The 55,260-nt window shown below is 50.5% G+C and overlaps 12 protein-coding genes across 12 annotated transcripts; 6 read left to right on the forward strand and 6 right to left on the reverse strand.

The window, feature by feature from the left end:
- Positions 1 to 9,215: 9,215 nt before the first annotated feature.
- On the reverse strand, positions 9,216 to 10,591 carry MIND_00138200 (CN hydrolase domain-containing protein; the record flags this gene model as incomplete). The annotated part of the gene is made up of 7 exons (XM_037358311.1): positions 9,216 to 9,323; positions 9,379 to 9,463; positions 9,518 to 9,687; positions 9,739 to 9,985; positions 10,052 to 10,154; positions 10,209 to 10,373; positions 10,426 to 10,591. 7 exons carry the CDS (start codon positions 10,589 to 10,591, stop codon positions 9,216 to 9,218), a joined length of 1,044 nt encoding a protein of 347 aa, XP_037226221.1.
- Positions 10,592 to 12,134: 1,543 nt separating this feature from the next.
- Positions 12,135 to 13,631, forward strand: MIND_00138300 (putative G3BP-like protein; the record flags this gene model as incomplete). The annotated part of the gene is made up of 3 exons (XM_037358312.1): positions 12,135 to 12,311; positions 12,363 to 13,405; positions 13,457 to 13,631. 3 exons carry the CDS (start codon positions 12,135 to 12,137, stop codon positions 13,629 to 13,631), a joined length of 1,395 nt encoding a protein of 464 aa, XP_037226222.1.
- A 1,432-nt stretch (positions 13,632 to 15,063) lies between these two features.
- Positions 15,064 to 18,514, forward strand: MIND_00138400 (Signal transduction protein; the record flags this gene model as incomplete). The annotated part of the gene is made up of 21 exons (XM_037358313.1): positions 15,064 to 15,077; positions 15,125 to 15,143; positions 15,203 to 15,228; positions 15,283 to 15,662; positions 15,713 to 15,927; positions 15,974 to 16,297; positions 16,345 to 16,401; positions 16,448 to 16,480; positions 16,534 to 16,618; positions 16,666 to 16,696; positions 16,749 to 16,852; positions 16,899 to 17,051; positions 17,094 to 17,137; positions 17,180 to 17,398; positions 17,447 to 17,466; positions 17,513 to 17,858; positions 17,905 to 17,991; positions 18,039 to 18,056; positions 18,108 to 18,231; positions 18,279 to 18,286; positions 18,335 to 18,514. The coding sequence occupies 21 exons, from the start codon at positions 15,064 to 15,066 to the stop codon at positions 18,512 to 18,514; spliced, it is 2,487 nt and encodes an 828-aa protein (XP_037226223.1).
- Positions 18,515 to 18,811: 297 nt separating this feature from the next.
- On the forward strand, positions 18,812 to 22,440 carry MIND_00138500 (Signal transduction protein; the record flags this gene model as incomplete). Its single annotated transcript, XM_037358314.1, has 20 exons — positions 18,812 to 18,825; positions 18,875 to 18,893; positions 18,945 to 18,970; positions 19,028 to 19,428; positions 19,482 to 19,587; positions 19,634 to 19,735; positions 19,779 to 20,004; positions 20,055 to 20,293; positions 20,346 to 20,373; positions 20,424 to 20,570; positions 20,617 to 20,946; positions 20,995 to 21,078; positions 21,129 to 21,347; positions 21,399 to 21,418; positions 21,470 to 21,818; positions 21,865 to 21,948; positions 21,997 to 22,014; positions 22,062 to 22,161; positions 22,224 to 22,247; positions 22,307 to 22,440. 20 exons carry the CDS (start codon positions 18,812 to 18,814, stop codon positions 22,438 to 22,440), a joined length of 2,670 nt encoding a protein of 889 aa, XP_037226224.1.
- A 26-nt stretch (positions 22,441 to 22,466) lies between these two features.
- MIND_00138600 (putative vacuolar protein sorting-associated protein 16-like protein) lies at positions 22,467 to 25,607 on the reverse strand (the record flags this gene model as incomplete). The annotated part of the gene is made up of 12 exons (XM_037358315.1): positions 22,467 to 22,539; positions 22,589 to 22,846; positions 22,898 to 23,073; positions 23,121 to 23,201; positions 23,252 to 23,466; positions 23,515 to 23,623; positions 23,671 to 23,983; positions 24,037 to 24,367; positions 24,414 to 24,508; positions 24,562 to 24,940; positions 24,991 to 25,246; positions 25,302 to 25,607. The coding sequence occupies 12 exons, from the start codon at positions 25,605 to 25,607 to the stop codon at positions 22,467 to 22,469; spliced, it is 2,592 nt and encodes an 863-aa protein (XP_037226225.1).
- A 247-nt stretch (positions 25,608 to 25,854) lies between these two features.
- Positions 25,855 to 27,470, reverse strand: MIND_00138700 (uncharacterized protein; the record flags this gene model as incomplete). The annotated part of the gene is made up of 5 exons (XM_037358316.1): positions 25,855 to 26,463; positions 26,513 to 26,639; positions 26,693 to 27,072; positions 27,124 to 27,283; positions 27,337 to 27,470. The coding sequence occupies 5 exons, from the start codon at positions 27,468 to 27,470 to the stop codon at positions 25,855 to 25,857; spliced, it is 1,410 nt and encodes a 469-aa protein (XP_037226226.1).
- A 1,188-nt stretch (positions 27,471 to 28,658) lies between these two features.
- On the forward strand, positions 28,659 to 29,860 carry MIND_00138800 (RmlD-sub-bind domain-containing protein; the record flags this gene model as incomplete). The annotated part of the gene is made up of 7 exons (XM_037358317.1): positions 28,659 to 28,695; positions 28,751 to 28,909; positions 28,960 to 29,027; positions 29,075 to 29,150; positions 29,192 to 29,339; positions 29,387 to 29,541; positions 29,592 to 29,860. Exons 1-7 carry the CDS (start codon positions 28,671 to 28,673, stop codon positions 29,858 to 29,860), a joined length of 900 nt encoding a protein of 299 aa, XP_037226227.1. The 5' UTR covers positions 28,659 to 28,670.
- A 46-nt stretch (positions 29,861 to 29,906) lies between these two features.
- Positions 29,907 to 31,387, reverse strand: MIND_00138900 (uncharacterized protein; the record flags this gene model as incomplete). Its single annotated transcript, XM_037358318.1, has 5 exons — positions 31,152 to 31,387; positions 30,966 to 31,085; positions 30,430 to 30,909; positions 30,090 to 30,378; positions 29,907 to 30,041 (listed from the first exon to the last, which is right to left on the reverse strand). The coding sequence occupies exons 1-5, from the start codon at positions 31,346 to 31,348 to the stop codon at positions 29,907 to 29,909; spliced, it is 1,221 nt and encodes a 406-aa protein (XP_037226228.1). The 5' UTR covers positions 31,349 to 31,387.
- Positions 31,388 to 31,623: 236 nt separating this feature from the next.
- On the forward strand, positions 31,624 to 32,218 carry MIND_00139000 (uncharacterized protein; the record flags this gene model as incomplete). The annotated part of the gene is made up of 3 exons (XM_037358319.1): positions 31,624 to 31,855; positions 31,906 to 32,093; positions 32,138 to 32,218. The coding sequence occupies 3 exons, from the start codon at positions 31,624 to 31,626 to the stop codon at positions 32,216 to 32,218; spliced, it is 501 nt and encodes a 166-aa protein (XP_037226229.1).
- A 141-nt stretch (positions 32,219 to 32,359) lies between these two features.
- Positions 32,360 to 34,065, reverse strand: MIND_00139100 (TPT domain-containing protein; the record flags this gene model as incomplete). Its single annotated transcript, XM_037358320.1, has 8 exons — positions 32,360 to 32,372; positions 32,429 to 32,480; positions 32,527 to 32,593; positions 32,641 to 33,087; positions 33,141 to 33,323; positions 33,371 to 33,653; positions 33,702 to 33,741; positions 34,017 to 34,065. 8 exons carry the CDS (start codon positions 34,063 to 34,065, stop codon positions 32,360 to 32,362), a joined length of 1,134 nt encoding a protein of 377 aa, XP_037226230.1.
- Positions 34,066 to 34,126: 61 nt separating this feature from the next.
- Positions 34,127 to 36,108, forward strand: MIND_00139200 (MFS domain-containing protein; the record flags this gene model as incomplete). Its single annotated transcript, XM_037358321.1, has 14 exons — positions 34,127 to 34,310; positions 34,359 to 34,370; positions 34,417 to 34,460; positions 34,508 to 34,552; positions 34,616 to 34,706; positions 34,745 to 34,848; positions 34,897 to 34,975; positions 35,030 to 35,173; positions 35,229 to 35,378; positions 35,431 to 35,508; positions 35,560 to 35,603; positions 35,650 to 35,696; positions 35,746 to 35,991; positions 36,036 to 36,108. The coding sequence occupies 14 exons, from the start codon at positions 34,127 to 34,129 to the stop codon at positions 36,106 to 36,108; spliced, it is 1,341 nt and encodes a 446-aa protein (XP_037226231.1).
- A 204-nt stretch (positions 36,109 to 36,312) lies between these two features.
- Positions 36,313 to 36,923, reverse strand: MIND_00139300 (uncharacterized protein; the record flags this gene model as incomplete). Its single annotated transcript, XM_037358322.1, has 4 exons — positions 36,313 to 36,367; positions 36,432 to 36,454; positions 36,502 to 36,722; positions 36,770 to 36,923. 4 exons carry the CDS (start codon positions 36,921 to 36,923, stop codon positions 36,313 to 36,315), a joined length of 453 nt encoding a protein of 150 aa, XP_037226232.1.
- Positions 36,924 to 55,260: the final 18,337 nt, after the last annotated feature.

The following is a 55,260-nucleotide window of genomic DNA, read 5'->3' on the forward strand; positions in this document are numbered from 1 at the left end:
TTGCGACCTGTGACTTGTGCTGTCGCACCAAGGCACTCCGGAGACTGCCCCACGGAGAACTGCACCCCACGGAAACGCCCCGAACGCTGGCATACCGTCTCCGTCGACTTCATCGTAGAGCTTCCCGAAGCCCATGGGTACGACGCGATCATGGTCGTCGTTGACACCCTCGGAAAGCGCGCCCACTTCTCAGAGTGTCATACGACGGTCGATGCAGTAGGGGCAGCCCGCCTCTACTACCGGAATGTCTGGCGGCACCATGGGACTCGGAGAAGTACGTCTCCGACCGCGGCTCGCAGTTCATCGCGGACTTCACCTGAGAACTTTGGCGTCTAATCGGCATCAAGCCCGCCACGTCTACCGCGTACCACCCGCAGACAGACGGTCAGACAGAGCGCGTCAACCAGGAGCTGGAGCAGTACTTGCGGATCTTCACCAACTACCAGCAGGACGACTGGGATGAGCTGATTCCGGCCGCGGAGTTCGCCTACAACAACCACGTTCACTCCTCCACGCAGCAGGTCCCCTTCATGACGGGACGGGACGGCTCCCCGCGCATGGGCTTCGAACCCGGAGTCCGTTCCGCCATGGAGTCAGTGAACGAGTTCCGCGACCAGATCGCCACTGGTGTTGCTGAAGCCAAGGCCCGCTCACTAAGGCCAAAGAGGAGTACAAGCGCTACTACGACCGGAGACGGACTCCGTCTCCGGAGTTTAAGGTTGGCGACCGTGTTTGGCTGGATGCCTCTGACATCAGGACGACTCGCCCCTCGGAAAAGTTCTCCCATCGCCGCCTTGGACCGTTCAAGATAGTCGCGGAGATCAGCAAAGGTGCCTACAAGCTCGACCTCCCTCCGCGCTACTCGAAGCTCCACCCGGTCTTCCCCGTCGTCAAGCTCGAGCTCGCTCAGGACGACCCCTTCGACGGACGCCCCGGCTACGACCAGCCCCCTCCGGACCTCGAGGACGGAGTCCCGGAGTGGGAAGTAGAGGAAATCCTGGACGCAAGGGTGAGGTATAAACGGCTGAACTACTTCGTCAGATGGAAAGGCTACGACGCATCGCACGACCAATGGGTCGCTTCGACCGCGTCTTCGCCCGGAGAAAATTGCGGAGTTCTATCGTAAGTACCCTGGCAAGCCACGACACATCGCCTCCGCGACCTTCGACTCGATTCCGTTCCGGTCTATGCGTCGGGACGCCGCATTCAAGGGGGGTGATGTCAGGGGAACCTCCCTTTCGGCCCCTCGGAGACGCCTCCGATTCCGGTCCGACTCGGTTCCGTCTCCGGTCCGGCCCTCCATCTCGCCCGCACAATCACCGATCCGTCAACGCCCTCCCGACGGTCGCCCTGGGACCTCGCCTGCGACGCCGCCCAAGCCTTCTGTGCCCGACAGCGGCAGCTACGGACAAGCAGTATATAGTCAGCTACCTAGCAGGCGGACCCTTAGAGTTTCTTCTCTTTGGATCCTCCCCTGCTAGGTCAGCTTCATTTGTATTCGCTTACCAATGTTCACGCCTTTGGATCCTCCCCTGCTAGGACCTTGATCTCAGGCCTCCGGGGTTGCCCTTACAAGTACGTGATAATACATCAAAGTATTTATAGTACGAGAAGTAACGGAAACGGAATAAGGTATAACAAAGTAAGTAACAAGATTAGAACAAAGTCAAGTAAAGTAGAAGAGGAGTTGCATATGAGGAACAAGGCATAGATGATTGCATAGATCATAAGTCGGAGTAATTGGAAACACTCAGTAAATCTTCATTGCGTAAAAACCAAATACCGGAGACAGATATCGGAGACGGATGCCGGAGTCGGCACGGATATAACACCTATGTATCTTTGGATGCTCTGAGGCTAATCATTAAAGTACAATACTATCCTATTTCAATCAACTGTCTATGTTACACTTTACTCACAGTAATAGCACAGACATCTGTGGCCTCTGTTACATGTTCAGGCCCAGATTATTATCAAAACAGCCTTAAAGGGCAATTTTTGTCAGGTTTTGGGACGGGCCATGTGTCACGGATAAGACCTGGCCCGTCCGCTCCGGCGCTGGTGTCAGGCCATCACGGGCCCGTAGCACGCAGCACGTGACGACAGGGAACATGCGCCCCAGTAGGAGGAATGCACATGTGGGAAGCACGTGACCGAGAACGACGCGTCGAGCCGTCGCCGAGCCCAACTCGACACAAGGGGACTGGGGAGGAGTGCTAGGAGGTTAGGAGTAGCACCTGGCCCGCAAGGGATGTACGATCGTCCCCTCTGCGGCCAGGAACGGGGGCGAGGAGGAGCAGGAGAGGCCAGGGTGTCCGATCACCCCCTTTGCGGGCCTGCGTATATAAGACGCGATAGTGTACCCTGTACTCTATCGCTTAGATCGTCTGAAGAACTACCTTACTCTGTGCAAGGAGGCATTATCGACTCATCGGGCCCGACACGACCCGATTCGAACCTTCGACCACCGACAGTGACAAGGGACTGAGTTCACGGGCCCTTTCGGTTTCGATCTACCCCGCCCGCCGTACTTGCGGGCCCGACTATCCGTCTGTTCTGTTCCGGGCGCGCGTTCTTAGGAGAGGTCCTTGCACGGCCCGACCCGCAGTCTGACACCATGCAAGGCTCTGTCAGGGATAAGACCCAGCCTGTCCACTCTGACGCTGGTGTCAGGCCACCACAGACCCATAATATGCAGCACGTGACAATGGGGAACAGGCGCCCCAGTAGGAGGAACACACATATTCTAATGAAAGCCTAGCAGTGGAGGATCCAAAGTGTGAATAAAAGCTACAGGAAATACATGGAGGGACCAACCTAGCAGGGGAGGATCCATAGAGAAGAAACTCTAAGGGTCTGCCTGCTAGGGCTGTCATATTCATTCATGGGCCTTGACCCGCCCGGACCGGCCACAGTCTGCCGGGTGACCGGTCTGTCAGCGTCGGGCTCGGGCCCTATCGGGGTGTCGGGTGGTCTGACTTCGAGTGGGTCTGAGGAGCACGAGGATAGGGTTTAAGCCTGGAGAATAGACAATATTAGCCTAGCGACTACATCTTGTAAGTACGGTTTTTATATGCTAAGATATTAGGGATGGATCGGATGGGCGCTACGTAGGGCCCGCAGGGGGTGAACAGAAGAGATTGCCTAGGGTGCCAACTATATACTGGTCGTCCGTAACTGCCGATGTAGAGCGCAGAAGGCCTGAGCAGCGTCGCAGGCTCTGTTCCAAGATGATTGTTGGGAGGGTCTTGACGGATCGGCGATTGTGTAGGCAAAGGAGGCTGAGGCCGAGGGTCGGGGTGGGTCAGAGCATCCAAGAGGGCGTCAGTCAGATGCACCTCGAATGCACTCGGACGGTCTGAAGGAGGCCAAACTGGGGGTTCCCCTGACACTTGGTGGCCTGACACCAGCACTGGACAAGCCAGATCTTATCTGTGACAGTATTAGCGTCTTGATTAGCGCTTCTGCCCAGATTTTACACTTCTCCACCAGGACTCTGAATCCAAGCCAGAGGAAAACATAACTATCTACCCAGGGGGAAAATGACTATTTACCTGGGTAACAGCATCACAATCTAACTGGGGGAAAACAACTATTTACCTGGGGGAAACATAATGATCTACCTAGGGTGTGAATAACTATATACCTGGGGGGAAACAACTGCCTACCTGGGAGGGATAATAACTATCTACCTGGGGAGAAGTAACCATCTACCCTAGGGGAAAACAATATAATATACCTGAGAGTAACTAGATGATTCATCTAGATAAAATATGACAAGTTTTATCTATTGTGATATTGTCAATAGTCTTTGAGACACTATGCAACCCAGGACTATAAATTAGAAGTAGAACTGATAATGCTGGAGACACAAAAATATATTAATAGACCAAAGAAGAATAATTTGAATCTAGCACACAATCAAAGCTCAGCAGAAGGTAACCACCACTAGCCCAAGTAGCAGAATCATTATATCCTTTCGAATTTTATAGCTACTGTGACACGTGACATACGAACTGAATAAAATGCTACAGTAACCCCCTGGGCATTTATATTATTCTCCCAAGGTAGTAATACCCTTCCACCTATGCATATTTTAACTACCCCCCATGCAAAACCCCAATCTGCCTCCGTGCAAATCTCATATTTCACCCTGTGCATACCATGGTGTGTACATGCGACATGTCCCATGTCTCATGTCCCATCACCAGATCAAGCGACGGTCTCAATAGCCCGTTCCAGACTCCGAACCCTCGGCCCGATAATCATTCCGATTCATCAAGTACTTTTCTCTGCCGATGCCCCAGAATGTTTCTGGCTGAGGTTCCCGAGCGACTGCGGCAGCTTACACTTGGTTCGGCTTGAGCCTTGAACCTACAGTATGCCATTAAGCTGTCTATAGGAGCACTGTACAACCGAATGGCTACACTAATGCTGAATACAGTTTATGCATGATCTCAGAAAGGGCAAGACCATTTTATTAAGAGCTGGTTAACATGGTCCTTCAATGACCTTCATCTTAAGTATGTGGGTTAACCTCCTCACCCAGAGAACAATCCAGGGTTCTGTTTGCTCCGCCGCGCGTCGGCCTGTTTTCATCAATAGTAGAGTTGGTTCGAGTTCCAATGGTTATCCACGTGACCAAAAACCTTGCACTGCACCAATTCATTTTTCGAACTTGAATGCCGTGCTTGAAGAAACTTTCCTCCAATTATCATGGGCTCTGAGCCTTCACCCCACGCGAGTATACCTTTTTTCCCCTTTGCGGGCGCACTGACAGGGTCGTCAGGCAACCAGTCAGGATGCCGACTCTGAAGCCGAGCTTTGGGCGCAATTGGACGAACTTGAAGACGATTCAGATGTATTTTCAGGACTCCCATCTCCTCCTCCGAGTCCATTGAAAAGGAAGATTGACGATGACGCTCCGGGTCCGGCGAATGCCAAAGTAGCCAAGATTACGAAAGAGCCAGAGAATACGATCTCTTTCTTCACCACGTCTTGCCCAGCTTCCGACGATGTTGACAATCCGTTCTTTATCGTGAGTTGCACCGCTTATCTGGGAGTCATAGATTCCTAAACAATGTTCAGGCTGGCTTTGGAGACCCCAAGGGCGACAACATGATGCCTTCACTCTCAACCGGTGTTAAGTGGGAACTCGCTCGTCTTGTCAGTCGGAAGGCCGTGACGCATGTTGCTGTTGATCGTCTTGATGAGCTGAAAGGCTCAAGCCAAGACGCTGCACCCTACGCTGCGGAAACATTGACCAAGGGTGGGGTCCAGCGATCAAGCCGCCTTGGGGACAAAGCTTTGGCTGCCGAACAACGAATACAGGTATGACGCACATTCCCGCAAACTCCCTGACCAATCTTTGCACACAGTCACCTTGGGCTATTCTCGATCTCGAAGAGGATGTGATGGCTGCCAACCCCGACGCAAATCTTGGCAACAACGACGATTTCCCCGGATATGGCGGCAAAGTGTGCTTTGCGGGGACACTCGTACTTGAATCGTCAAAATACAGTGTTCATCTTGACCGGTGTACCATTGGACCATCCTGCCGTCTCTACAGACAGTATGGCTCTTCAAGCTTCCTGCGAATTCGAGTTCCCTCGAAGGTCCTCCACGGTGGAGATAGACGCGTTCAACAGTTCTTTTTAAGACCATTCGTCATTTTCGATCGCGTCTTCCGCGCATTTTTCTCCAAGGAAGGCCGTGTCCTTCCTTTTCAAGACGAACGAACAAGTGAAGAACAACGTCATCGCTGATTCAACTGGGACTGGGCTCTCCCTTTATGAATTCATCAATGGATTCAACCCGCTGGAACTCAATTCAAAACAGGTCTGTTCTTTATTTTCGTTACTCCTACACTGCCAACCATCTATTCAGCTACTCTGTAAATGGTCGTCTCGCTTTGCGTTGGGTTTATCCAGCTCTGTTCCTGGTCCGGTTGTCTTACCTGATTGTGTCGAGGAGATCGATGACATTGGTGAGAGATGGACTGTGCTTTTGTCGCTTTGCTAATAACATATCCAGTTGCCTCTACGGACAGCGTTATGACCGACGGTTGCGGCCTCTCCAATTTCTTTTTCAATCTGAAACTACAGCATGATTTTAAGCTCGAAACACTACCTTGTGCAGTCCAAGTCCGTCAGGGAGGTCGCAAGGTAGCTTGCTCCTTCTCATTGTATACCGCACCAGCGCTTACGTGATACAAGGGAATGTTATTGCTCGTCAAGCAATCGAATGACAGCTCCAATGCATCACGGATTGCGTTCCGCAAGGATTCTCAAGTCAAAATTGTCTATGACCACTCTGCGCAAGCACATTTAGCAAATTCAACTGTCGATCTCCTCCGGGTTTCCCGCACCAAAACTCCCGCTCGGTTGTCTGCAGAGGTCATGATCAATTTAGAACACAATGGAGTACCAGCAGACGTACTTGTGCGTTTTCAAGCTACACATCTTGCAGCTGGTGTGGAAAGCCTGCTGTCATGGGCCAAGACTGATGACAAGGATCTGGATTCGTTCCAGCAGATGGCGGAGCTCTACAGGGCGGTCGAGAAGAGTGAAAATGTCTATGCAGCGCGACGGTTTCGCGAGCTAAGGAGCGACGCGCGCATTCATGGCTTCGAGCAACATGAGGAGGTGGACGACGTGGAAGACGATACCTTCGAAGCTGCGGTTCAGGAAAGGTCCGTGGCATGGTGGCCGGATTACATCTCGGGGTGCCCGTCTTCTCTTGCTGAGACCGTTATGGCGTTGCTCGGTCTGTTCATATTTTACGTAATGCGATGACTGACACCCTCTTAGATAGTGGCTTTACACCTCAGTCGCTGCCAGTCCTCCGGGACAAGCTGAAGCAAATGGCTCGAACCAAAATCTTGTTCAGAACTCAAAACTTCAACTTCGATATACCGCAAAGTGCTGCCGCATTCGTCGTCCCAGGTTGACTTGTTTTATTATCGTTGTTTAACATTGCTCAAACTGCTATTAGACTACTTGGGCATTCTAGGACCGGACGAAATACACTTCAAAAGTTCGAGACGAGAATTTGTCCAGGCCGAAGGGCCACCCACTGATATCGTTCTCGGAGATGTTCTGGTAAGTGTGTAGCCACTTAAGTCAAATCAAGGTTAAATATTTTGTAGATGACTCGCAACCCATGCAAAGTTCCAAGCGATGTTCGCAAAGTGAGCGTTCGTCTTGTTTCTACCATGAATACTGACCCTTTATCTAGATCAAAGCCGTTCGCTGTCCAGAGTATCATGATATCGTCGACGTGATTATCTGCTCTGTCCAAGGTCAACGACGGCTGTTGGATTTCTTAGCTGGAGGCAAGTCGTGTCATTCCCACATAGCGCTAGCTGAACTCCACACCGGTGACTACGATGGCGATCGTTGTATCGTGATCTGGGATTCCGAAGTTGTTGTTCCGTTTCGAAATGCGCCAGACGAATTCTCTGTCAAGCCACCTGCAGTCGACCTAAGTTTCACCCGCGATTCGACCACCGTTGCAAAGTTTCTTGCCGACAATGTAGGCGTCTCGCAGTCAATGAAAGCCCATAGGTTGCAGAAATATCTACTCGCGGCTCTTCGGGACCCTTCTGCGCTTGGTCAATTTTCTGGATACCACGATAACGCCGTTCTCACCCGAGGCTATGACGACTCCGAGACAGTTCGCGTGGCGTATACGTTTGTTGTTTCCCTCTCTCTCTTGCAGCAAACATGTTGATAATTTTGCAGATTCAATACGATCCTTGATGCGGCTAAAACAGGGCATGTTTTGAAAGTTCAGGCTCGCAAGGATGATGCCACTCGATTTTCCCATGCTGAGGGCCCCACTTGGAAATCCGCTCAAAAGCCGCGATCCAACTTTGCGTCAGTATCCAATACTCCGCCGTTGCAGCGAAAAATTGACCCCAACAACCCGTCGCTTTGCCGTCGGTTTATCATGGACGTTCTGGTTGACGCAGCGGTTGAAGGGAAGGATCGGGGACTTTGTGAACTCGAGAAGTTGTTCAGCAAATACGAGGCGAGGCCCCCGCTGGATGCGGACCTTGTTGCGCCTTGGGACAACTACGTCAAATTCGCCGCCAAGCGAAAACAGGAGGGAGACACACGACCCCACGAAGACCTCCTCATGATCTCAACGCATGTGGAAGAAATGTTGGAACGACATCGCAAGGAGATTAGATCCACTCATGGGTTCACCAACCTCCCTATCGAGGTTCGCCAGGACACGCTGCGGAATTTGTCGCGCGACTTTAGTGCGCGGCCGTCTGTGGACGAGCTGCAGACCATTCCTGATACCACACTCGTTGCTCGGCTCCGCGCGTCATGCGCTTACCGTCACGATCACGAGCAACATCGGAGCGGCCACGGCTGGTCGCGGTTTCCCTGGAACGTCGCATTTCGAGGTTAGTCGTTCATTATTCGACGCTGGTCAGAGCTGATGCATCGCTGATGAATTTAGACCTTTGCGATATCAAAGCAGCCGCACTGGGACCACACAAGATCTCCACAACCGCATTTTATGAAAGTTTCCGACTAAAACGCCCCTAGCTCTATATCTCTGAGATTCATAGTATTGTAGCATGTATGAAAGGTCGCAAGGACCAGTTGGGTTAAAGTGCCTCTGCTTGAAAGTGATTGGGATTTGCGCAACATTACTTAAGCTTGCTGCGTGTCACGCGACCCAGTAACGCGTGACTGCTTGGATCCCGACCATGACGGTGAGTACGACTTGCTGCCGTCGGCACAAAGGATGCGAACTTCACGTTTGGAGAGAGCCCTCGCAGGCCCGCTGTGAAACCCTCGGCCTGCCAACATATCATGTGGCAGGTCAAGAACGGAAATCTGACCATTTCTTATTCTGGACCTGATGTACGAAGTCATGGTGAACTGAATGTGTGCCAGGAAATCCTCGTATGTGATGCAAGATTCAGGACCCGAGTCTCGAGGATATAGGAGAACGATGCGGTGGTCGTTAGCTGTCGTTCGCCCGCGATTGGGATAAAGCTAGGATAACGAAGCTGGTCAGCAAGAAAAACCCAGAAAGTCGGATTGAACATCCAAGTTTGGTGCTCAAAGCAGTCTAAACTAGCTGCTATGTTTTTAGATGTAGGTAATACATTGTGTGTCAGTCCTAGGTATCTACGCGGGCTAATGTCCATCCTTCGTGAATCCAAGATCGTAAAGCATTAGTGTGTCGTTGGCTCATAACCTGCTGCGTGCCGGCACGAAGTCGAGTCCAGCATTGGCACCTATAGTGTCAACCGCAGTACAGATGACGCGGGCGACAAGGTCGGGGTTGTCTTGTACGACCTGAGTTATTAAAAAGCTTAGTCTGACGCGGGAGAAGAAGTAGAAGAACACTCACGAGGTGTCCTCCATCGACACGCGTAACGGAGGCAGCAACACGGCCCAGTGACTCATCCACTAATGCGTCTTGCACGGATTTCGAGCTGTGAGAGAGTATAAGTGGCGGGGGTCGAGGCCAGGGCCAGGAACGGCTTTACAGTATTTCACTTCTCCGAGCCCACACAAGATGGATGGGCACTGCCCGGCTTACTCGGCCCATCTCATCAACGGCGGCGAAATGAGGCTCGATATCAGGGAAGGCAAGCGCCTCTTGTCGCGGGTCGCATTTAAGGTGGACTGAGCCGCGAGACTCAACGAGGCCGTGTTCCTAGAAAGTAGATGATCAGTCGTTTGCGGGAAGCGAAGATAGCAAACTTACCACAAACGTCCTGACGACTCGTTTGTCCCAAGCCTTCCATGGTCGCCGTTGGGCAAACCATGAGGCAGCCTCCTCCCTCGAAGCCCATTTCGCGCGTCGCATCTGTGTTGCTGCGACAAGCGGTGGGTGGAGGGGGGAGATATGCTTGAAAAACATCTTTGGCGAGGCGAGGGATGGCTCGACGAGGACGATAGACTGGTAGGGGTAGGCAGTGCCTGCTCTGGGGAGGTCGGATGCGGCGAGCAGCCTGCGTGGCTACGTCATTTCATGTAGAAGACGACTCGGAAATGAATCATTAAAAGGATCTACCCACATCGCAGCGGCACCGGCTGAGTGTCCAATAGCAACCATTCGCTTTCCTTGCATACGAGCAGAGCGGACAAAGGCCTTGATAGCGGCAGCATATTCGAACGCAGCTGGTTATGGCGTAAAAAAAAACTTGTGCATGATTGATAAAGAGAGGGTCTTACAGACACCCATCTGCCGCGTATTCATTATCAGGTCGCAATTGAGTACCGCAGAGTCCCCATGGGACTGCCAGTCGAATGCCCAGGCTTCGCGGATGCGTTGGTGTCGGGGCTTGCTGCGCTGGTTCACAAAACATGATTCGATTATTGGTTCCCATTGTTCTTTGTCTAGCGGAAGGTCAGACCAGGGAGACTGACAGTTGGGGGAGTATAGACGCACGCGATCCGATGCAATGGGCGAACAAGAGACTGAGGCCATCATCGTTTGCCAAGGACTCGTCAGTCCAGTACCATTTCGCGGACATTTTGAGGACGCGGCCAGGAGGGTCATGTTCAGCAGGAGGGCAGTCAAAGACGATGGGGGTGACGCAGAGAGGGGAAGCCATATTGGAGGAAAGTAGAGAGACCAGTTAGGTGCAGTAGCTCGGACTAAATAGGCGCAAGGAATAACTCAGGCTTCGACTTCTGATTCGACGACATCATGCATCCGTGAGAGCGCTTCTCCAGTTTCCCGCCTTGTTTGGCGTCGTAAGGAAGGAAAGTCAGGGTGGAACCCTCAAAGTCTACGCGGAAAATCCAAAAGCTTGTTTGGTCAGCAACAGAAGTTGAAGACCGGGGCGCTAAGCTCTTTTTGGAGGCCCTTTCGACGCGTCGACGCGTCACCACCAAGTCAATGGATCGCAGCAGACGTGTTGTTGGCAGACATGCGAGTTCGAGATGGTCCAGAATTTGGGTGAGGACCGAGGAGGGAGAGCCATTCCAGGCTTATCACTGCAACAACCCGAGGAGAAAGCGACTGGCAGTGGTAATGGTCTGCACCCGTCGCCAACTGTCTGGAGACTGTGCAATGTTGGTAGACAAGAGAAGAGTCTCGAGATGATCTCTAACGCTTTGATCCGTCGATGGAAGTTATTGCACGGCAAATCGGGGGCATTCTGAGGAGGACTTTTTTTTCTTCAATTCAATTGTGCGCCGAAAATATTTATCACTCTCGAAGGAGGACTACGTTAGGGTTGCATTTTAAGTAAGTACCATACATATTGGATCCCAAAAGCGAGCGAGATTTAACAGCCGTTCATCAACCATAACAAAAACGACAGAGCTTCTGGATCCTACAATGGGCATACAGGTCTACCAAAGAGTAGAGTAACCGACCAACCTTCGAGGGTTTTTTGAAGGCGCAAAATTTCCTTGTTCGAGGGTAATGAAAGGTTTTGGGTTGAATATCGCTCCAACAACTCTCTAGCGAAGCTGGAACTAAGTGCTTTATTAGTTGCGCAGCGGTACCTATGACAGCTAGACCAGACTCGGAAGCGATGTACTTGCGTTGCTGGAGTTGGCTCAGAAGAGAAGATGGTCGCAAAAACGGAGGCACTATCGCTTGAGAGGCTGAGGGGTACGAGTTTCCTTTGCGCGAATATCAGAATCTTGCCTGGGATTTGCTGATCAAAGAAAATGCGGAAAGACGCGAGTTCATGCGGGAGGTTTGTGTAGTGGCTTGTCTGCCGGAAAGACTGGCACGTTTTGCTGCATAAGCTTGACGATAGGTTCAGCCTACAATTTAGAAAGGATCCAGCAGATGTATTCGGAAACAGTAAACAAGATGCAATGTTGCGTTTGAGGAATCGAGTTATGTCGCTGACTTGATTGACAACATTCTGTATTCTCCCACAAGAATGGACTGAAGAGCGTATTGTTACATGTGCTTGACTCGCATTTCGCACTTCCAAGTGTTTGAGGCTGTCGCAAAGCTGTAAGGTCCGTCGCTCTTGATTGGAGGGGAGGGGATGAATCAGCCGTGACAGTGCGTGACCTTTTTGCTTTGCTGCTCCTACGCTGTACTACCTCCCTAGAATCTCTCTTTCCTTTAATTCATGTGCGCTCATCCTTCTAGCCTCATTCTCAGCTACTCACGCGTTTTTAACTAGCATGACCTCTCCCGCGCACCGCTCAGTCAATCCTTCCGAAGTCGGATGGCAATTCGTTCCTCAATATTACACCTTTGTTAACAAACAACCCGACCGTTTGCACCAATTCTACACTAAAAAGTCCACCTTTATGCATGGTACTGAGGGCGACGACGGTAAACCTTGTCTCGGGCAACAGGTGAGTGAGGGCGTATGACGCGTCGTTGTTGGTTTGGCTGACATACGACAGGAAATCCACCAAAAGATCACCGCAATTGGGTTCCAGGACTGCAAAGTGTTCATCCACTCTGTTGACGCGCAGTCATCTGCGGATGGGGGCATTATCATCCAGGTCATCGGTGAAATGTCGAATCGCTCTGACCCATGGCGAAAATTCGTGCAGACTTTTTTCCTGGCTGAGCAGCCCAACGGCTACTTTGTCCTCAACGATATCTTCCGGTTCCTGAAGGAGGAGACTGTTGATGACGAAGCGAGCGACGTTGCTGACGCTGAGCCCGTTGCAGTCGTCGAGACCATCACTGTCGCTATTCCGGAGCCACCCCGTGAGCCGACTCCTCCGCCACCACCGCCACCGGTGCCAGAGCGCGAGCCGACTCCTCCCCCTCCTGTAGAAGAAGAGCCTGAACCAATTCCTGAGCCGCCTCCAAAGGTTGCAACACCCGAACCGCCCGCGCCAGTTCAACAACAAGCGCCCACAACTCCACAACCAAACGGCGTTCATACTCCACCTGTTGCAACTCCCTCCCCAGCCCCAGTTCAAGCTGCACCGCCACCAGCGACGACTGCACCAGTTGCGCCTGCCCCCGTTGCTGCCCCGCCTCAGCCAAAAACATGGGCCAACTTGGCAGCTGCCAACTCAAAGAAATGGGGTGCTGCAGTCGCTCAAGACTCGCGTGGTACTACCGAAGTCGCCTCATCAGCGCCAACTCCGCCAGTACAACAATCGCCAGCACCCCCTCCCCAACAGCGTCATGCTCCTCCGCCTGCCCCTCAAGGCCAGCATCCCAACTACACTGCTGCAATGAGTATCACAACAGCTGCCTGCTTTGTCAAGGGCGTCGTCGATCCCATTTCCAACACGCTACTCACAAACCATCTCTCCAATCAGTTTGGCCCGTTGAAAGAAGTCGACGTAGTCCGCAGCAAGGCCTGTGCCTTTTTGGAGTTCACGACAGTCGATGCGGCTCGACGTGCCATTGTAGCTTCACTGCCGCCATCCCAGGGCGGTGAAGGTGGTGTCTGGATTGACTGTGGCGAAGGCGGAAACTTGAGGTAGCTTTCAATTGTCTTGTTTCCATTTTTTGCTGATTTGCTTTTTCGTAGGATCTCGGTTGAGACGCGAAAAGAGCGAAACGAGCGACCTGTCAGTCGGCCCCGGGGTGGTGGACCTATGGGTGAAGGACGTGGTGCTGGAGAGGGCCGTGGTCGTGGTGGTTCCGACTTCCGAGGGCGTGGACGCGGTGCAGGCCGGGGTGTTGGCCAGCCCACAAATAAATAACCGTCTTTGTTGGGTTGCGTTGTGTGATGAACAAGCAGTGTCGCGGGTGGGGAGGCTGGGATCATTTATGGTATGTACAGCACCAAAAAATACGCAACGTATGCTTTCACAAAAAACTTGATTTCTTCATCTCTTTCGCCGTACAAATTGCTTGTTTTCCCCTTCTTTTTGCTGCTGCTATCGCTACCCCTTGCTCTCCTTGAACTTCTGCACATCTGTTCATGATCATGACTAATACATTTGTCTCTCTCTACAACCCTTGGATGGCCTTGCACACTTTCTTTGGGAGACAACTAAAAGCCAGGTAATCAGAATTTGGAATCCAAGCGACAAGATTGCCTTACATTCCATTGTCTGGATTGATATAGCAGCAGACAGCGTCTTTGTTGGCACCTACAAAACTGTCAGGTGGTATACCCAGAGCAAAAGAGACTCACAAGGTTGCTAGAGAAGTTTCAGTCGACGACGACAACTGTGAAGCAATGGTCAACGCACCGTGCCGATGATAGTTCCACCTAGTTCCAAGTGAGGAGACGAACAAGAGTCGTCTAAAAAAAGACTTACAAGTGCCGTAGAGAGGAACGCCGGCGTCGTCGCCAGTGCTCTGAGGAGCCGCGAGCACACCCGTAAGTAGGACGAGGAGAGAGAAGAGCTTGAAGGTGGTGGGGTTCATGGCGGCTAGGTTGGTTTGAAGCTGCATTTTAGGCGGGCTTTTATACACATAGTGTAGGCCTGTCCATATGAGGATAGACTAGCTCTCCGAAAACTTGCCGCGGCGAAACATCTAAAGTGAATACCTTCATTTTGCGCGGGGCAGCTGGGGTACCTTGGCTGATTCAATTCTAACTCAGGTAAAAGCGGGAGGTAGGCTTGGCATGGCGCTGGACTTCACGTAGAACGCGATGTTGACGGGAATTATGATTATTGCCAGGACCCTTTGGACGGCGGCGTCCAGTCCTGCAGTCTCGAGCAATTGTTTGTGTCACTGTCGCGGGTATTCGTCGCACACAGTGTCAGAGACGCGAGCCAGGAACGGGCTATATTCCGTGTTTTGGAAGCTGAGGTTGCTTGATACTGCATCGAGACAGAGACTTGAAACACTTGTCGGTGAATATTAATGTCGGGGTGAGCCACCAAGATGTACAGGTGGCTTTCGAGCACAGCTTCAGGCCAGGAACATGGTCCAGGATTTAGAGGGTTTACATTAAGCGTTGACATGGTTTATGGAAACCCGCTTGCCGTCTTTGAGTGACGCGAAATATTGCAAGTGATTGATCAGCTATGCAGTTGCTTGAAGAGAAAGCCTGGTTGTCGACATGGGAGGGAGGAAGGGAAGCAAGAAGCAGAAGAAGGAGAGAAGTTGTGGCTAACCGATCGTCATCGTTGCCTTTTTGGGATCATGTGCTGACGCCTATACCCAACCGCCACCACGATGAAATTTGCACGGTGTGTACTCTGTACCTGCTGCAACTAGGCTCTCATCGCGCTGAAAGATACCTCGAAGATGCACAAGTAAATATCATCTCACAGCGAAGTATGATGGCGAGTTGACTTTTTTTTTCCGCGTTTAGACGCCCGAATGGCAACGGGCCTATATGTATGTGGCAAGCCCCATCTCCGGAACTCGGATTCTTAATGAGCGCACTTGCAGCGACTACCGACTGCTCAAGAAGCGGATTACCGCCATTCGACGCGCGATGGCCTCCCAAGAGCAAACCATCTCCCCTATATCCTCACGAATCAACACGAACTTGACTGTCCCATCGCAAGTCTCGGTTGCGCAGACAGATATACCCAACTCGCCTCGCTCGAGTCTGTCCGTCGCCAAATCGACCGAAGGGCAGCAGCCTCCGACCAACTTGAACGACTCGCTTCCGGACTTCCCGGGAGAGTCGTCGCAACGCCGAGACCCATTTCACCGATCTACTACCATGCCTGCGTCGATTGGGTCCAGCGCGCGACGTACTGCTTCCTTCACACGAATGTTTTCGTCAAGCAACTCGAGGCTCTCTCGCAGGATCACTCTCCTCGGTAAGCCGTGCCCAATATCCGGCCATTCACTCACTCACCAATGTGTATAGTCGGTGGCCAAAAGCCACATCCATACTCGGATCTCCCGCTTCGTGAACTCTTGCCCCTCCTATCGCCCCTCGAACTGGCCTTCTTTACGACCCTTGATGCCGAAGTCGAAAAGATCGAAAAATTCTATGTAGCCCGTGAACATGACATGAAACTTCTTACGAATCTGCTGGAGCAACAGCTTGCCGAACTGGATGAGCATCGAAAACTGTTCAATGTATGGGCATATTGCTGTCTTGTAACTCGTCTAACTGTAGACAAAGGCTGCCCACTCTGTTGGCGCTTGGTCAACAGCTCTTAACGCAAACGCTCTACTCAAACTAAAAACGCGACTTCAGGACGGCGTCGCGGAAACGGCATCTTCCAAGGACAAGGGGAAGGGTGTTTACAACGGCAGCTCCAAAGCAGCCGAAACTCCCGCGTTCTCAACAAGCAATTTGTCCCTACCAGAGCAAACGACAGCTACTGGAGCGCACACGCCAGGAACGGCGCAGCTACATCCGAGCGACTTTCATGATGCAAAGCATAAACTGAGAAAAGCCGTTATGGAACATTACCGTGGTCTTGAAATGCTCCAGAATTATCGCGTATGTTGGCCGTTCTCACTGTTTTTCCTACTGATACGAGCTGCCAGATTTTGAACCTGACCGGTATTCGCAAGGCTCTGAAGAAATTCCAGAAAATAACAAAGGTATATTTACGTTGAACGCGTAGCTCGGTCAGGTAACGCCTTCTAGATCTCGGCTCAGAAAGCGTACAATAGTGAAAAGGCGACTTCCTTCACAAGTGAATCCAACAATGACTTACGATTCATTCTGTTTAGGTGGAAAAGACAACGTTTGCTTCAGCGGAGGAGAACTTGAAGGTAATGATGGACAAGATGGAAGCCATGTATGCGATACGGTTCAGTAAGTGGCTATCAACGGAGTAATCTGTGTTTAATTCGCCTTCATAGCTCACGGAGACAAGAAAAAGGCGTTGGAAAGGTTCCTTATTCCTCTACGGTCACGTTCCCTGGTCTCAATCATATTGATCTAGGCTGCGACTTGGCCCGATGCATAAGAGCCACCATGTCAGCACGTTTTGGTCTGGGCTTTTGGTCGGACTTGCTCTTCCTGCATTAGCGTCTGGGTTATATTACAGTCGGTCCTTTTTGTCGATGTCACTGATGGGCTGACTTTATTTTAGGCTATCAACAAGCCACGCGGGACGCCATACCGGGCTGGGATGCTCTCCTATTAGTCTACGCGACATTTCTTATACCTGTCGTGTTCTCTTTTTTGGTGGGCATTAATGTGCTTATTTGGTCCAATACACGAATTAACTACGTGTTCATCTTCGGTACACATGTGCATTCTGCGTTTTTATGCTCATTATAATCAGAATTCGACCTGCGGACCCGAATGGATCATCGCGAATATTTCGAGGTAATCATCTCATATCACGTGTGCGCGTTTTGATTTTTTTAGATACCCAGTCTACTGTTTGCAGCACTTTGTGGTGCATTTTGGCTCTCATTTGCTCAAATCGGTGCGCCGTCCGTAGACCCGACAATATGGCCGCTTGTCTGGCTCGGTTTCGCTGGTGTCATAATGTTGGACCCGCTTCCACTCATCTTCAAACCGTCAAGATGGTGGTTTCTTCGGTCTCTCGGTAAACTGATGACATCTGGGACACGGCCAGTAGAGGTGAGGCTGTCCTTCATCCATCATTAGCTGCTTTCTCACTTGCGGTAGTTCGCGGATTTCTGGATGGGGTATTGTTTATTTTAGTCTTCTGGCTTGTCACTCATTTCTTGGCAGCGATCAGTTTTGCAGTCTCGTCTTCTCCCTCTCGAACCTCTACCTTGTGGGCTGTCTGTATGATGACGGCTTCAATAGTCACTGGCGACAATGTGGAGCGACATCGCGTCTTTGGCCTCTATCCTTCTTCCTCGCCATCCTCCCGTTCTTGATTCGATTTGTACAAAGCATCAAACGTTACGCGGACTCGGGAGTGGGTACTCACTTGGTGAATGCTGGGAAATATTTCAGCGGTATAATCGCATACCTGTGCTACTTCTTATGGAGGCATCGGGGCGGATATGGCGCCACTTTTATGACTTGGTGTCTCTTTCAGACGCTTTATTCCATCTACGCGGGCTCATGGGCGGGTAATCATTCTTCCACTTCGAAAGTTGGCTGATGTCGCTCAGGACCTGTTCATGGATTGGTCGATCTTCAAGTTGCATGAGAATTACCCGCTTCTGCGAAAGGAGCTGTTATATTCCAGCCATGTCTACGTGAGTACAATTTGCTTATGATGTCTTTCAAGTCCTGATCATTAAAGGTTTACTACTTTGCTATTGTACTGTTCAAATTGTTGTTCCCGAGAGCACAACTAACGGCCTTTACCCAGATCTCAAATACCCTGTTAAGATTCGTTTGGGTGATCTATATACCCAATAGAGGTTTGGATATGACGCTAAGGTCGTTTATCGCCGCTTGCTGTGAGATGCTGAGACGTTGGCAATGGAATTTCTGTACGCCTAACTCCCTCTTTGTTTCATGTTGAATTAAAACTACGCAGATCGACTGGTAAGAAGCACACAGTGGCTCACTACAGCGTGTTTATCCTGTGTCTAGGAAAACGAGCAGCTCGGTAACAGGGACCAGTACCGTGCAACACGCGAAGTGCCTTTGCCCTATTCGCTGGACGAGCGGCGTGCTGAGAGGGATGATGAGTTTGAGAGAAAAATGTCGCCCAGGTGGCTGCCCCAACGTGGTTTGAGTTTGCGGCGGCAACGAGGTGCGATAGAAGTTTAGGTGTAGATACCCTTCGTCGCGCCTGCTTTACAGCTTTTTTGCTCCCCTCCTCATTGTTGTAAAGCTTCAAGTCTGTTGCAATGATTTCATTCATTTCCGGGTTTCCACGCTTGTGATCCGTTTAGACTTCGTCTTGACCTTGAACGTGCAAGCCACCACCTCCATAAAACTAATGAATTCCGCTGGAGATGCGAGCAGCAAAGCCCCAACCGCAACTGCGCCCATTGAATCTTTCGCGTCTGCGTCCCTACCGACGCCGACCGAACTGTTTTCTTTTCTGTGATCGTGGAGTCTAAGATGAAGTTTACCAGGTCCGCCCTCCCTTCTAAGCGGTCAGAAACATCTCTGATGTTGATGAAGATACCTTGAAGACACTCAGGTGTGTGCCCAGTGCTACTCACGCGACCAAGAATTGACGCGTCATATCCAGATTCCAGAGTGGAAGCGAGCTTATATGTGTGCATTTCCCTCTATTTCTCCCTGAATTTTTGTGCGAATGACCTTGTACTAAAGTGACTACCGACTGTTTAAAGAACGACTGCGTGCTATCCGGCAAGCCATGCATGATGGCGCGCTTTATCCCGTCGACTCGTATTCGAACTCGCAGCTGGGTCATCACGGCGCTGCGTCCATGCTCTCTGTGATAAAATCAGAGTCTGGAGAGAATTCGTCGGAGGAGAGTTTCTCGATGAACATGCCGATGGAGACGAGCAGGCGTGACCTCGCTTTTCAAGCTGCTCCGAATCCACCTCGACTGCGTTTGGACGTCAGTGGCCCCAGTATCCGTCCACCCCTTGCAGATCGGCGTCCATCTTTCCATCGAACTCTTACTTCACAGAGTAACCCGCCACCTCCGAGCCCAGGCGGCATCGGGAATGCCTCGCGAAACCCCCGTATCGTATTACCCCAGCTTGGTATGTCCTCACTCTACTTGTGTAACTGTGTTAATCTCATTTTTTGGGGGTAGTTGTCCGTCAACCGACGAATCGATCTCATTTGGTGCCTCCCAGCCCCGGAGGGGAGACTGTAACAACTGGTGGTCGCCTGGCACGAATCAATTCCAACCACTGCAAGTTTCGCCCATTCCAGTTATTCACCGCTAATAAATATATCGAGTAGTGTCCCGTCAATGGACCAATACCTCACAAGCGCGGCCGCCACCGAGCCCAGGCGCACCCCTCAGCCCCACGAGTCGGATCTTCAAAAATGTCTCGAATATGAGTGAGTTTCATACCTTCGAATGACGCCAGGCAGGTATTTACAGCCTGTCAATAGTTGATCCCTTACGAAGACATCCTTATGCCCAACTTTCTATGCACCAACTTGTGCCTTTATTGTCCCCACATGAACTATCTTTCTTTATCGCGCTGGATGAGCAGGTCTTCAAGGTCGAAACCTTCTATCAAGATCGGCAAAAAATCATGAAAACCAGGAACCAAGAGCTGGAGCTCCAACTCCGCGAGCTGAACGAGCATCGGAGGCGTTTCGATGTGATTTTTTTTCAGGGTTTTTCTTATGATCGTACTAATGTTCATTTTAGGCAGCTAATTCCGAGCCCTCCCCCGGGTGGAGGAAAATGTTAAACCCGCTCAGCTCACGAATACGTGCGCTGGTCAACTTGACGTCGAAACCAGCGGCGAATACGGCCGAAATAAACTCGACAGACAGCAAGCCGCATGGTGAATTCGTCGAAGGGGTGCATTTCGATGAGCGCCTCGATCCAGAAAAGTATCTTGCGGCCAAACGAAAACTGAAAAAGGCAGTCATGGAGCATTACCGGTGTGCTTCGCGTTCAAGCTGTTGCACTTTGGCCTGGTCTTACGATTGATAGGGCTCTGGGAATGCTGAACAATTATCGAGTAAGACGGATTTGGTCCGTTTACTATCTGGCTCTGACGCATTAGTGTAGATTTTGAACATCTATGCTACCCAAAGGGTTCTAGCCAAATTTGAAAAGACGACCAAGGTCAGTGTGCTAATTCACTGGCTCCACCTTTCGCCGCTAACCAAACGAAGATTCCCGCTCAACGAGCATACATGGAAGAAAAGGCGACCAGTACTCATTTCTGGTGGAATCAGGAGCTAATTAATCCACATCCTAGGTTGAACCAACCGTTTTTTATTCTGACGATACTTTGCGGGTCATGATGGAGGAGTTGCAACACATATATGCTGTCACCTTTGAACGCGGAAGCACGCAAAAAGCTTTTCAGCGTTTGCGCGCTGGAATTCAGTACAAATCGCACCACAACAGCACATTTTGCAGTGGGATTGCGATCGGATCAGCTCTCGCCGCGTTCGGATCAGGCGTTGCATACGCCTCACAAAAATCTACGCGAGACAGCATCCCGGGATGGGATGGCTTGTTGTTTATATTTGGCGTCTTTCTCGTTCCAGTTCTCTTTGCTCTCCTCATTGGCTTCAATCTTTTGGTAAGCTATATATCACGTGGTCGTGTCTTGTATTGCTAACGTGTCAAGGCATGGTCTCGAAACCGCATAAATTATACTTTCATATTTGAGCTAGATCTGCGCACTCGATTAGACCACCGCGAGTACTGGCAGGTTTGTGGTAGTCGTTCTCGGGCGTTTGTGGATTGACCAAATTATCACAGCTCCCCAGTGTGCTTCTGGCTGGCCTTTCTTATGCATTTTGGTTGTCGTTTTCGCGAACCGGAGCCCCAATGATATCACCAACACTATGGCCGGCCATATGGCTAGGATGTACGGCTGCTCTTCTCATCGACCCGTTTCCGTTGCTCTTCAAATCGTCTCGTTACTGGTTGATCAAGAACACTGCCAAGTTGCTACGTTCTGGTCTTCGTCGCGTCGAGGTGAGGGTCCCTATTGTTATATTTCTCCGTTTCTGACGTCATTGCCATTAGTTCACCGACTTCTGGCTGGGGTAACTATGCTAATTTTTGACCCTCCCATGCGCTGACAACGACGTATTCAGGGACCAATTCTGCAGCCTTGTTTTTCCACTTTCGAATATCCCCCTCGTCGTCTGCGTCTACTCGCACGGTCTGGACTCGGATTGGAGAAAATGCGGCAACTCGTCAAATCTGTGGCCGCTCAATTTCGTCCTCGCGATCCTTCCTTTTCTCGTGCGATTCGTTCAAAGTGTCAAGCGTTATGCGGACTCCAAAGTCCATACGCATCTCATCAACGCTGGAAAATATGGAGCGGGTTGTGTGGCGCAGTTCTGTTATATTCTTTGGAGGCATCATGGCAGTCACTACGACGCCACGTTTGCTATGTGGATTATCACGAACACATTTGCGACATCATATGCATTGGCCTGGGTTCGCTTTTCTCGCCTGATGTTACCAAGTGCTCAGTTTAAACCAGGATTTCTTGATGGACTGGTCGGTTTTGCGGCTACATGTGCGACACAAACTGCTTCGGCAAGACCTTATTTACACGCACACGTCGGTGAGTATCCACCAAGTTCTGTGACATCTTCTGGACAAACATTGGCAGTTGTACTATGTAGCAATAGTAAGACTTTGTCTTTTCGTGGGAGCGGTAACTGATCACAACAATAGGTCCTCAACACGCTTCTCCGCTTTCTCTGGATTCTCTACATCCCCGCCGGAGGCCCTGACGCCATGCTGCGGTCATTTATTGTCGGCGTGCTTGAAATAGGTCAGTTGAATTTGCAAAGACGGTCCGCATATCACTCGATCTTTATTCATTGCATTTACTAGTTCGCCGCTGGCAGTGGAATTTCTGTGAGCTTTCCATGCGGCCATGCTCCACCGACTGTACACTGACTTGAGTGCATTGGCAGATCGACTCGAGAATGAGCAAATCGGTAATGCTGATCAGTACCGGGCGACCCGAGAGGTGCCGCTGCCATATGCGACGCGAAGGGATGTGGAGGAAGACGATGAAGGGTCGGAAATTGACACCAAGGATGCATAACCAATGTCGACAACACACTGTACTACCTACTTCATTGAACTTAATAACTGGTCCAACTCGCGAGCAATCAAAGAGTTGGGGCACTTTTGGCGGATCGCTCTGTGAAAGAAGCAAATGAGAACGAGGAAAAGGGTGAGAATAAACTGACTCCAGCTTAGCCTTGTCCCCCCGCTCTTTACACTCCTTCCCTGCTAGTCGCCAGTCTCCGCATTCAACATACAGATCTGCACGTTTTGGCGAATCACATCGGCCCACAAACGGTATTGCTTCCTTCGGATGACCCGCGTCCACGAGCGCACGAACAAATGGCTCATAGCCAATCGGACTGCGTTTCGACTTGGCGAAGGCGTCTAGACCATCAAAGTCGCCGACCGCTACCAGCGCCTGCATCTTGACATACCAGAATCTGTCATCACACACGTGAGCGGGGACAGCGCCAGAAAAGAAGAGAACTCACCGCTTGTCGGGCACCTTAAAGTCCGTTTTGATCTTATCAGCCCGCTTGGCGAGGTTGTTGGTGACACAGGCCCGGATTGTTTCGTTGATGCTCAACCCAAAGAACGCGACCTTGCCGTCAGCCTCCTTCTCGAGCTGTTGTTGCAGCGCGAGTAGCCGCGCACTTTCATCCATCATCTAGAGTCACGCTATATAAAAATTCCGGAGTTGCAGGTAGCTCGTACCTTGGATTCAAAATTCCGATCCTTGTCCTCGGAAAAGAACTTCTGAGCTGCGCGTACCGCGTCAATCTTTGCTGTAGGATCCTAAGAAGCGTTCAGAAGTGTTTCAAACCGACAGCAGGAAAATATAGTACCTGCATGGTCGCTGCTTCGTCCAGCGATAGGACAGCGCTTTCTACACGCCTATCATCCGAGTAGAAAAAGTCACGCAACATCGTCCTATTTTGTTCGCGCGCATAAACCTGAAGCAGTCTACTTGCAGGTGCTAGTTGCGAGCCGCCGTCTTCGATGAGCCGGAAGAAAGTGCCCAGCGGGAGACGCTTGTGGAGATGCAGGAGAACATGATATACTAGCCAACAATCTGAGCATCCGCTACTATTACAAATTAAAGCCTCACCTAAATCAGTGTCTCCACTATCGACAGCTTTGATGAGAGCAAGTCGATCCTCCTTCATACTCAGAAGAAGCGGAACTTGGTCTGACGCCCTGGGCTCGTGATCCAACAACTAAACAACCCAGCTGATTAGAAAGTCAAAAATAAGAAGCAGCATACCTTGGTAGCAAGGCCCCCTCGACCAACTTCCCAAGCCCGCTTCGCGATCTCGGCGTAGGAAACATCGCCACCGCCCAGTTGTTCAAACTTCTCGACAATCATTCTGCAAACCTCCTCATCACCGCTACCAAGGTCCCCATCCCCGCCAGTGCCAGTCGCCGAAGGCCGCGAACGCATGATCTTAGCAGAAGCCCAATGTCTAAGGACTGCGTGAGGTTTCATGGACAAGTACGTGGATATTCGGAGCGCGAGAAGGTGCATGTTTCTTGCTGTGAGTCGAGTAATTAGATGTGACGGAGACGCATAGATGTATCTGAAGCAACCGAGTTGAGTTGGTCGACAATGGCAATTGCAGGAAATGCTTACTGTAGATATGTGAGAGGAATCCCTATCTCGAAGAATCGCACAGCATTCAGCACTTTCAGAGTCTGTCCCATGTTAATAAAGTCGGTGGGATTGTGAAGATCGAGAAAGCCTCGACCGAATTTGGCAGCGTTGAGAAGCCGCCGTTGCCAATAGGGCTCCCATTCCTGACCAGCAGCTTCGATGCATTCGTCAACTGCTGAGGCGAGCTCTGGACGGATACTCCGGATATTCTCGTCAGCTTTGGGAGACCGTTGCGAGAAGCTTTCCCATGCGTCGTAAAGAATGGCTGAAGCAGAAGTCGATCCAGGTCGGAATATGGACGTAGAAGCAGCTAAGAAGAAATTAGTACGCAAACAATGCAGATGGAATAAACTTACACGGGACTTTTTGAATCAAGTCGCAGACTTCAGGCCCAATGACACGAACGCCGTCAGGTTCAGTAACAGCAAAAGTGGGTCCGGTATAGTAGTATCTACGAATTGATGTTAGTGTTGTGCTGGGGCTGTGAAGAATGAGCTGACCTACTCGAGGGTATCTCCAAATGGTCCAACAACCACAACCATATTGTCCCAAGTAACCAAGATCGCGTCAATGCCACACCACTCAACCTGACGGACAGGACCTTGGGCCCCGACCACATCCTTTGTCTTGAACTCGGCCAGCGTGCGCTGGAAATCGGTTGAGATAACAAGCAGTGTTCCGTTGAAGTTCAGCAAGGCAAGGGATTTGCCGTTGGGAGCGGGAGATATATGTGTAAAAGGACCATGGGAAAGGCGCTGGTCTACGCTTTCGAGGTTATCGACGCTGAAGATTGTGGAGTCGACAGAAAGCAGGACTTCGACGTGTCGGGAAATGTTCAAGTCGGGAGGTATGACAGCCCAAGAATTGGGTGGTTGTGAGAGACCTAGTTGAGTTTTGGTATCATAAAAATGCAAAGACTCGACGGATACTCACCAGGGTTAGCCAGAGTCAGAGGACGAGCTCCCTCCCAACCCTTGACCTCCAACAACATTAACGAGCCAGTCAGCGCAACAAGTCCGTTATCGTGAATCCGCGCGTCAATGACACCCATCTCTCCAGCTTCGCTGCCCAGTGAGTATTGCTGGTAGTCGCCTTGTAGGTCGTACAATCGGTATATGCCCTCTTCATTGAGAATTGCAAGTCGCTCGTCCGCCGTCCAGCCGAAACGTATGATTTTTCCTTGGTCCCACTAAAGTACTATTAAAATGGCGCGTTCTTTTCAAGGAGAATAGAGGAATATCCACAGTGAAGAGTAATAATCCATCGCCGGCAGGGGAGTATATTTGGACTTGTGCTTTCGTGCTGATAGGTCCCGTCCGGCCAAGCGCCACGAGCTTCGTATGGTCGCGCATGAGTGCTGTAAAGCCGTTGGTGAACTCTCTGCGGGGCACGCATTGAGATGAATCACCTATAGGACCACCATAGCGGCATCCGGCCACGATGTAGTCACTGAGGTTGGGCAGCTTGCCGGGAATCGCGTAGAGTTGCTGTCGTTTATAGAACGTCTTCCCGTCCGGCATTATCTGCCATCTTGACGAGGGTCGTTCCATCGACGACGGCGCAAGTGAGGGAGTGGGAGCAAACAATTCCGGTCACGAACTTCCAGAAAAGGCAATTCCCGTAGAGTCAAATAATGCAAAATGTATTCCGGGTTGAAGACTAAATCTAAATGCGTATGCGAACTATACAAATGATACAGGCTGTAGTAGTCAAAGCAATAATAATACCAAACGAGTGCGTGTGACGATGAGCAGTGGACGAGAACGAATGTGGTGACTAGCAGCGATGGTGATTTTATTAGATTATCCGCAGAGGGACGCGCCCGCGTAGTTCCTCCTGGCCGAAGAGAACAGAAACGTCCATATAATACTTGACGGAAACGCTTGCCCAGTCTATGCTGGGGAGCATTTCACGATCAAGTGGAATTTTGGACTTATATAAGCCGTCAGGGAGTGCCTGATGGGCGTGCAGTGACGGGTGCTTTTCAGGCCCATGTTGATGTCGTGGGCGTTTGGGGAACCCAATGGAAATGCCGTTATAGATCGTCTGAGTAGTGGTGAAGGCGGTTTGGGTTGGGAGGCGCGGGAGTGGTTTGTCCTTTTCACTATCTTCCGTAGAGCGAGCTGACCATGGTGATTGGCGGGAGCGGACTCGACGAAGCAATCTGGAGCCTTGATGGAACGAGGAGGAGTCTGAGGACGACTCTTCGCTTTGTGGGGTCTGTGGCGGAGTGATGGGCAACACTGCAGGCTCTGTGATGGTTATTTGAGAGAAGACGGTGATAGAAATGGTCGCGTCGGCGGCAATTTCGCGAGCAAGTGGCGAAGATCGTGGCGTCGTGGTGAAAACGACAAAGAATGGAATAGAGGCAGCGCGAGAGAAAGTGACAGACGTCGGTAATGTAACCTGGATTTTTCTCAGAACAGATCAAAGACCACAACTCAATGATACTCACAGCACAACGGAAAGTGGTGGGCCTATCAGATTTGAGCGGCATCTCTAACCAAGAGGTCGAGTTGTCAGGCTTGACATCAACCGAGTGGAAGTCGGTGTCTTGATGCATGATAATTGGGACATCGAGACTGCAAAAGCACCAGTCAGAAGAAAACACGCTTTCAGCAACTAGATGACGCACAATGAAGGGTTTTCGGTGATGTCCGATGACTCCCAAAGAGCGGAAAGTTTATAGACAACCTCGAATGGCGCACTTTTAGGATCCGAGTAGGAAAAGGTGGGCGGCATCTCTTCCCCTGATCGTTGACTCCGTGGAAGATCGAACGAGAACCCATGAACGCGTGGCTCAAGTACCATCGATTTGATACTGGACCCACTTGGCCTTCGTTTCAGGACGAAGACATCACGGAACGCAGAACGCGGCGAATTGTCAGACGAAGAGATTTGGATGACTTTTGAGGAAGAGAAAAAGACATGTCGTTTCTTCTCAGGGCACGACTCATAAGATGGAGTATTGTTTTCCGTTTTCTCTGTCGAGTTGTACGTGAACGCGCCTTCGATCTTTTTATATAATCAACACAACCGCAGTGGGGGGCGACGGACTGCACATACCGTCAATATTAGCCGTCCAGACTGGCAGCTGGGGTCCAAAATGACTTTCCCCCCAACGACGTCGTGATCACCAAAGACCGGAAGAGTGTGGTTGGTGCTCCAGGGACTCGAGACCACCTTTACACTCGGCGAGTAGACCAAAAGCTCCATTTGCAGAGAACTGCGTCATCCGAGTCAAATTCGCGAAGCAGGCAAACCATAAATATAACCAACCGGTAACTGGAGACATGAGAATACGAGGGAGTGGTGGGGGTCGGGAGACTCGGCATGCTCGACGGAGGGAAAGCATCGCTGAGCGCGCGAACCCGCGTACTGCGAACACTCCGTAGACTGCTTGGAGGCGCCATGGGAAGGGAAGGGAAGGTTGTCGCTTAGAGTGCGTCCACAATATAAGTACCGGCGGAAACGTTGACTGGTTATCCAAAGGGGAAGTGGATAGAAGTCATCAGAAGCCGTTATGCTAAAAGAAGCTGACGGAGGGCGCGGTACCAACATCTTGGTTTGTTGCTCTCATGGTCTTCCCTGACAACAGTTGGCCCGGAGGTATTATTTTACCCAATCACATTGACGCTGCCAGTGATTATCAGTCAAAACAATCAAAAAGTGTCCACCGTGCAGAGCACAGGTTGAGGTTGAGGTCGAGGGTAAAATGGACAGCCTGAATCCCTCGTATTTTCCAGGCCAAGACGCGCTATCGACAATGGTGATCCAACGTGAGGAATAGAAGCTCTATTTTGAGTTTCAAGCAGCATGTTGTCGAGTGAAAGACGTATTCCAAGAGGTACGTTCAGCAAAGTATTCTCACCACCCAAGATGCAATTTTTTTCCTACTTACTCCAGTCACCATCAAGCATCCTGAAACTAACTGTAAGTTTGCAAGCGACGGCAAGGAAGAGCACCACTATTCAAGTTAGACACAAGTGGGATTCAGAGTGCTGGATTTTATTGGTCCGCTCATGTTTACAGAGTCTCTTGACCAGGAAACACACCTTGACCCTAGGCAAGTAAGGGTTTTTGGTACTGCGCAGCGTCTTCAGGCACAGAGGCAAATATATCTGATCATGATCGCCGTGTTTGTCGACGTCGAACCTATAGCCAGCGGTGACCCAAATTCGACTAAAAGTAATACCCGGCCCGTTACTCCTCGGCCCCCCTGTGGCCCCCAGCTTTATTAGACATTCGCAGCATATCAAGCGCTTGGGGTTGGAGTGGGGAAAAAGAAGATCTTGTGGCCACAAGGGCAAGCCTTCAGCAGTGACGTCGATAGCGTCGGAAATGAGCGAGGAAATATGAATGCGCGGTGTCTGCACCGGGAACTTGATGACGACTTGGCAACCGATTGAGGAGAACATATAAATGCATGTTATCCCGCGTGCTGTCTTCCACATGGATAGCTTTCGGCCAGACCCACAGCAGGCAGGCATATCTCAGGGCATTGGAAACGGTGCTGCCCAACTTGAACGAGCTCGAAAGAGAGGTGGAGAGGATCCACGTGCACGTGCAACGATTGGCTGACGTCAATTACGTACACAATACCAACTCTCGCGATGACCTTCAAAGTCGTGATAACTGGCGAGTGCCCGCAACTGGCTTCTTCTAAGGGTCCTTACTACGTCCACCACTTCAGGCGCGTCAGGAGTCCTTGGATCTGCCATCCGCAACGCTTTCAAGGGCCAAGCTCAAGTTCTAGCGCTTTCCTTCACCCGATCAGGCAATGGCCTCACGCAGCTTGATCTCTTGGACCAAAACAAGCTCGAATCCACGCTGAGAGACTTCAAGTCAGACTGTGAGGTCAACATTACCTGACCACCACCTTGAACTTAGCATATTTTGCAGGGGTCATTCATTGTGCGGCAGAGCGGAGACCCGATGTCGCTGAGAAGGACCCAGACGGCACCCAAAAGGTGCTGTTGAGCATTTGTTATTGAACCTCAACTAAAAGACAACACAGCTCAATGCTGATGTTCCCTTGCACCTTGCCCAACTCGCGAAATCATTGGATTTCACGCTCATCTATATTTCAACAGGTAATACCTCATCTATCCCCGAACGAGACTAATCAGCACAGATTATGTCTTCGACGGCACCTCCCCACCATACGCTCCCGATGCCAGCCCCAACCCACTCCAACTCTACGGCCGCACGAAGCGTGACGGAGAGCTGAGCATTCTCAGTGTCCAAGGCGCCGCTGCCGCCATCCTTCGCGTACCTGTTCTGTTGGCTTTTGTCGCGACGATGCTTGCTCTCTCTCACTCTAATCCAGATATGGCCCAGCGCCGAACAACTCAGACTCGGCTGTGAACATTCTAGTCGACGTTGTCAAAGATCAGTCAGGGAAGACATACAAGATGGACCACTACGCCACCCGCTACCCGACTAACGTCGTCGATATTGCCAATTTCCTCGTCCGCTTGTCTGGTAAACTCAATGGTTTCTGCTTGATGTGTTCTGAGCCAAGTTCATCGCAGCTTCAAAGACACCGATACCCACGATTCTCCACTACTCGGGCGATGAGCCCTTTACAAAATACGAGATGTGTCTCATTTTTGCGAAAATCCTCTCGCTTCCACACGAGCACATCATTCCAGATGCTGCACCACCTACTGGGGCTGGTGCAACAACCCGTCCACGAGATTGCCGCCTTGGCACCAAAGAAACCGACGATCTAGCACTGGATGGCGGTCTGGGGTTGGGGCTATTCGAGGAATGGTGGACGGGGTATTTGCAAAAGCAGTGAATTGTGTATTAGGAATTAGATGTAATGTACTTTTAGTTATCCTTGTCTAGACCTTTTGCTTTTGAGCTACTCGGTCAATGGCTTTCTGAATCTCAGCGACGCCATCCTCTAGCCCTATAGCCTTGGCTTGCTTCATTGCTGCCGACAAGAAGTCGTGTGCTTGTTTACCATCCCCAGCCATCTATATTATCAGTTATATTGGACCCTACGAGATGACGGTCAAGCATACCTCACGCAGCATGCCCGCATTTATCAGCGTAACTGCGAGGGCAGTCTCACATGTCCCGTCGGTAGGAGAGCCTTTTGCTTGATCCTGGGCGAGCTTGAGAATATTCAGCGATCGCGCTGTCCATGTTTCGGCAGCGGTGAGCCCTTCTTGAGTTGGTTGGGCTGTTATGACGAGTTGCGCGATAGTGTTCATCATACGCGCCCCGTTGCACAGGTCATTTCGGGGTACAGAAGCACCTCCGTTGGCTACAAGAAGCGTTGCGGCCTGAAGATAAAGCGGCATGGCATACCTGTCGTCAGGGTTCATCTGTGCCATCACAATGAGTAGCTTGAAGACTTACTGTGGCTTTCCGTGCTTCGAATAGAACTCCCCCAGCTTGACTAACGGCACGCATATATCGGTTTTAGACATGCCTTCTGGCAGCTGGAGCGTCGCGAAGTCAACAGATTCAGCTTCCTTGCCAGTGGATTGTCGCTGCGCTTCCAGAGAAATTTTTAAAACCTCCTGGACGGGCCACACTCGCACCCGTTCTTCTTCTTCCTTGCTCACAACGAGCTTTCCGCCTTCTTCGCTTTGTGACTGTTCGACCAGCCAGCCCAGCTTCAACGCGATTCCAACACCCCGCATCCGCTCTTGCGTGTTCAGTCCGTCCGCTTCGCGAAGCTTGTCGAGGGCTTCAGAATAGAGGGTATATGCGCCGCTTATGTCTCCAGTTTCCTCGAGTTCTCCAGCCAGGTCGATTGCTATCCCAGTAAGCTTGAAATAAGGGTCAGGCGGCTGGAAAGACGATATTGGTAGAGTGCGTGCAATCGCCCATGCTCTTTCAATGTCATCAGCAAGAGGAAAGAATTCAGCCAAGTAACAATATGCACTCACTCCCGTTTGTGCGCAATGCTCCCTTCAGAGTCCCCTGCATTCTTTGCTGCGATGCCACGCTTCAACGGCAGCCTGACCTCCTCGGGAAACATGTTGCGCCATGAATCGTAGGCGTCGAAACTGGTGACGGAACAAAAGACGCGCGTTAGAACAATGCGAACAGCCTAGGTTGAGGAACAAGCAGACCCTGCGTATGCAAGGCACCCTACGCCTACGGCGCCGAGACTGTATATAGCTGCTTTGGCCCATGGACTTTCACCTCTTGTTGAGATGGAAGGAGAGGCATAAGAACGTCGCAGGATTGGCGTGGTGACTCGGGGGATGTTGATTAGGGCATTTCGTGAGACAATTAGTCGTGAATTCCGTAGGAGCCTGGCACTCATTGAGGAACGTTGGCCACTGGTTGGCGGAAGAAAAACTTCGTCACCCGAGGGATGACGTCAGCAAGTGCATTTCTTCCTCACAGCCCAAAATCACTTCCAGGCTTCTTTACTCAAGCTTGCACGATTAAATCTCCCCTCCTACAACACCAAAAATGAGCTACACCTCTCCTGCTCCTCTCAATTGGCCTCTGGTGTCTCAAGATGAACATTTTGAGTCTGCGACAGGAGCTACGGAACCGTAGTTCAACACTCAACCACAAGCTCGGCGGCCAACCATGCAACTTAGCAGCTCCTCCATTCGTCGTGCTCGCCACAGATACGCAATCTCCGTCGCATACCGCCTGCTCGCCCTCCTGGTTCTGGCGTATTTTCCACAACAAGAACTCAACTGGATGATGGGGCTCAAGCTGCTTTGCGCACTGTGTCTAGTACCTCCCGGTGCTGGCGAAACAGAAATGCGATTCATGTACCCCTTCATCACATGTGCACTGGTCAGCAGTCATATTGGTCAGCCTACCGTTTCTATCCCGCCCACAACGTTGCTCATCTTACTGGAGTCGCTGCATGGGACTACGCGCTGCGCATGGAGGACGGCCACGTAGATCTCACCTTGATGGCAACATATACCATTCCGTTCGCCATCTGCAGTCTCATTGTTGCCCTCACTACTTGTCATGAACTCGCGGACTTGGGTCCATTGGGAAGACTCTTCATGCGCATCCGTGGCCGAAACTCGTGCGAGATGGTTCGTTTCACACCTCTGCAACCACAGCGTCTGATGCTCAACAGACATGCGATAACAAGGGCCAGTGCGAACCGTGGCAGGCGACCGACTTGCTGCAAGAGAAAACCGAGAAATTTGCTGTTTGACGCTGTGAATGTAGTCATTCTTGGTAACAACAAACTTGAATACACCGCTACGATAAGGTTGCGTAGACGTATCTAATAACGTAGACGTGAAGGGGATAGACTATAAGCCGCCAGCCAGCCGGGAAATGTATTTTATGCCATCTATGTCGGAGCGCTAACTCCCGAGTCCGTTCATATCCTAACTGAAGAAGCACCTGCACAAAACTTTACTTGCCGCCTGTTGTCTTGAAGAGCACGAGCCCAGCCAAAGCAATGGAATATCCTGAGTGCAGTTGAGAAACTAACCAACGCAAACAGCGGAACCATACCGAAAATCTGCAGTGGGGTTATTACGGCGCTGAAGATAATAACCGAGCCACTGATGAGAAGAATATCCTGCAATAGGTTAATTGGTGGCGTTACTTTTAGGGGGGTAAACGAACCTTTAGCACCCCTGCGAGTGTCAAGACCAAGCCACTCGTAACGCCGACCAGAAAGACGGCCGCTACGTTCAGGAAGAACGCGATGAAGGCATTGCTGAGGAGTATCAGCGGGCCAAGACGTGCCAGTTGGTAGAACGGTGCCAGGCCCTCCGTGAATGGGAGGAAGAGCAGATTGATAAGGGCGCAAATGGGGGCATAGTAGTGCAGCGAAACTAGAGGGTCCATCTTCATCCCGTGGAGGAGAATTTCGATCATGACGAGACGCGAAGCCTCAAAGACAACCGCCGCCGCCTGGATAATAAACCCGAGCAGGTTGAACTTGAGTTCACCGGTCGACGTGAGGGCGACACCGAAGGAAATCATGAAAACAATAACCCCAAGTTTCCTGTTGGGCTCGGAGATGCGGAAGATCCAAGAGATAATGAGGACCGCGACTGCATTGAATGCCTAGACCAAAAAGCTTGAATAAGCAGCCGATGGTCGCGACCACGTTGGCGTACCTTGAGCATTTGTATGTAGGAGATGCTGAGATATAGGTAGGCCGAGTTGCTTAGTATCAGACTGCCGCTGAAAAGCAAGCCAATTGGGAGAATTGAGCGGAGGAACATGTCCTTGTTCATGTTGATGTCTTTCGTCCCATCTAGCAGGTGGGTCGTTCGTTGTAACACACGCGTCCCAATCGCCTTCGATAAGTCAGTGGGTGGAGAATACGGTTGGAAAATGAACGCACGGAGAAAGTGAGATGCCACGTTACGAGAAATACAGGAAACTTGAAGTCAAGGACGTTGTACAGGTGGTTGTTGTAGAGGATAACTGAGACGGAGAAAGCCATCCATATCGGAATTATGACGAACGCGGGGATTTTGGGCTTGGCTTTGGCTGAAGATGAAGGGGCAGAGACTGGTGTGGGCAATGAGGCGTCTGCACTGTCCTCGTCTGTGTCTTTGACAGAGGTCAATGGGACGGACTCGATCTTATCGTCTTCTGAAGAGGGCATGGCGAGGGTGTTAAAGCTGCGAGCGAGTCAGCCACAATGAAAGAGAGCAAAAAACAGTGCAGACAGCGACGATGTTATGAACGGAAGCAAGTAACCGTGATTGACTTATGTAAGCCGCAGTTCTTCTGTTCCATCTTCACGCTTTGAGCGTCGAATTCAGACAACTTGGATGCGAATAATGCGATTATTCTCGCTCTAAAACCGGCTAGACAACTCAGGATCGCTGTCGGCCATACATCGACCCGACGCTAGTTACAACTCCAAGCTTGAACTGTCAATGAACTAAACTAACCCGGTGTTGAATTAAACTCAGCTTTGCACGAATAAAAATCAGTAAAAGCCGTTGAGACGCGCTATGCCCACTCTTCCCCCAATAGACCTGCTCTAAAAAGAAGAAATCCCACCCTCAGCGTAATTGGCATTGACATCGGCACGCCGCCTCTTCAAGTTGTCGCGCAATTTTACGGTTCTTGACTCGAGACCAACACCATGGCCGTATCATCTGCTCTTCCAGCTAATATGGGCATCGAGGTCGACCAGGCATTCGGACCTTCTCCTCCACAAACGCCGGCAACGCAAGAGGCCAGCCTGAGCGTGTCGGATCATCGGTATTCACATCCTTGGAGAGCACGCCTCAATCTATGCGCAATATACTTCACTATGTTCCTTGCTGGTGCGTTCTTCTTCTTCATCGGATTGTGGCTCTGCCTAACAATGCCAGGCTGGAACGATGGTTTGTTTGCAAGCTCGCACGGTTATCTGGTCCGAACGTGAGATAGGCTCGAGTGGACCTTTGATTCCACGAATGCAGACTGTTTACAATGTAGGCAACGCCCCTAATTGCTCATCATTGATATTGAAGCTACTCAGGTTGGATTTTTGCTTGTCTCCCTCACTTTTGTTGTTGCCTGTGTTGTCAGTGTGTTTACCTTGTCCCACCTGGTGCTTGCCGTCGTGGATTTTTTCAACTTGTACTAGGGTTTTATCTCTGGTGCTCTTTTCAACCTCAACTGGGGAGTCAAGATAGGCTTCGGGCGAATGATTGTTCTGGGTCTCTACTTCACTACATGTTCTGGTTGTTCGTCGTCACTCAACAGACGTATGTAGGCGCCCTTTGTCAGGTTGTCGCCTATTCGATTCAAGCTCCTGCACCACCCTTCCCTCTCTTCATTCTATCTTTCGGCATAAATGGCTTTGGAAACGCGGTTCAAGTTGAGCTTACAGCTGCGCCGAATATTTCGACTGAATCGATTGGTTAGAATGCACAGACTAACACGTACGTGGCGAGCTTGGGCAAAAACTCGGAACTCTACATGGGCATGCTGCATGCTAGCTATGGTGCGCCATGCGTAAGCCTTCCTTTCAGTTTTCACATACATTTGTTTCGACTAGGTGCCGGCGCGTTGTCCTCTCCTCTGATTGCAACCCAGTTTGTGTCCAGTTCACATTGGTCATTCCACTACCTTGTCTCGCTTGGGTTGGCCATCTTGAACATCACGATTCTCGCCACAAGGTTCAAGTTTCGCAATCTCGAAGGTTTATTCAAACATCCATATATAACGTATGGGTAATGACCATATCTATTCTATAGACTGTCTCCGGCTTGTTGGAGAGCAGCCTCAAGAAGACGCATCCGCAACCAGCGAGAGGAGCAACTTTGGACAAGTCCTTTCTCTGCGAGCAGTACATCTCTTGGCTTTCTTCACTCTTGTTTATGTTGGTGTTGAAGTGACCATTGGCGGTCAGTCATTCAAACCAACCGTAGTTCCCAGCTCACCGAAATTGCTTGGTAGGATGGATTACCACCTATATGATTGATGTTCGTGGGGGTGGCCATAGCGCAGGCTACGTGTCATCTGGATTTTTCGCGGGTTGGTACTCCCTCTTGATTCGCTATGAATGTCTTCTAAAAGAGCAAACAGGCCTTATGATTGGCCGTGTCGCGTTACTCTGGCTAAACAAGGCAGTGAGCCGGTTGAAACACACACCCAAGTATCACTCACTCTTCTCAGCTCGGAGAATACTACGTTCTCTACCTGTATACAGCACTCATTATCGGGTACAGGTTGTGAAATTTGTCAGCTCCTGATGCTAATAAGTAATCCCAGGCTCGAGCTTGTTGTCTGGCTTGTTCCTTCCCTTATTGGAGGTGCCATCGCAGTTGCACTCGTGGGGATGTTCCTCGGGCCGGTCTACCCTATCCTGATGAACAGAACCGCGCGTCTCGTACCGAGACGGCTTCTCTCCGGGTCTATTGGATGGATTGCTGGCTTTGGCCAGGCAGGAAGCGCGATGATTCCCTTCATTACCGGCGCAATTGCGAGTAAAGCAGGAATCAAAGCACTACAGCCTCTGTGAGTTCGTTGACCAACATGAGCGATCATTGACTTGGTCGCAGAATCATTAGCTTGATGGCGTGTTTTCCGCTCTTATGGGCACTTGTCCCTCGTTCCCCGCGTCGTATCGACTAGAGGACTGAGATTTGTAGCTAGCCACCTAAACAAACCGGATTGCAAAGGAATATAAAAAGGAAACGCAAATAGTTTAATTTTACAGCTTCTTCTGTCTTGTTGGTCACGGGCTCCGCCTTCTCAGTGGATTTTGTCCGAGAGTTGTCAAATGCTTATAAGAGAAATTATATCGGAGGAGCAGCAAAGTAGTGTTAACATTGATGCTCAATTAAACTGCTTCTTCTGCCTTGTTGGTCGTAGGCTCTCCCTTTTCAGTGGACTGTGCAACAACAGAGCTATCGGTCAGACATTTGTCGCAGTTGCAATGGTCTTGCTTTTCGAACCTGTCCCGAGACATTTCACAGGACTGATTGCGTGTAAACAATTCGGCGCGTTTCAGAGACGACGACTCACATTTAAAAAGGCGTTGAACATCAGACCTCGAGAAGTGCGCAGACTGAGGAGAAACTCGCCCAGCTTTCCCAAATCCTCCAGCTTGTCGCAGGTGGTAATGGCAAAGAGGAAGATGAAATAGGATAACGGATGGACAATAATGCAAAGGAGGATAACATGGATGTAGTTATCATGGCCACACAAGCCCGCTCCCAATCGGGAGCAGTACAGGACAATATCGGCTGTGGCAAGTTCAGTTTAACTGGCAATCGTTGGCGCCAGAACCCACCGATGTACAGACAGTAGAGCAGGATGAAGCAGAACGGATAAAGACGCCTTCGCAAGGGAGACGATGGAACCAGAGCTCGGGTTGACAGAGCGAGCACAAAAGCACATCTTGCCAAGGGCAACCAGGAGAAGGTGACAGGTGGCTGTGTCGCCATGATGACAAGGGCTACACGTCTAGCAGCGATACTTAGCGTTCATTGGGGATAAGGATAGATGAGGCTTGCCGGCATTTTATACCTGAAGCACAAGGCAGTGCAGAATAGGAGTTTGAGTAGGAGCTAAATTACAAAGCCACAAAGGGGCCTCTTCGGATAGCAGTAGTCCCGAATTCGGAAAGCGTAGCGGGGTCCGTACTACATACTTACCCTTGTATGTATCGTGTCAGAAGCGCCTACATACGTCAGTTGTCCACGCAAGTGCCATGAAGTGCCAGAGATCAAAGACTTCCTCGACAACAGACCATATTCGCAGCTGCTTAGCCGAGACCCAATCAATGTGGTTTCCTGTTGCTAGGACCCAAAAAGGCGAGTGACTGATAGGTGACTGATAGTGATGCTGTCAACGTCAGCCCTTTCCTCCTTCCACTTCCCATGGCCTACGACGCGTACGACCAACGCTTCTACCCCCAGTATGGCTGGCCGTACCCCCAGACGCCCGCTGCAGCGCCTAGACCCATCCGTATCCGACTGGGCCCACACAACCTCCCAATTTGACGCGTCACAAAACGCGTCTTACGCGTCTTTCCGTGTCGCCCCACCGTCGCACGCCCTAAGTCCCCTCTGCGCCTCAGATAGGACACAACCAAGCCCCTCCTCCCTCTCCCCTTGCCCTCAAAGTGCAAAACTTCGTCCCACCGCCCACCGGTGATGTTGCCCCACCCAGCAAATTTCGTTATACCGCCAAGCAGCTGCTTGATGTCGTTCATGTCGGAGTCAAGGTCGGGTTTTATGCTGTGAAGCGGGGTGAGCGTGGAAAGAAGGACCAGGAGTTTGGGAAAGAGCTGCGTGCATTGGGCATCGTCGGGAGTGACATGACTCTTCGCAAACTCCTCGACAATCTACTTGTCTATCAGGAGGTGCGTACATCTGTTATACCTCGCGGCTGGCACTTACATATATCTAGGACCCCGACCGAGTCCCTGTTATCGCCAACATTATACAGGGCTCATCGTTGGCGCCGTCATTTGGCGCTCAGCTCGATCTTCTTTGCCAGCAAAGGGACGGTTACGCGTCGAAGACAGACGAGGATTGCGAGAAGACAAAAAAGGTGCATTCCATACTCTCTAACAATGTTGTTGGTCTAAAATACACGCAGAAAGACGATGCGAATAAACGTGGCGGTGCTGTAAGGGCAACCCTGGAGACTCCGACGAAAGCCTAGCAGGGGAGGATCCAAAGTGTGAATAAGACTACAGCAAATACACGGAGGGACCGACCTAGCAGGGGAGGATCCAAAGAGAAGAAACTCTAAGGGTCCGCCTGCTAGGGCGCCAACTATATACTGGTCGTCCGTAACTGCCGACGTAGAGCGCAGAAGGCCTGAGCGGTGTCGCAGGCTCTGTCCCAAGGTGATCGTTGGGAGGGTCTTGACGGATCGGTGATTGTGCGGGGCGAAGGAGGCCGTGGACGATGGTCGGGTGGGTCGGAGCGTCCGAGGGGCGCCGGTCGGATGCGCCTCGGATGCGTTCGGAGGGTCCGAAGGAGGCCGAGCGGGGGTTCCCCTGACATCACCCCCCCTTTGAATGCGGCGTCCCGACGCATAGTTCGGAAGGGCAAGGAGTCGAAGGTCGCTGAGGCGATGTGCCGTGGTTTACCTGGGTACCTCCGATAGAAGTCCGCAATTTTGTCTGGCGCGAAGACACGGTCGAACCGAACCCACGAGTCGTCGGGCATCGTAGCCTTTCCACCTGACGAAGTAGTTAAGACGGTTATACCTTATCCTGGCATCCAAGATTTCCTCGACTTCCCATTCGGGGATTCCGTCCTCTAGTTCGGGGGCGGTTCGTCGTAGCCGGGTCGTCCATTGAAGGGGGTCGTCCTGAGCGAGCTCGAGTTTAACAACGGGGAAGACGGGGTGGAGCTTGGAGTAACGCAGGGGGAGGTCGAGCTTGTAGGCACCCTTGCTAACCTCTGCGAGCACCTTGAACGGTCCGAGGCGCTTGTGGGAGAACTTCTCGGAGGGCCGAGTTGTTCTGATGTCAGAGGCATCTAACCAAACCTTATCACCAACTTGAATATTCGGAGCGTCCGATCGTCTCCGATCGTAGTACCGTTTATACTCGTCTTTGGCTTTGACGAGCGCGGCCTTCGCCTCGGAGACGCCGTTCGCTATCCGATCGCGAAACTTCGTTCACTGACTCCAACTCTGAGCGGGTGCCCGGCTCGAAACCCATTCGGGGAGCCGGCCAGTGTCCGTCATAAAGGGTACCTGTTGAGTGGAGGAGTGAACGTGGTTGTTATAGGCGAACTCAGCGGCAGGGATAAGCTCGTCCCAGTCGTCTTGTTGGTAGTTGGTGAAGATTCGGATGTACTGCTCGAGCTCCTGGTTAATGCGTTCGGTTTGTCCGTCGGTCTGCGGGTGGTAAGCCGTAGAGGTAGCCGGCTTGACGCCAATTAAGCGCCAGAGTTCGCGTGAAGTCAGCGATGAACTGCGAACCACGGTCTGAAATGTACTTCTCGGGGTTCCGTGGTGTCTCCAGACATTCCGATAGTACAAGCGGGCAGCTCCGACCGCGTCTATTGTCGTATGGCATTCGGTGAAGTGAGCGCGTTTCCCGAGGGCGTCAACCACTACCATAACCGCGTCATACCCATGGGCCTCGGGGAGCTCGGACGATGAAGTCCACAGTGACGGTGTGCCAGCGCTCGGGGGACTTCGGTTGGATGTAGCTCCCCGTGCGGAAGCCTTCGGAGGGGCCGTGACGACAGCATAAGTCGCAGGTCGCGACGCGGCGTCCGATATGGCGGGACATCTGTGGCCACCAGTAGTTTGCGCGAAACCAACTCCAGGGTCTTGAACCGCCCGGCATGTCCGGCGACACGCGTGTCGTGGCAGAGCTCTATAATGCGCCTCCTCAGGTCTTTCACCCTTAGCTGTAAGTTTTAGGCTAAAGGCCTATGTACAGCTAAAGAGGTGCTTGCCTACACAGTTATTTCCACCTAGGGCTAGCTGTACCTAGTGATTTAGGCTATTGAATCAATGATATCAATGATGAAATAAGTTATTATGTAATACATATAATTGGATAATTATGTAATATGATACTTTTAACTCCTTTTCTTCAGGCCGATAACCCGGTATGTAGTTGGGAAGGCCTGTATCAATAACTTTCCTAATTAGGACAAAATGATATATCAGGAGATAGCCATCAAAAGTACTGATGGCAATCAAAAATGGTTCCACAATAAAATCATTATCTAGATAGGTGCATTGCCACAAGCACTAGGATACCAGATAAGGAATAATAATATTTTTTTGTAAAAGTGTCACACATGTCACACATGTTACAAAGTGTCACATTTGGCTCTAACAGAGGCCAGTAAAGGGCTGCCTAGGTAGGGCTAATCCTCTAGGCAAAGGGTTCCCTAGCCGTACCTACTGGTTTTAGCCTAAATCTTACCACTATGGCTCCCGCAAGCACCGCGAGATCGTCCGGGAGGTCCTTCGGCAGCTCCGAATGCACAAGTTGTACCTTCGCAAGGAAAAGTGCGACTTCGAGAAATCGTCAATCAAGTACTTGGGGGTCATTATCTCACACAACCATGTCGAAATGGACCCCGTTAAGGTCGCCGGAGTCTCCGCATGGCCTCCGCCCGAAAACAAGAAGGACGTTCAGCAGTTCCTGGGGTTTGCTAATTTCTACCGCAGGTTCATTCGGGATTTCTCGGCCCTAGCGCAACCTCTCTTTGCGCTCACCAAGAAAGACCAGAAATGGACCTGGGGAGACGCCGAAGCCGCCGCCTTTCAAGCCATCAAGGATGTGGTCGTATCAGAACCTGTCTTAGCGATCCCGGACGACTCTCGGCCTTTCCGACTTGAAGCAGACAGCTCAGATTATGCGACGGGGGCGGTTCTTTCACAACAATCCGCCCCGGACGGGAAGTGGCACCCTGTAGCGTTCTATTCCAAAAGCTTAAATGATGTCCAGCGCAACTACGAGATTCACGACAAGGAGATGCTCGCGATCATCCGCGCACTCGAGGAGTATCGGCATTTCCTCGAGGGCGCCGCGCATCCGGTTGAGATCTGGACTGACCATAAGAACTTGGAATACTTCCGAAAGGCGCAACACCTTAATCGTCGGCAAGCCCGATGGTCGTTGTACCTTTCCAGGTTTGACTTTACGCTGCACCACGTCCCAGGTCGCCAGATGGGCCGTCCCGATGCTCTCTCCCGCCGGCCTGACCACGGTATCTCCGACGACAACTCGGATGTCACCCTCTTACGCCCCGAACTGTTCCACGTTCGCGTGCTTGAGGCCGTCACTGTCTCTGGGCCTGGCTCCGAACTTGTCCGCGACATCAAGGAAGCGCTATCCGGTGAGCCTGACCTAGAGGAACCCGTCGCACTTGCGGCTCGGCAACTCTTGAAGGTCCGAGGTCAAGCTCGGGGCCCCCGCTCATCGCGTTCGGACGAGTGGGCCGTCTCAGGCGACCTCCTGTACTTCCGTGGCAAGGTCGTAGTCCCCAAAGACAAAGACCGAGCCATAGTGGTAAGATTTAGGCTAAAACCAGTAGGTACAGCTAGGGAACCCATTGCCTAGAGGATTAGCCCTACCTAGGCAGCCCTTTACTGGCCTCTGTTAGAGCCAAATGTGACACTTTGTAACATGTGTGACATGTGTGACACTTTTACAAAAAAATATTATTATTCCTTATCTGGTATCCTAGTGCTTGTGGCAATGCACCTATCTAGATAATGATTTTATTGTGGAACCATTTTTGATTGCCATCAGTACTTTTGATGGTTATGTCATGATACATCATTTTGTCCTAATTAGGAAAGTTGTTGATACAGGCCTTCCCAACTATATACCGGGTCATCGGCCTGAAGAAAAGGAGTTTAAAGTATTATATTACATAATTATTAACTTATATATATTATATAATAATTTATTCCATCATTGATATTATTGAATCAATAGCCTAAATCCCTAGGTACAGCTAGCCCTAGGTGGAAATAACCGTGTAGGCAAGCACCTGTTTAGCTGTACATAGGGCTTTAGCCTAAAACTTACAGCTACGGGTGCTTGCGGAGGTCCGAATGTGCGATAAGGATGTCGTCGAGGTAGATCATAACGTCGCCTGAAAGAATGAGATCCTGGAAAATGTCATTCATCATCATTTGGAACGTCGCGGGGAGTTTGTCAGGCCGAAATACATCACCAAAGGTTCGAACAACCCTCGGTTAGTCCGAAAGGCCGCCTTCCACTCGTCTCCTTCTTTAATCCGGACGTTGTTAAAACCCCAGCGAACGTCGAGTTTGGTGAAGTAACGAGCGCCCTTGAGCCTGTTGATAAGGTCGTTAATCAACGGAAGGGGGTACCGGTTCTTAATCGTCATTGCGTTGAGGGCGCGGTAGTCCTGGACAAACCGAAGCCCTCCGTCCTTTTTCTTAACGAAGAAGACGGGGAGGCCATCGGAGATTTCGAAGGGGCGAATACGGCCTGTGGCAAGTCCTTCCTTGATGAACTCGTCAAGTTCGCGCTGTTCGAGGGGAGAGATCGGATACACCTTGCAGTTAGCGGGCTTCGCGTCGGGGACGAGTTCGATAGCGTGGTCCCAAGCCCTTCGTTCTGGTAACGTGTCGAAGGACTCCTTGTCGAAGACGTCTTGGAACTCCTTGGCCCAGTCCGGGATCTCCAAGGCGGAGGGGCCGAGTTACGGGCGAAGGCCTCTGCAAGGCGTTGGGACACTGTACTGCCAGCGCGGATCTCCTCAACTGGGCGAAAGGAGGTGTAGAAGATGCGGTCGCCATCTTCAAGATGCTCGTTGCCGTCGAGATCTGGTGAGGGCTCCAGAGGGTCCGAAGCAGCTCCGAGCTCGTCGTCAGCATCATCTGGGCCAGCGATATCGATAGCGCAAACAGTGGGGAAGGCGCCCGCCAAGTAGTCATGATTTAAGGAGTCGGAGCCGCCGAACCTCGGCGCGTTCGGTCCGCTCTTCGTCACGGCAGGTAGAGCAGCTGGGGGCAACGACTCATTTTCACCTCCTTTGTTTCCCAGTTGATCTCGGGGTTATGCTTTTTGAGCCAGGAGTATCCGAGTATCAGGTCCTGTTTCCCAAGGTGGGTTACGGCCAGCTGAACGCGTTCGGAGTGTCCGTTGTACCGTAGAACGAGGTCCGCGATTTGGCGAATAGACCCAGCATCATTGGGGGTGCCGTCGACATTGTAGACCGGGATGGGTACTGAGAGATTTCGGACTGGCACATTATTCCAGTTGACATATTCTGTGTCGATAAAGTCCGAAGTAGCTCCGCAGTCGACCAGACCCGAGAGGGAGAGCTTGAGCGCGTTCGCAGTGGACTCAAGTTCAAGGGGGAGGTGCAGCGAGTTAACGCCAGGAGCGGCAGAGATGGTATAACTGCCAGGTAGCTTTTTCTCCCAGGCAAGTTGGCGAATCCGAACGGGGGGCTTCGGAGGGGGCAGAGGGTGCGTCTTTCGTTTCGGGCTCGTTGTAGGGCAAGGGAGTTGATTCATCATACAAACAAGTGAAACGATTTATGGACGCGAACGAGAGCACACCAGTCACTCGTCGCGGGGGACAAAATCCTCTGCCGGAGCCTCCGAATGCGCCTCCGCTAGGGCCGCAGTATCGGACAACCGCTGATAAGCCGCAGTCTGGGACAGACCAGGAAACGACTATTTTTGTCGATTTTGTTGCTCAGCGCACGTCTCAGAGTTGACATGAGTCCCGAATGGTCAACTAGGGAGTTACCTGCACAAGAACATATCAAAATCCAGTCAAATCCTATCAAATCGCTCATAGTGATTCCAAAGTCTTGACTAGGAAAAGTTCGCAGAGCCCGCTTCTCGCTAGAATCCATCCAATTCTATGCAAAATACCCAAAGGGAGTGTATTCTAAAAGGCATATTCGGTTTGGCGCTCAGTGGAGACTCGAAATCGACAACTCCTAGACTAGGGCCACCCCTATCTCTGTTGGTATCGACGACTGACATCATTGGAACGTGGTTTCGGATCATGCTGGAGGATCGGGAGTGCCAAGGGACGGTTAAACGGTGAAAAACCTACTCAATTGATTGGGGCCTGGACCTGTGATCAACGGCGACTCTAAAACACTGTCGAGGAACTGATCATCTGAACATTGGAAATGCGCCAGGAGAGTTGGGACAACTACCGCTGAGGCCATACGCACAAGATACGAGTTATGGGTGTCAATCGAAAGCTGGGAAGCAGAGCTATCCACTTATCCTACTCAAGATCGAGGGATTCTTCACAAGCAAAACTAGATGGTCGCGAACACGGAAGATTTACACAGGTCATTGACTCCAACACACGCGATACCAGTCATCTGGACCTGGATTTTCGACTCCGGGTCGTATGGCGAAACGATACCTATACAATTATGCACATGGACGACTTTTCTTACTCGAGATTTTCCCTGATTCTATCAATTTCTGTTTAGTATTTATACCTCTGTTTTGTATTTGGCAGGTTCACGGATTGCCCCGCTCTACTAGGTGCATCTGGGGATCTAGCTCGTCAATTTATCTTGCTAGCTCTTTCGAAATAGTATCATCGCGTCGAAGGATTATTGGTTGAGGGTTTCGGTTGCCGTTTAAAAGAGAGTTCCGGTTGCTGTTTATTGGGTTTCGGTTGCTGGTCGAGAGTTTAAGGCAGTTAGTTCCTGACTCGAGACAACTCAGAGGGTTTAAGGCAGTTAGTCCTGATCCAACGAGTATAAACTCTCCGGGCATCGTATTGGCGCTTCTCTATTGCTGAGTTTTCGTCGATAGTACGCTTTGGGGCACAACAAATCAACGTTTTTCGCAAGAAACTCGTATCAACCCTACAACCTTACACATTTGTGCCAAGGCTCTGTTCACAGGGGTCTGTTCTCGCACAAGGAGTCGACGATATTTTGGGTTTTGTGACTTTCCCTACTCGACATTATACAACTTTCTCTCTATCTCAAGTGGAGTTTTGGTTGTTTTTGTTAGTTTGGTTAGTTAGAGGCTCATTTGCTTTGTCCCCACTCCGCACTCATCATCTGGAGCCCACCGCGAGGGGTGATCGAGTATTGCTGAAACTTGGTTTCGTGCAATTTGTGACAAGCAAGAAGAAAAGCAAGCGCCCACACGCTTGGATCGAACGTCAAAATACCACCAAAAGGGAAACAGCGAGATCTAACTGATTCCCAACCGAACGATTTTCCGAATCTACTACGCGGAGTTGGAGAACTGAGACCGACACCGTTATTCGTACCAAAACTATCTGCGAACGCGAAACCGAGGACTACCCGTAACTCGCAAGGCGATCGAAATCGGACAATCCCGACAAAATCGACAAAATCTCAAGCATCTTCGTCGAAAAGACCGACTCAAGCATCAACACAAAAGCGCGTTCAATCGAAATCTACAACAAAGCGCAAAACCAACACAAACTCAGCGACTGTCGAAGAAGAACAACAATCTCCGACACCATCTTCGCCTCTAACCGACTTATCAGAGAGCGAAATCAACACGAATCGGCTTAACGAACCTCCGATTCAACAAAACAACGAAAACATGGACGATGGAAATGGTGGAAATGGCGGGAACGGAGGTGGCGCGGGTGGCGCAGGTGGAAACGGAGGTGGTGGAGGAAGAAACGCTCAAGGAGGAGCAGCGGTGCGGTTCAAGGTGCCTGAAACATGGGATTCTGGTCGTCCTAGCTTCGATGGAAAGACTCCTGCCAAGTTGGAGAAGTTCCTAGAGGAGTGCGAGCGAATCATCGTGCAGGGAGGCATCGACAACGACGCGGAAAAGAAGGAGACGGTGCTGAGGTATCTCGACACTAAGCATGTGAAGGAAGCGTGGCGGAATCTGACAGCGTTTGCTGGAGGAGACTTCGATGGGTGGAAGGCGGAGATACTGAAGATGTATCCAGAGTTGGAGGAGGTCAACGAAGGATCGAGGAGACGCTTGAAGGAAATTTGCGCCGAGGCACAGGGTGCTAGTCGTGAAGATCTGGGTCTAGTGATTCGATTTTGTGCATTCTTTTTGGCAGAATCCGAAAAACTCCTCAGACCACCATCGCAAATCACCAACAAAGAGTTGGTATCGTCGATTCTTGGTACGCTCAGCGATGATTTTGCTTCGGCAGTCGAAGTTGTGTTGAACCAACCGAATGTGGCAAATATCTTGGGTCCGAACGCGAATGCGGGAAACCAAAACGCGGGAAATACTCGAAGAGGCGATAAGTGGAACTACAAGGACGTCTTGAAGGTGGTGGAATGGTTGGCGAACAATTGGTCTGGACGGGAGGCAGATGCGATGATGAGAAACGACTCGAAACCCTCGAATTTGCTCTCGAGCTCGAAAAGCGGAAACTCTACGAACGATATTAGAGTGAAAAACGAGTTTCGTGATCAAATGGAGAGTTTCGCCTTAGAGATAAACGCGTTGAAGGACGTTATGGCCGTTAGGGATAAGCAACTCATCGAGACGATGAAGCAGTTCCATCAGGCTACAGAAAATAAGTCCAAGGAGCATGCGCACCCTCAATCGGGACCGCCGCAACGCGATTATCAACAAGAAGGAAGTCGTGGGTATGGAGGACAACAGAGTGGAGGGGACCAGTGTCATTTCTGTGAAGAAACTGGACACATGGTGCGAGATTGCCCAAAGAAGAGGATGTTGTTGGACCAAGGGAAGATCGTTATGGAGAATGGAGGCTTGCGCCTACCAGGAGGTCAATATATTCCTAAGTATCCTGAGAATGTCTCGAGGTATCAACGAATTCTCGACTGGTATGGCAAAGGCGGAGGGAATATTGTGTCAGGAAATGCGCAGACGAACCTTCAGTCGTCGTTCTACAACGAATATACTCCCAGCGAGCAGTATAATTTGCTGTATGACACGAATGAGGACGAAATCCGTTCATTGAGGCGCAAATGGCTGCTATGACTAGGCAATATCAATCGAATAATGTCTCAGCTCATGAACCAGCAAGATTCTCGAACCAGCCGGGGCGATCCAATCGTTTCCACAAATCCTACAACGAGATTCAGCGTCGCAGCAAGGGATAGGAGGTAGACAACAGCAGAGAATGGGGGGAGACGGGGCAAAAGAGTGAAGCGTACCCTGTGTACCTTCAAGGGCCTGTTCAACCAGGCTTGCCCCCGGTCGATCCGAACTTTCAACAGTTCATGACGATGTACAATATGGTTCAGGCCATGCAGAACCAATCTGGATCCAGTTCGCAGTCCGCGAATCAGTCGATGGAGTCCCAATTTGCGAATACGCGTTCGGGAAAAGACTCTAACGCTGGGGAGGGACGAAATTTTTAGATAGTTCGAGGAAGGAGACAGGGAGCTGGCGAAAGAAAGCTCCTGAGGCAACGAAATCTCCTGAGAACCGATCGAAAGTTGCGAATAAGGAAAAGGAATCGTCGAAAAAGAAGGAAGATCGAAGGAAAAAGGATGATCCTGTCGAGTCTTCAAGTGAGGAGGAAGAATCTGAGCCGGAGGTGCTGGAGAAAGAGGATGTGCCGAAGAAGAAACGCAAAGCTCGATTCAGAGGAGAAGATTCTGAGGACGAAAAGTTGGAATATGCTGCCAGGATGGTACCCAGTTCGGAATCGCCCAAGCGCGAGACGAATAAGAAGCGAGATGTAGAAGAGAGGGCGTATAAGTTGGCGACGAAGTTCGACGACCCGCATATAATTAAGCGAATTGTGGAAAAGACAGAAAATACAGTCAGTGCACGATGTTACTGTGGGCGATTTGATCTCTCTTTCTCCAGAGTACGCGAAAGCGATCGGAAATCGACGAATCGGACTCGACAACCTATAAAGCCAGTCTTGTTACATGGGAAATTGGATGAAGGATCGGAATACCCGTTCATGGAAGATGAGAACGTTGAAGTTCGACTCCAAAATGACGGTGTAGACATCGACCAATTGCCAATGGTGGACTCGTTCTACATTTCTACTGAAGAGGATAAGCAATACGGAATAAGGGAAGGCTCATACGTGAGTACCGACCCATATCTCCAGTATGTGGCTTCTCTCCCACCTGGGAGAACCGCCCAAGCAAGTCTTCTCAGGGAAAGATTCGGCGTCGTTGAGGGTTGTGTGGCCGTTAATCGCTGCGCGAGCGTGTGGAGTGTGTTATTGACAGTGGATCGCAAATTGTGTCGATGGCATTGTCGGTAGCGGAAAGATTGGGAATTCCTTGGGATCCTGACTTGCAAATCTACATGCAAAGTGCGAATGGGCAACTGAAGAAGTCTGCTGGGTTAGCAAGAAATGTATGCTTCTTGTTTGGAGACATACCCGTCTATCTGCAAGTGCATATCATCGACCAAGTGGCTTATGAAGTTTTGCTCGGACGACCTTTCGATCTAGTAACGGAATCCAAGTTAGAAAACTTCGGGAATGGGAACCAAATGCTCACGATTCGCGATCGTAACTGAGAGCGAAGGTGTGTGATACCGGCTCAGGCAAGGGGAACTTATTCTGTGGTGTCGAACTCGAAACGGGTCGAAGAACCTGGGAAAGATCCGCCTGTTCAGAAGGAGAATCGAGAGCATAGGGCCAAAGTCGAGGTGGAATCGGATTTTCAGAACTCGTCGAGGAACTAGTGGGAGACTGGGGAGGCGAAGAGCTGTGTGTGTGTATGGGAATTGATGAAAAGGGCGAGTTGCGAGTGGAGGGATACATCGAACCTGAGGACGGGTGTCGATTTGAGGATGAAGAACTGCAATTGGCGTACCTAACAGCCAGTAAAGAGTCGAAAACCATGTCCAAGGACCGAAAGGCAAAAGAGTTGCTCGAGGAGTTTGTCCAACAGCGAGTCGACCACTCTTCACAGAGTAGGAAAAGTGGGCTAGTGGTAAAATTCGAGTCTGAATTGGGTGTCCGTCAAGGACCAGACGAGGAAGTTAGAGCGGCGGTAGAAGCATCTTATCTGGGGAACGTACATCAGCATGAATCATCGATTCCGTGTCTGAAATGTGCCCGACCTTGGGTTCGATCGAGAGAGAAATGGTTCACCTGTGGAGGCTGGAGTCGAGATTATAGATACATTCGCTGGAAAGAAGTATAAACCGGTTGCGTTGAAAACGAGGCCAGTTTATGGTGAGCTTCCAGAGAAATATCGCATAAAGAGGGAAATCATCGGGGATCCTTTGGCTGAAATGCCTAAGTTATCACCAAATCCGAGTGAATTCGTACCTACCGAGAGATATACACAAGAGAGGATGGAAATTATCGATAAAGTTCACAACACTGGGTTCTTGAGGAGCGAGGAAATGAAGGTTATTCATAATTTCATGATGCTTCATTGGCCTGCGTTCGCTTGGAATGACGAGGAGCGAGGAACTTTGCGACATGATTTCTTTCCGCCTGTCGAAATACCGACGGTCGAGCACAAAGTGTGGATAGAGAAGAGTATTCCGATCCCGAGAGGACAACTAGAGGAGTTTTGTAAAGTGATTAAGAAGAAAATCGACGGGCGTGTACGAACCGTCGAATGCTTCATATCGCTCGAAGTTCTTTGGTGTTCTCAAGAAGGATGGCAAGAGTATTCGACTCGTTCATGCTTTGGAGCCGTTAAACGCGGTTACAATTGCGCATTCAGGAATCCCACCTGCGACAGAAGAGTTGGCAGACCACTTTTCGGGTCGAGCGTGTGGAGGAGTTTTGGATTTGTACTCGGGATATGATCATAGGGACCTTGCGGAGACCTCGCGGGACTACACAACGTTTCAGTCGCCCTTCGGAGCGTTGAGATTAGTGAAACTTCCTCAAGGATGGACGAATTCCGTACCAATTTTCCATGACGATGTCAATTTCGTCTTGCGAGAAGAGGTTCCCCACGTTTCGATGCCATATATCGATGATGTACCTATTCGAGGACCAGCAACGCGGTACGAGGATGAGAACGGAGAAGAGGAAACGATACCTGAGAATAAGGGGATTCGTAGATTCTTCTGGGAGCATATGCAGAACGTGAATCGAGTAGTTTAAAGGCTGAAATACTCAGGTTTGACGGTTTCTGGCATGAAAGCGGTGTTGTGTGCGGATGAATTTGTGGTCGTAGGCCATACGTGCTTCGTCTGAAGGAAGAAGGCCGTCGACGGATCGAGTAGGAGTCATTACACGATGGCCTCCTTTGAAGAATGTCTCTGAGATAAGACAATTCTTAGGAGTCTTGACGTATATCAAGCACTTCATTCAAGATTTCCATATTATGAGCAAGCCGATGACGGATATGCTGAAGAAAGGAGTGGAATTCGAGTGGGGAGAGCTTCAAGAGGCTTCTATGGCGTTGATCAAGAAGGCAGTGGCGGAGTGTCCGGCGATTCGACCGTTGAACTACTCAGAAGGATGGACGACAGTGATTCAGATCGATAGTTCGTACAAGGGAATCGGAATCGTGATCTACCAGTATCATGAGAACAACCCAAAGAAACGATACTACTCAAGATTTTCATCAATACCGCTCGACGAGAGACAGGCGAACTTTTCTCAGGCGAAACGAGAGTTGTTTGGCATAAAGCGAGGCTTGGAGCACATGCAATATTGGATTTTGGGCTGTAGAAATCTGGTACTTGAAACAGATGCGTCGTATATTAAGGGAATGCTGGATAATCCTGGCATGGGCCCGAATGCAACGATAAATCGGTGGATTGAACAGATTCTCATGTTCCATTTCGAGTTGAAACATGTAATCGGCAAGACCTTTACGCCAGATGGACTCTCGAGACGAGACAAAGTACCGGGAGATGAAGAGTATAAGAATACCGATGATGGACCCGAGTTGGTGAAGCCAGGAGTGCATAAAGATTGGGATTATTCGATTCCTCAACCGAAGGAGTATGATGATTTCAAGTCGGAAATTGACACGAGAGGTGGATTCTACTGGAGCGTTGGATCTCGATGAGCACGACACAATGGAGAACGAAGCCTGGAGGGAGCATGGTCAACTTTGCTTGGATACCTATGTGGAATCAATGGATGAGGCAGAAATTATCAGGGATACTTATCGCAGAGAAGGAATTGAGATGCCACAGTACATTTCATCGTTCGTGCGAGAGCCTGAGAAACTCCTACCGAATTCAGCGTTCAAATGGGATGCTAAGAAGAGGGAACCATATCCTGAAGAGCATCGGACGACAGAAGGAGTATGCAGCGGATGAAAAGCTCGAGTTGGTTGAGAAGTGGCTTGAAATACCAAGAAGAGACCGACTGGATTCACAGATAGGGCCTTCAGGCGTTGATAAAATACGCTCGGAAGTTCTTTCTGAGTGAGAAAGGAAGGCTTTTCCGTCGAGATAAGGATGGAATGCACAAGATCGTTGTTAAGAAGGAGCATAGGATGTATGCGATGCGTTCTGCGCACGATAGTTTGGGTCATCGAGGAGCGTATGCAACGAAATCCTTGATTGAAGTCAGATTATGGTGGCCTCAGATGGATCGAGACGTATCTTGGTATGTGAAAACGTGCCATATGTGTCAAGTTCGTCAGAATACGATGATTCGAATACCGCCTATACCTACGAAGACTCCGAGCTTGTTCCAGAAAATCCATACCGATGTGATGGTCATGGGAGCGACTTCAAACGGACACAAGTTGGTCATTGCGGCGAGGATTCATTGAGTAGATGGCTGGAAGCTAAGGGCTTGAGATCAGACACGGCGTCGGCGGTGGGATGTTCTTACTCCAGAATATTATCTGTCATTGGGGTTGTCCTGCTGAATTGGTGACGGATAATGCGCCCCAGTTTCTCGTGGCTCTTGAGTGGCTCGGAAACAAGTATGGCATTACTGGAATCAAGATTTCACCCTATAATTCGAAGGCAAATGGACCTGTGGAGAGTGGACATCGAGATGTTCGACAGTCGATTGTAAAGCGTGCGCTGGTAACCCTAACAAATGGTTTTATTTCTTGCCTCAAGTTACTTGGGCGGATAGAATTACCATTCGGAGAGGATTAGGCTGCTCACCCTATTACGCTGCGACTGGTTGTCATCCGATTTTGCCATTCGACATCGTGGAATCGACGTGGTTGGTCGAATATCCAGGGAAAATCATCAGTACCGCTGAGTTGGTCGGATATCGGCGAGAGCATTGGTGAAACATCGAAATCATATTCAGGAGATGAGAGATCGAGTCTCAAAGGAGAAGTTAGAAGCTGTTCGTCGATATGAGCGCATCCACGCTGCTACTATCAAGGATTATGACTTCAAACCTGGAGATATCGTCTTGATTCGTAACACTCGCATCGAGAAGAGTCTGGACAAGAAGGCAAAACTTGTTACCTGGGACCAATGGTGGTTGTGAGACGGACAATGGGTGGATCTTATCTAGTATGTGAGCTAAATGGAGCCATGGTACCAGGAAAGATTGGCGCATTCCGAGTAATACCCTATGAAGCCAGGGAGAAGATTTCTTTCTCAAAGGACATCGAAAAGATGATCGACATGACAAAAGAGGAACTGGATGAGCTCGCAGAAGGCCGAGAGGATGTGGAAGGAACGGATTTGCAGTTTGGAGACATAGATCTTGACGAGGAAGAGTCAGATTCCGAGAGCGAAAAGTCAGATGACGACGCTTAAGGAGGAAGACTGCTTCAAAATCGAAGAGAAAAAGTGTTACAACGCAAGAATACATTCGTTCGAGGTGTGAAGACATAGTACAGTTCAAGTAACGACCGGAACGGCTGATCTGGAAAGCCTTGGAAACGAGTGTGGGGGTATATAGTACTATGGGAGAAGGGATTTCGATGGAGCAGTAAGGGATTTACTTGCGGCCATGGGAAGGACCGTTGGGAGTTGCGAGACGAGCATTTCCGCGGATGATAGCCAAGTACTGGGACGGATCGCTGACGAGGAGAAGTCAGAAATCGAGCACTATGACGAGACTGAGAGGAACGGACGGGAGTTTACTATCAACTTTCATGTTGCGGTCCTTCGCGAGGTCGAAGAGTGTTTGGTAGCGACGACTACTACCCGACGAGTCACGGGCATATGCCATACGCTGGACAGCGATGAGCACTTGCTGCTGAGCGAGTTCGAGGCAGGCGGTCAGCTGCTTATTATTGGTGATTCGGACTTCGGTTCCTTGTGCGAATTGATCGAGAAGTTCTTGAATGGTCTTGTACTCGAGATCAGCAGGAGCGGAATCGTCAACCGGATAAGGATTGGTCAAAATCTGGGAAATTCAAGTCAGAAACTTGAAATCTGGTCAAGGAAAAGTTACAATTCCGGCTACGGCAGCCGCAGGGATCTGCGAATATGCGAATCAGCGATAGAAGGGACATCGGATAGAGTCTACAGACAGTTGGGAGGTCCTTGGGGTCTTTCTTCTTGAAGGATAAAGAAGAGATCGGCGCAGGGGTTTTGCCAGACTCGTCTATGAGCTCGGGAGAACTGGCTTTGTTGCGCTTCTTCTTAGAAGGACTCTTGTCGGTATCGCCAGAGCCTTCCTAGATAAGAACGCACCGAGTCAGGGAGATTGACGATGAAAACGTTCGACTCAGAGTCGAAGAAGAGAGAACGAACCTCTTCTTCTTCACCTTCGGGTTCAGGGGAACGCTGTCGCTGGAGTAAATCAACGTTCGAATGAATATTCAACAGGGAAAATACCTTGTGCGACTGGTTAACGGTCGAAGAACGAGTATTCTGACGCGATGATGAGTTGCGGAGGAAATCTTCGACGGAGAAAAGTGAAACCGGAGTGTTCTTGGACGAAGACGTCTGTCACTGATAAGATAGTGTCGCTTCCGTTTTGGGAAATGATATTACCTTTTTTGGTCTCAGGGGTCTTTTTCTTGGATTCATCCGCTTTGTTGCGATGAGCCGCGAATGTGCGTGCAGACGCGTCGATATGCTGCATATGGGCGATACAAGTGTTGGTGTCGCGAAGATGTTGATCGACTTTGGCGGTCCACTTGCCGTCGTTGCGAATATTGTTCTGAATCGCATGGAGTTTTTGAAGCGCATGGGGAAGGTCTTGATAGATCAACTGGCTTGCAGCCAAACGGTCGCGGACCTCTTCCTCCTTGAGCTGAGGAAGCTAAGAACGATGATGAGTACCATTATTCCGACTAGGAAAAGTGACGACGCACCAAATACCGATACAACAAGTGAATTTTACGGACATTCTCGTCGTTGGTACGAATGCGCAAGTCGGAAACGGTGGTTATGAACTCGTGAACGTCGGCTTCGAGTTCTTCTGGAACTCCTTCCTCGGGTTCGCGAGGAGCATACATCGAGTCTGCCATTTTGTGTTCAACTGGAGACGTCTGAGGGTTCATATCGTCAGTACTCAGGCTTGGAGGAGACTGTGGAGGAAGTGCTCGTACTGGTCGAGATTGGAAGGGAGCGAATGTCTTTGGATAGAGATGCGAGAGAAACTGGAATGGGTTATCGAACCAGGACATCTTTTATAGGCGATGGCTTATTGCTGGGACAGCAAGATCTTAAAAATGGGGGAGATGGGCTCAACGTGGTGCACGTTTTGGTATAACATGGAGAACATGGAGCGCAGCATGGTTGTGGACCGCAAAGCATGGTTCTCTCGAAAGAGCGAAACACTTTGGCGATCTGGATCATGTTTCCACCCTCAAAGATATGCTATTACCGTCGAGATTGCCACTTTCTTATGAAATGCAAGCATGGAGAAGGATATACCCGGACCTGGATCTTATGCAGGACTGCCAAGGCAGCCTGATCGCAGTTTCTGGAAACGAGATCTTCGGTATCAACCAAATCTTCGAGTAGGAAAAGTGCCAAACAGAGGAAATCAAGGAACAACACGCCCTTTGTGATTCAAAACGCTACTGTAACGACAGGAATGATTGTAAACGACGGTAACGACAGATAAGAAGTTGGATTAAGGGTTTGCGCCGTTGAGATTGTCAAACGACATGATCAGCAGGGCAAGGGTGGAAGGAGTGAGCCTGTGCGGATGGGCAGGTGGAGCAAGCAGGAGCGTCAGGAATGCCCATTGGGACGGAATGGTGAAACGCAAGAAAACTAGAACACCAACACACACAAACTCCAACACAACACACTAAATCAGCACACAAAACACAACAGAACACAAAACCAGGGAGCCTAACACCAAAGTACGCGGGCCGAGTCTCGGATCACTCGGATCAGACCGGATCAGAAGCGGATCACGTCGGAGTTTGAAATGGGTGGGTAGTTAACTGATGCGGCGCAAATACGGGGGTTCCAGCTAAAGTATATAGCTGCTGCAATCCAGAAAAACACGTTTAACGGCTCGGAACGATAAGGTTGGGGTGATTAGGTAAGCGAAAC

The sequence above is a fragment of the Mycena indigotica genome (genome assembly GCF_014461135.1).
Source record: "Mycena indigotica strain 171206Taipei chromosome Unknown Mind.scaff0001, whole genome shotgun sequence".
NCBI lineage: Eukaryota > Fungi > Basidiomycota > Agaricomycetes > Agaricales > Mycenaceae > Mycena > Mycena indigotica.